The sequence below is a fragment of the Scyliorhinus torazame genome, chromosome 5 (genome assembly GCF_047496885.1).
Source record: "Scyliorhinus torazame isolate Kashiwa2021f chromosome 5, sScyTor2.1, whole genome shotgun sequence".
Classification (NCBI taxonomy): domain Eukaryota; kingdom Metazoa; phylum Chordata; class Chondrichthyes; order Carcharhiniformes; family Scyliorhinidae; genus Scyliorhinus; species Scyliorhinus torazame.
The window spans coordinates 168,352,490-168,424,296 of NC_092711.1; the positions used below are offsets into that span (position 1 = coordinate 168,352,490).

The window sequence follows — 71,807 nt, forward strand, 5'->3', positions numbered from 1 at the left end:
TGTCTAACCTGGGGAGACACGAGGAGACCCAAAACATGGAGAAACCGTGGAAATGCCGGGACTGTGGGAAGGGATTCAAAGCCCCATCTGCACTGGAAGCTCATCGGTGCATTCACACTGGGAGAGGCCATTCAGCAGCTCTCAGTGTGGGAAAGGATTCAGTCAGACATTCACCCTGCAAACACACCAGAGGGTTCACACTGGGGAGAGGCCATTGAACTGCTCTTGGTGTGGGAAGAGATTCAATCAATCAGCCAGCCTGACGTCCCACTGGCGAGTTCACACGGAGGAGAAGCCGTTCACCTGCTCTCAGTGTGGGAAGGGATTCAGACATTTATCCACCCTGCGGAGACATCAGCCAGTTCACCCCGGGGAGTGAGCATTCACCTGCATTCAGTGTGGGAAGGGATTCTGTGTTTCCTTGTACCTGCTGAGACACCAACAAGGTCACAAGTGATTACAGGGGTTGGATTCTGCTATTATTGTTGCTACTCTCAATTACACCCAGAACAGCATTGTGTTCATTCTGTCAGTTGATCAATGGGGAGGGTCGGAGGGTTTCGTTCTGCTGGACTGGCCGGTCTCACGACTTTGCCTCCAGTGGGCTGATGCTCTTGAGCCTTGTGGCAAATACTTGGCTTCAAATTTCACAAGGATCACAGAGTGAAAGGGTGTTTGGAAGGTAGATGACAGATAGTTCCTGTTTCTGTTTGGAACCCCAAAGCATGCAGGTTTAGATGAAGATAGGCTATGGTGGTTAAATGGTTCCGTCTCAGAAGGAAACTGTCAAGCTAGGATGGGCAAGTTGATTGGGAACTTACAATAAAATGTGTAATGATACACAGGCAGTCGCATTTAAGGAATTATCACATATTTACATAAAATATAGATTCCTTTAAAGAAACAAAATCCAACAGGAAAAGTGACGCAACCGTGGTTAACAAGAAAAATTAAAGATTCCATTAGGTCAAAGGAAGAGGCTCATTAATCGATGACAGATTTATTGCTTCACTGATTTATTGGTACCTTGAAGAATCAATGCAGTATAATTCTTAAATTCAGTATACATACAGACAGAAAATGGAATATCCACAAGGCAAAGTCATTGTTTCAGATAAAAATATGAGAATTGCTGTACAGCAACTTAATACATGTCAGAATCTAACACGGTTTCAAGAAAAGTTGCATAAAAGCCCTCGTAATGAATAAACCATTGTTCTACAAATACATCAAGTAATGAAAAAGTATCGCAGCCTTAGCAACAGAAACATTTACAAAATGTAGCAAAGCCTCAGCAACAAGCAAGGTTAATGCAGCACACCTTATCTTCAGAGGATTGGTACACATGGCGGGAGCATGTAGACATTTAATTAAATTGATAGACATTAATGAATCTTAAGTAATGACCAATGCCTGGATAACAAATCATGCTCCAAGTGACAGAGAGTTTTTTGAATAAATCAGGAAGCCTCAGCTGAGAATTTGAAACCAATAAGGGGTTAGACCATTGATAAGAATTTCTTTAAGAATAAAGTTTCATGACTAAAGTTTGTTCTGTATTGATGCTTTAAGAAATTCTGAACCATTGATTCATTTTCTAATATTTTCTGATGTTTTTGTTTAACTCTCTTTATTATGTTTTGATGTATTATTTCATCTGAATTTTGATTTCTTTTTATGTAAGAGAATCAAGATGGATAATAAAGTTGTATTTTTGGACACCTCCAATCAACGAGATCTTGGGCTTATTTTTGAAGATAAAATAAAAAATCTTATCACTCATATAGTTGCCAAAATAAGTGTAAGCCCGAGGATTGGAAACTTGTTTAAGAATTCAGCAAAGGAGGATCAAGAAACTCATAAAAAGAAAATAGAATAGGAGAGCAAACTGGCTAGAAACATAAAAAAACAACTGGAAAAGTTCCTGTAAAATGTGAAAAGGAAAAGATTCGCAAAGACCAATGTGGGTCCATTCCAGACAGAGACAGGAGAGTTTATAATGGGGAATACGGAAATGACAGTGAAAATAAACAATGTGTATCTGTCTTCACAGAGGAAGATACGGAAATTGTCCCAAAAACACGCGAGAACCGAGGGACCAGTGAGCACGAGGAACTGAAAGAGATTAGCATTAGTGAAAAAGCAGTACTGGAGAAATTAATGTGGTTGAAAGTTAATAAATCCCCAAAAGCTGCTGCTCTACATCCCAGAGTGTTGAAAGAGGTGGCTGTAGAGATAGTGAATACATTGGTGATCACCTTTCAAAATTCTATAGATTCTGGAATGGTTCCTGCAGATTGGAAGGTGGTAAATGTAACCCCAATATTTAAGTAGGGAGAGAGAAAACGGGGAACCACAGACCTATTAGCCAGACATCAGAAGGAGGGAAAATGCTACAATCTATTATAAAGGATGTGATAACATACAAATTAGGAGCAAGAGTAGGCCACTCGGCCCATCGAGCCTGCTCCACCATTTAATAAGTTGATCTGATTGTAACCTCAACTCCAGATTCCCCCCAATAACCTTTCACCCCACTTGCTTATCAAGAATCTATTCAACTCAGTCTTCAAAATATTCAAAGACTCTGCTTCCACTGCCCTTTGAGGAAGAAGTTCCAAAGACTCCCAACTCGGAGAGAAAAAAGTTCTCCTCTGCCTTAAATGGGCAAGTATTACTTTTAAAGTGACTCCAATTTCTAGATTCTCCCACAAGAGGAAACATCCTTTCCACATCCACCCTGTCAAGGCCCCTCAGGATCTGATATGGTTCAATCAAGTCACCTAAACTCCATTGGACACAAGCCCAGCCTGTCCAATCATTCCTCATAAGACCAGCCTCCAATTCCAGGTATGAGCCCAGTAAACCTTCTCTGAACTGCTTCCAACACATTTACATCCTTCCTTAAATGAGAGCAATACTGTACACAGTGCTCCAGATGTGGACTCATCAATGTCCTGTATAACTGAAGCATAACCTCCCTACTTTTGTATTCAATTCCCTTTTTGTGAGTCATGCTCTTGGACACCCAGATCCCTCGGAGTCTCAGAGCTCTACAATCTCTCACTATTCAAATCAGAAACTGTTTTATTCTTCTGGCAACATGGACAATTTCTCATTTTCTCACATTATTCTCCATTTGACAGATCTTTTCCCACTCACGTAACCTACCTCTATCCTTTCTAGTCTCCTTATGTCCTCTTCACAAATTACTTTCCTACCAATCTTTATACCATCGGAGCGTCAGAGCAGGAGTTGGCCATTCAGCCCATCGATCCTGCGCCACCATTCAATATGATCTTGGCTGATCATCCACTTCACGGTAGCACAGTAGCTAGCACAGTTGCTTCACAGCTCCAGGGTCCCAGGTTCGAATCCGGCTTGGGTCACGGTCTGTGCGGAGTTTGCACTTTCTCCCTGTGCCTGAGTGGGTTTCCTCTGGGTGCTCCGGTTTCCTCCCACAGTCCAAAGATGTGCAGGTTAGATGGATTGGCCATGCTAAATTGCCCGGTGTCCAAAAAGTTTGGGTGGGGTCACTGGGTTACGGGGATGGGGGGGGGGGGGGGGGGGGGGGGTGGACTTTGGTCGGGTGCTCTTTCCAAGGGCCGGTGCAGACTCAATGGGCCAAATGGCCTCCTTCTGCCCTGTAAATACTATGATTCTATGATTCAATGTCTTTTTCCCCACACTATCTCCATATCCATTTGTGTTATTGATATTTAGAAATCGGTCAGTTGGGTGGCACGGTTGCCCAGTGGTTAGCACTGTTGCCTCACGGCACCAAGAACCCGAGTTCGATCCTGGCCCCGGGTCACTGTCCATGTGGAGTTTGCACATTCTCCTAGTGGCTTGTGAGTCTCAGATCCACACCCAAACTTGATGTGCAGCATTGGTGAATTGGCCTCGCCACACGGCCCCTTAATTAGAAAAACATAATTTATTAAACATTAAAAAAAAAAGAAATCTGCCAGTCTCTGCTTTAAACACACTCAGTGACTGAGCTCCCACAGCCCTCTGGGGTAGAGAATTCCAAAGATTCACAACCCGAGGAGTAAAGAAATGTCTCCTCAGAGACCCGTCCTAAGTGGCTTCCCCCTTATTTTGAAATTGTGTCCCCTGGTTCCAGACTCTCCAACCAGGGGAAACATCTCACCTGCACCCACCCTGTCTACTCCTTTATGGATTTTGTAAATTTCAATGAAATCCCCTCTCATTCCTTGAAACTCGAGAGAAAAGAGGCCTAGTTTCCCCAATCTCTCTTCACAGGACAGTCCTGCCAAACCCAGAACAAGTCTGGTGAAACTTTGTTGCTGTTCCTCTGTGGCAATACCTTTCCTAAGGTAAGGGGAGTAAAACTGCACACATTACTCCAGCTGTGGTCTAAGCATTTCATAATGATCAATGTCATCGAGGCACGTTGCCTGGTTCTTCTTTGGCACCGGTATGATGGTGATCTTCTTGAAGCAGGTGGGAACCTCAGAACGGAGTAGGGAGAGGTTGAGGATGTCCGCGAACACACCTGCCAGTTGGTCCGCGCAGGATCTGGGTGCATGGCAGGGATCCCGTCAGGACCTGTCGCTTTCTGAGGGTTCACTTTCAAGAAGGCCAATCTGGCTTTGGAGGCTGGGACGGTGGGCATGGGTGTGACCAAGGCTGCTGGGGCAGATGACAGAGGTTTGTTGGTTTCCTGCTCGAAATAAGCATAGAATGCATTGAGTTTGTCGGGAAGGGGTGCGCTGTTGCTAAAGATCCTACTCAGCTTTGCTTTTTAGCGCATTATGTTGTTTAAGCCTCGCCACAATCGATGAGAGTCCATGATTCTCGCTTAGTCTGGGCAACTCTTCTGTTGTCTCTTGGCTACCCTGTTGGCTTTGCAGAGGTCATACCTAGATTTTTTTGTACTGACTTGAACGCCTCAGACGTGGCCTTCAGTCGGGAGTGAATCTCCCGATTAAACCATGGTTTCTGGTTGGGTAATGTACGTACTACCTTCTTTGACACACAATCTTCTACACACTTACTGATGAAGTCTGTGATGGTGCTGGCATACTCATTTAGGTTAACTGCCGAGTTCTTGAATATGGACCAGTCACGTAAGAGCTCTTCTGTTGCCTCAGACCAGCATTGCACAACCTTCATAACCAGATTCTCCAGCTTAAGTTTCTGCTTAAGGAGCGCCATCTTGTGGTCCGATTTTACGAAGTGCGGTCAGGGGATGGATCATCAGGCGCCCTTGATGTTTGTGTAGCAGTGGTCAAGGATGTTGGGGCCCCTGTCGGGACAGGAGATGTGTTGGGGGAATTTGGGCAGTGCACTCGAGGTTGGCCTGGTTAAAATCCTCGGCCACGATGAACAAGGCCTCCGGGTATTCGGCTTCATTGTTATTTATAGCGGTTACAATTCATCAAGCGCCTTCTTCACTTCCGCCTGGCGTGGGATGTAGATCGCTGTGATGATGGCAGAAGTGAATTCCGTGGACGGCAGTGTGGACAGCACTTCACAGTCGGGTATTCCAGGTCCGGGGAGCAGTAGTTCGCCAGAGTCCGCAATTACAGCACCAGGAGTTGGCGAGGAGACAAACACTTTCACCCACTCCAGGTTCAGTCATAGGTCATAGAATTTACAGCGCAGAAGGAGGCCATTCGGCCCATCGAGTCTGCACCGGCTCTTGGAAAGAGCACCCTACCCAAGGTCAACACCTCCACCCTATCCCCATAACCCAGTAACCCCACCCAACACTAAGGGCAATTTGAACACTAAGGGCGATTTATCATGGCCAATCCACCTAACCTGCACATCTTTGGACTGTGGGAGGAAACCGGAGCACCCGGAGGAAACCCACGCACACACGGGGAGGATGTGCAGACTCCGCACAGACAGTGACCCAGGCCGGAATCGAACCTGGGACCCTGGAGCTGTGAAGCAATTGTGCTACCCACTATGCTACCGAGCTGCCCAGTCCTGGATGTGATTAACAGCAGAATCCAATCCAACATCACTTGTGAACCATTTGGTGTCTCAGTATGTTGGACGACTGAGTGAATCCCTCCCCACAGTGAGAGCAGGTGAATGGCCTCTTTCAAGTGTGAACTCGCTGGTGTATCCGCAATCTGGATGATGTTTGAAACCTCTTTGTGCAGTGAGAGCAAATGAACGGTCTCTCCTCAGTGTGAATGCGCTGGTGTTCCATCAGTACCTGAGATCTTTGAAACCCGCTCCCACAGTCGGAGCATTTAAACGGTCTCTCATTGCTGTGAGTGACATTGTGGCTCAGCAGGTGATGATCGAGTGAATCTTTTCCCAGTCGGAGAGGTGAACGGGCTCTCAACGGTGTGACCTCGCTCGTGTTTCATCAGGTTGGATGAGGTTCTAAAGCACTTTGTGCAGTGAGAGCAGCTGAACGGTTTCGCCTCAGAGTGAACACGCTGGTGGGACATCAGTCGCTGTGAGCTTTTGAAACCCCTCCAGCAGTCAGAGCATTTAAAGGGCCTGCTCTTGGTGTGAGTGACATTGTGGCTACGCAGGCCGGATAATTGAGTGAATCCCATATCACACACAGTGCAGATGTATGGCTTCTCCCCGGTGTGAACTCTCTGGTGTCTCTGCAGGTTGGATAACTGAACGAATCCCTTCCCACAGTCAGAGCAGGTGAATGGCATCTCCCCGGTGTGAACTCGTTCGTGTCTCCGCAGGTTGCCAATGTCAGTGAATCCCTTTTTACACTGAGAGCAGTTGAAAGGCCTCTCTCCAGTGTGAACTCGTTCGTGTTTCCGCAGGTTGCCAATGTCATTGAATCTCATTTCACACTGAAAGCAGGTGAAAGGCCTTTCTCCAGTGTGAACCCGTTCGTGTTTCCGCAAGTTGCCAATGTCAGTGAATCCCTTTTTACACTGAGAGCAGATGAAAGGCCTCTCTCCAGTGTGAACTCGTTCGTGCCTCCGCAGGCTGCTAATGTCAGTGAATCCCTTTCCACACTGAGAGCAGGTGAACGGCCTCTCTCCAGTGTGACTGCGTTGATGCCTTGCCAGCTCGTGTGGGGCTCTGAATCCCTTCCCACAATCCTCACATTTCCATGGTTTCTCCATGGTCCGGGTGATCTTGTGTCTCACCACGTTGGATGATCAGTTGAAGCCTCATCCACACACAGAACACCTATACAGTCTCTCCCTGCTGTGAATGTAGTATTGTTTCAGGCTGTGTCACTGGTTAAAGCTCTTTCCACAGTCAGTGCTCCGTAACAGTCTCACACGGGCTGTCTGTGTGTCTCTCAGTGCTTTTCCAGACACACTGATGTTTAAAATCTCTTGAAGCAGATAGAATAGACAAACATTTCTCCTTCTAGATTCAAAGGCCAATGATCCCAAGAATTGAGTGACTCAGTCAGTTCTTGACGTGATATTTAGTTTGAAATCTCGGCCTCAAACTCCTCTTGTTCGAACTTCCTGCAAACAGATTTTACAATAGTCATCATTGTTAGTACAGGATAGAAACTCAGAACAAACAATTCTAGTTTCTATCAAACATTCTTTCCTCTCTCTTTCCCCGAAATGCTCTAAATCTCAATCCCACACACTCTCCCTTCATTCTCACTCTGCTGTATCTAATATTCCCCCTCCCAATTCTCCTGAAGGTGCTGATTCAGGCTGATTGACAAATCCAAGCTCACTGCTTCCTGCCCTGGACAGAGAGACCTATATTCACTTATTTTCCCTCCCAATTTTCCTGAAGGTGTTGATCAACAAATCTAAACTCACTAAAACCTGTACAATAGTAGAGAATCTCCATACAAGTACATTTACTGATTAGAGATAGGGAAATTCTGAGGAAGAACTTTATTTGGTCACGGAGTGGTCATGACATGGAACTCACTGCCCACAAGCGTTGTGGAAGTCGAGATGATCAATAATTCAAAATAATATATGAAGAAAATAAGCTTTCAGGGGAACAGGGATATCGAAAGGGAATGGGACTGACTGGATTACTGTACAGAGAGTCAGCATTGACTTGAGTTCCCAAATGGATTCTGTAAATGCTGCAATGACTGTATGACTGGAAATATATCATGTAGGTAGAACTAATAATACATGTATTTCATTACAGAACCATCAATAATATATCTAATACATTCCATACAACACTATATATATCTCTGTGCAATATAACATTTTTTAAAAATCATTTACGGGATGTGGGAGTTGCTGGTTCAGCCAGCATTTATTGCCCATCCCTAGTTGCCCTTCAGAAGGTGGTGATGAGTTACATTCTTGAACCGTTGCAGTCCTTGAGTTGTTGGTACATCCCCTGTGCTGTCAGGGAAGGAGTTCCAGGATGTCGCCCCAGCAACAATGAAGGAAGGGCGATATATTTCCAAGTCTGTCTGGTGAGTGACTTGGAGGTGAACCTCCAGGTAGTGGGGTTCCCAACTATCTGCTGCTCTTGTCCTTCTAGATAGTAGTGCTTATGGGTTTGGAAGGTGCTGTCGGAGGAAGCTTGGTGAGTTACTGCAGTGTATCTTGTAGATGGTATACACGGCTGCCACTGTTCGTCGGTGGTGGAGTGTTTGAATATTCATGGAATGGGGGGCAGTCAAGCAGGCTGCTTTGTTTTGGATGGTGTAGAGCAGCATATTGAGTGTTGTTGGAGCTGCACTCAACCAGGCAAGTGGTAATTATTCTATTACATGCCTGACTTGTGCCTTGTATATGGTGAACAGGCTTTGGGGGTCAGAAGGTGCATTATTCACTGTAGTCTTTGGCCTGCCCGGATGGCCACCGTATTAATATGGCTCGTCCAGTTCAGTTCCTGATCAATGGTAACCCTCAGGATGTTGGCTGTGGAGGATTCAGCAAAGCTAATCCCACTGAATGTCAAGGGGTGGTGGTTAGATCCTCCTTTATAGGAGATGGTCATTGCCTGCCACTTGTGTAGTACAAATGTAACTTGCCACTTATCAGCCAACATCACAGATACTGTGTAGGACATGCTGCATTTGGACATGGACTGCTTCATTATCTGAGGAGTCAGGAATGGTGTTGAACATTTGGACATGGACTGCTCTATTATCTGAGGAATCACGAATGGTGTTGAACATTGTGCAGTCATCCACAAACAATTCCCACTTCTAGCCTTGTGATGAAAGGGAGGTCATTGATGAAGCAGCTAGAGATGATTCGGCCCAGGACTGTGCCCTGAGGAACTCCTGGAGCTGAGATGATTGACCTCCAACCACCACAGTCATCTTCCTTTGTGCCAGGTATGTCTCCAACCAGCGGAGAGTTTTCCCCCGATTCCCATTGACTGCAGTTTAGCTGGGGCTCCTTGATGCCATAGTCAGTCAAATGCTGCCTTGATACCAAGGGCAGTCACTCTCACCTCACCTCTGGCATTCAGCTCTTTTGTCCATGTTTGAACCAAGGCTGTAATGAGGTCAGGAGCTGAGTGACCTTGGTTGGACCCAAACTGAGCATCCGTGAGCAGGTTTTGCTGAGTAAGTACCACTTGCTAGCGCTGTTAATGACTCCTCCCATCACTTTGCTGATGGTGGAGAGTATTCCGACAGGGAAGTAATTGGTTGGGTTTGGTTTGTCCTGTTTACTGTTCCCTTTAATGTCAGCCATCTCCTGGGGAAAGCTGCCCTTTAAATGTGAACATTAGGAAAGAGACCATCATTTTAGCCAGACAAATAAATGTGTCAAGTTGAGGGAGCAAAGTATGTCAATGTCTTTCAGTCAGCCAGAGAGAGAGACCTGGGCCAAGCTTTCCAGAGTCTGCACACTCACTGGATTCACTTTCTTTCACTTCAGTTGCTGCAAGTGACCAATTGAAGGTCAGAATGAGACAAGAAATGGAAAGAGGGAGAAAAGAAAGTGTTTTACTCACAGATGTTGCAGACAGGAGTCTGTGTGCAGCTCAAGCTCATTCAGGGTCGGAGGAACAACAGCTTTGCTCGGCAGAAACCTCCACGTCCAGCTTCCGCATTGAGACAATGAAGGAGCTCTGATTGGTGGAGGAGCAGAGTCCTTCCGGTCCTCCATTCGTCCTATTGGTCAACACCCCAGCAGTAAGGTCAGCGGAAGTGAGCTCCCCTGCACATGCGCAGCTTCCCCTTCCCTGAGACATGTACTCCCCGGGTCAGGGGAGGGGTGATCACCGACGGCCGGAACTGTCAGCCGGTTGCCTGGAAACCTCATCTGGAGAATATGTGGGGGAAAGGGAACAATGGGTGGGGGCGGGGGATGCCGCGTCTGCGCGCTGGACAGTGACGTCTTATTCCTATTGGTTGAGTTTGAGGACGAGCTCCTTTGTGATGTGACAATGTGGAGGATGGACAATGAGTTTCAGACTAAAACTTTCTCCTCTGGGCAACATCTGGGAGCAAATCAGTGTCTCCCCCTTTCAATAGTTCAAAAGATATAGGAGCAAGTTAGGCTATTGGCCCATCGAGTATAACCCTTCAACCCGATTTAATACCGGCAGCACGGTAGCATTGTGGATTGCACAATTGCTTCACAGCTCCAGGGTCCCAGGTTCGATTCCGGCTTGGGTCACTGTGTGTGGAGTCTGCACATCCTCCCCGTGTGTGCGTGGGTTTCCTCCCGCAGTCCAAAGATGTGCAGGTTAGGTGGATTGGCCAAAATTGCCCTTAGTGCTGGGTGGGGTTACTGGGCTATGGGCATCGGGTGGAGGTGTTGACCTTGGGCAGGTTGCTCTTTCCAAGAGCCGGTGCAGACTCGATGGGCTGAATGGCCTCCTTCTGCACTGTAAATTCTATGATAATCTATTCTACGATTAAAAATCTGTCTAACTCCTCCCTAAATTTATTCACTGTCCCAGCTCCACCGCACTCTGGGGTAATGAATTCCACAGATTCACAGCCCTTGGGAGAAGCAGCTTCTCTTCAACTCTTTAGAATTTGCATCCTCTTTTTAAAAATAATCTTTATTGTCACAAGTAGGCTTACATTAACACTACAATGAAGTTACTCTGAAAAGCCCCTACACTCCACATTTTGGCGCCTGTTCGGGCACACAGAGGGAGAATTCAGAATGTCCAAATGATCTAACAGCATGTCATTCGGGGCTTGTGGGAGGAAACTGAAGCACCCGGTGGAATCTTAGAATTTACAGTGCAGAAGGAGGGCATTCAGCCCGTCGAGTTTGCACTAGCCCCTGGAAAGACCACCCCACCCCAGCCCACGCCTCCACCCCAACCCCATAACCCAGGAAACCCACCTAACCTTTTTGGACACAAAGGGCAATTTATCATGGCCAATTCACCTAACCTGCACATCTTTGAATGTGGGAGGAAACCGGAACACGGGTACAAAATCTACGGAGACATGGGGAGAACATGCAGACTCCACACAGCCAGTGACCCAAACCGGAATTGAACCTGGGACCCTGGAGATATGGAGCAACTGTGCTAACCACTGTGCTACCATGCTGTCCATCTTATCCTAAGACTATTACCTCTCGTTCTAGAATGCCTGAAAGACGTGCTGTTAGGTGGATTGAACATTCTGAATTCTCCTTCTGTGTACCCTAACAGGTGTCAGAATGTGGTGACTTGGGGAGTTTCACAGTAACTTCATTGCCGTGTTTTAAAAAAATTTAAAGTACCCAATTCATTTTTTCCAATTCAGGGGCAATTTAGCGTGGCCAATCCACCTGGGCTGCACATCTTTGGGTTGAGGGGGCGAACCCACTCATACCGGGGAGAATGTGCAAACTCCACACGGAGAGTGACCCAGATCCAGGATCGAACCTGGTACCTCGGCGCTATGAGGCAGCAGTGCTAACCACCGCGCCACCAAGCTGCCCCATTGCGGTGTTAATGTAAGCCTACTTGTGACAAAAATAAAGATTATTATTATTATTATTAAGTGGGAGTAGCCTCTCCAAGGCGGCCTTCAGGACAACAACGCAAAATCGCCGAGCACAGATTTATAGCCAAGTTCCGCACACATGAGTAAGGCCTCAACCGGGACCTTGGATTCATGTCGCATTACATTCACCCCCCCCCACCCCCCAACCATCTGGCCTGGGCTTGCGAAATCCTACCAACTGTCCTGGCTTGAGACAATTCACACCTCTCTAACCTGTAATTATCCCTCTCTCTACTCACTCCGTCTGGACCTGTAAAGACTTAATTACCTGCAAAGACTCACATTCAAAAGTATCATCGTGCATCATTGACTTTGTCTATGTATATGTTTCTGGAACCCACCTCTTCATTTGCCTGAGGAAGGAGCTGTGCTCCGCAAGCTAGTGATTCGAAACCAACCTGTTGGACTTTAACCTGGTGTTGTAAGACTTCTTACTGTGCTCACCCCAGTCCAACGCAAGCATTACCATATTAAAGTAAAGGGGCAAAGTGGCAGCACGGTGGCGCAGTGGTTAGTGCTGCTGCCTCACAGCGCCGAGCTCCCAGGTTCGATCCCGACTCTGGGTCACTGTCCGTATGGAGTTTGCACATTCTCCCCGTGTTTGCGTGGGTTTCACTCCCACAACCCAAAGATGTGCAGGGTAGGTGAACTGGTAATGCTAAATTGCCCCTTAATTGGAAAAGATAAGTTGGGTACTCTAAAATTAAAAAAAAGTAAAAGGGCAAAGACTATTTATAGGTTAAGAGATACATTCCTAATAAAAATAGTGTTCAGGCATTGTTACTTCTAGTTTTTTGCAGAAAAAGTCATCAAACGTGAAGATTTTGCCTTCTAACTCTTTAATTTGTTCACTGGGTTTAGAATTTATCTTTTAAAGTTAATGATCTTTTCAGAAATCTTACACAGTTGATTTAGAGCTACAAGTTTCAACTTCCTATTCAGCATCAGGCAACTTCTGTCTCTCTATTGCTCATGTCAATGACAGCCCAGCAACAGAGCTGAGTGCTGGAGATGCCGTCACTCCTTTTAGGAGCTGAAATCAGTAGAAAGATGAACCACAGTATCTGGTTGAGCTTTGTGTTATCTGTCTGACCATGATGACCATATATAAATAACTAACCAAGTAATATGTTGTGATGAGGGTTTAGAAACAGACCCTGGGTAGACGAGTTCACTGAAGCTGTGGGCTCGTCAGCTGTTCAATGAAACCAGGCATCCAACAGCCACAGAGACCTGTAATAATGGACACTGGGTTTAACCCTGTTCTGTATTAAACAGACCTACCTGATACTGGAGGTGATATAATTAATCTGACCCTTAATTCATTCAATTCCAAAAGTGAATAACATTTATTCAAGTGCAGTGATTACTCTGTTAATCTGTGAACAAAGTGGTGTCAGTTCATGCAGATCCGTGTCTTACTTTTGTTACTGACTAGGGTGCCTCTCTCTCTCTTCTCTGTATCTCTCCTGCCTCTCTCAGTCTCTGATGCTCCCCTCTCCCTCTGGTGCCTCTCTCTCCCTCTGCTGCCTCTCTCTTCCTCTGACACTCTCAGCTGCCTCTCACTCTCTGTTATCAGTGCTTAGGAAGGCAGGTGGGATAGTTTCCTTTGGTAGCCGAGGGCCAAGAATATAAGAACAGGGAGATTGTGCTGGAACTGTATAAAACACCAATTAGACCACAGCCGGAGCACTGTAGACAGTTCTGATCACCACATTACAGGAAGGATGTGATCACACGAGAGAGGCTGCAGAGGGGATTTATGATGATGGTACCCAGGAGGGAGAATTTTAACTATGAGGAAAGATTGGAGAGGCTGGGGTTGTTCTCATTGGAACAGAGGAGGCTGAGTGGAGATTGAATTGAGTTGTGTGTAATTCTGAGGGGCTCAGATACAGGAATATTCCCCTCAGCAGAGTCCAACCCCTGCAGTCAAATATGAAGTCACTGGTGTGTCAGGAAGTGGGATGAGTGAGTGACTCTCTATCCGCACAGAGAACATGGAAACATCAGCTCCCCAGTTTGAACTCGCTGGTGTGTCAACAGGCTGGAGGATTGGCTGAATTCCATCCCACTCCTGGAACATTTTTCAATGTCCTCTCCCCAGTGCCAGCAGGCTGCCTGACTGAGAGAAGCTCTGTCCACAGCAGAGCAGATGAATGGCCTGTCGTTAATATGGAGATGCTGGTGTCATATTGATATTGTTCATTCCGGGGACTTCCGGTGACAACATGTCGGTGGATGTCACACGTTAGGTGGCTCCTGTGAGAGTCTCGGATTTTTGGACATTTATGCCCAGTTTTGGGGCAGTTTTTAGATGAGTTGTTGAGGGAAGTCATAAGGAGGCCGACGAATGTCGAAGTCCCAGAGGAAAGGTGCTGGAAAGAAGGGGGCGAGCGAAGGTCCGCCGGCGAGTGCTGCTGTGAGTCCTGCAGGAAGGAAGATGGCGGGGGCTGGGTCATCGGGTGGGGCTGCTCCCCTCACCGGGGAAACTCTGACCGAGGTGATGTCAGAGCTTCAGACATAAGTAGATATTACCCCTTTGAACTGAATTGGCCACATTCTTCTCGGAGGTCTGTTCTATTCTCTGAGCCTCACCCATTTGATCCTCGGTCGTCGCTGAAACAGAATCTTCGAGGCTTGGCTCTTATTCTCCTTCTGACCCGTGTCCCAGACAGGTCAAATTTACTCTACTTCAAACTGTCGAATGACATCTTTCTTCCAACCACAGATCCATTCTTCAGAAATTGTGGTTAAAGGTGCCAACTCAAGTTCTGCTTGGCATTTCATCGGTGGTTTGGGAGGCTCTGAAAGCAGTCGTAAGGGGGGAGGTGATCCTGTTTAAGGCCAAGGTGGATAGGAAGGAGAGGGAGGAACGCCAACAACTGATGGAAGAGATTTTGAAGGTGGATGGGAGGTAGGTGGGGGACCTGGACCCGGGGCTCCTGGCAAAGAGGAAGGAGTTACAGGCGAGGTTTGACCGATTGTCCACAGGGAAAGTGGTGCATCTGCTGAGAAGGGCGAGTGGGGCTGTCTGAGTATTTGTGGTGGTGGGGTGGGGGGGGGGGGGGGGGGAGGCAGAGTTGAATGTTATTAAAGATTTAAGGATAGGTTGGTGCCTTTGATGGTTAATGTTCAAGGATGCAATGGACAGTGTTGCCTTGCCGCAAACAATGGGGCAGGCGTCCATTTTCTTCTTGCTTAAGAAGGGCAAAGATGACTTCCGGTGGCGGCCTTGGAGTGAGAGATCGCTTATTTGGTAGCTCCGGCTCGTGGTGGACCTTTGGGACCTTTTCCCCTGACTTATTGGGGATTTGATCGGTAAAATTGGAGACTGGTGAGGTAGAGAAGAATCCCCCACTGGGTTTATGGAGTCATGGACCAGAAGTGGTCTGGAAAGGGGAGACTGTTGGGCAAAGAAGGGAGTGAAGACTGCACAGGATAACATGGCGGAGGCTCAGGGACTGGGATTGCCGGCCCAGTGGTCAATGGAGCAGCTGGTGAAATTCCTTCAGCAGAGCTTTGCCAAGCAAAGACAAGAGTACCTGGACCCGATGAAGACAGGGATTGACCAGGTGGGGCAAAGATTGGTAGCCCAGGGACAGGCGATCCAGAAGGTGGAAGAGACGGTGGCTGAGCACGAGGACCAACTAACCGCGATGGCAGTGGAGCTGATGAGGGACCATCAGAATAGGCTGCAAGAGAAGGTGGAGGATCTGGAGACAGGTCACACAGGCAGAACCTGAGGATCGTAGGCCTCTCGGAGGGCATTGAGGGATTGGACGCAGGGGCATACGTGGCGTGTATGTTCGAGAATCTGCTGGGGGAAGGTTTGCTCGACCCTTGGAGGTGGACAGGGCGCACAGAGCACTTGCAAGGAAGCCACGGATGAATGAGGCGCCGAGCGTGATGGTGGTATGAATGGTGGTACGAATGCACCGGTTCCTGGATAAGGAACAGATCTTGAGGTGGGCCAGGCAGACGAGCTGCGGTAAATGGGAAAATAACGAGCTGCACATTTACCACGACTTGGGTGCGGAACTGGCCAAAAGAAGGTCGAGCTTCAACAAAGTTAAAACGGCCTCTTTCAGAAAGGGGTGAAGATCGGCACGTTGTAACCAGCTCATTTGTGGGTTACTTACCAAGGGCAAGAACTTTATTTTGGATCGCCAGATGAGGCGAAGAACTTTGTTAAGGACAGGGGACTGGCAGGTGATGGAGGACATTGAACTTGGGGCCGAGTAATCCTGTACCTATGCTGGTAACTTTCTTTTCTTCATGGGCTGTGTATACAGTGTTTTTGAACCAATTTTGGGGCCGTTGTTCAGTTTTGTTTGCGGGTTAACTTTGTTCTTGTGGGGGGGATGGTTGGTGGAATTTTCTTCTTTATGTTTGTTGGGAATTGTTATGTTTTGCATCTGTATGTTCGAGCGGGGGGAGGGAGATCAATGGGGGGGTGGGATGTTTGGTGCCATGGGCGGGGGTTACCAGGCTAGCTGGGTGGGCCAGCTCAGTGGGGGCCGAGCAGGTGACTAGTTTGGTATGGGGGGTTGGGATTGCTGTTTTGTTAGTGTGGGGGGGAGGGGGGGGAATTGTTCTGCTGACGGGAGGGACTGGCGCTGGGAGACCAATTGGAGGCCGATGATAGTGGGCGCTCGAGGGCAGGCCTGAGGAGGTGCGGGACGCGAGCTGGAGGCTTTTGATTTGTTTTATCATTGTCACATGTATTAGTATACAGTGAAAAGTATTGTTTCTTGCATGTAGTACAAACAATGCATACCATGCATAGGGAAGGAAGGAGAGACTGCAGAATATAATGTTACAGTTATAGCAAGGTGTAGAGAAAAGATCAACTTAATATGAGGTCGGTCCATTCAAAAGTCTGATGGTTGCGATCGGGAAGAAGCCGTTCTTGAGTTGGTTGGTCCGTGACCTCAAATGTTGGTATCTTTTTCCTGACGGAAGAAGGTGGAAGGGAGTATGTCCGGGGTGCGTGGGGTCCTTAATTATGCTGGCTGCCTTTCTGAGGCAGCGGAAATTGTAGACAGAGTCAATGGATGGGAAGCTGGTTCGCATGATGGACTGGGCTACATTCACGACCTTGTGTAGTTTCCTGCGGTCTTGGGCAGAGCAGGCTCCATACCAAGCTGTGATAGAACCAGAAAGAATGCATTCTATGGTGCATCTGTAGAGGTTGGTGAGAGTCGTAGCTGACGTGCCAAATTTCCTTAGTCTTCTGAGAAAGTAGAGTGTTGGTGGGCTGGCCTAAGAAGGGTGATGGTTGATCGGCGGTGGGGGGTGGGTGCTCCCCGACCAGGCTGATCACATGGAATGCGAGAGGGCTGAATGGGCCGGTCAAGAGGGCTCGTGTGTTCGCGCATTTGAAGAGGTTGAAGGCGGACGTGGCAATGTTACAAGAGACACATCTGAGGGTAATGGATCAGACTAGGCTGAGGAACAGGTGGGTCGGGCAGATATTTCATTCGGGGCTAGACTCGAAAACTAGGGGGGTTGCGATCTTTTTTTTAATATAAATTTAGAGTACCCAATTAATTGTTCTCCAATTAAGGGGCAGTTTCGCGTGGCCAATCCACCTAACCTGCACATCTTTGGGTTGTGGGGGTGAAACCCACACAGACATGGGGAGAAAGTGCAAACCCCACACGGACAGTGACCCAGGGCCGGGATTCGGACCCGGGTCCTCAGCGCCGCAGTCCCAGTGCGAACCACTGCGCCACATGCTGCCCCTCAGGGGGTTGTGATCTTGATTAATAAGCGGGTGTCATCTGAGGTCGGGAATATAGTGGCGGACTCAGGGAGTAGGTACATCATGGTGAGTGGGAAGCTGGAGGGGATGCCGGTGGTATGAGTGAATATTCACGCACCAAATTGGGACGACGTGGAATTTATGAGGCGCGGGTTGGGGAAGAATCCGGACCTAGATTCGCATAAGCTGATCATGGGGCGGGACTTCAGTACGGTTATAGATCAGAGGTTGGATTGGTCGAGTTCAAGGACAGGGAGGGTGTGAGCCGCGGCAAAGGAGTTCAAGGGGTTTATAGAACAGATTGGGGGGAGGGGGGGGTGACCCCTGGAGGTTTGGACGGCCAAGAACGGAGGAGTTTTCTTTTTTTCCCCCACGTGCACAAAGTGTACTCCCGGATGATTTTGTTCATTTTGAACAAGGCTTTGCTGGCGGGGACGGTGGATACCGAGTATTTGGCGATTGTTGTATCGGACCATGCCCCACACTGGGTGGATCTACGGGTGAGCAAGGAGTCGGGTCAGCGACCGCACTGGAGATTGGATGTAGGACTGTTGGTGGACGAGGGGGGGTGCGGGCGGGTAAGGGAGGCCATCCAGAGTTATTTGGAGATAAATGACATGGGAGGTTTCGGCAGCAACGGTGTGGGAAGCGCTGAAGGCGGTGGTTAGGGGGGAGCTCATTTTGATACGGGCTCATGGGAAGAAGGTGTAGCGGGTAGAGATGGAAAGGCTGGTTAGGGAAACACTCCAGGTGGACAGAAGGTATTCTGAAGCCCCGGAGGCAGGGTTCTTGAAGGAGCGGCAGAAGCTGCAGATGGAGTTTGGTCTGTTATCCACAGGGAAGGCGGTGGGGCAGCTGAGGAAGGCGAGGGTGCCGGTTTCGGAGTATGGGGAGAAGGCCAGTCGGATGCTAGCACACCAGCTAAAGAAGTGGGAGGTGGCCAGGGAGATAGGAAGAGTGAAGGACAGAGGGGGGAACACGATCTTGGACCCAGTGGGGGTGAATGGGGTGTTTAAGGAGTTTTGTAGTCGGCTGTATGAGTCGGAACCCCCAGCTGGGGTGGAGGGGATGAGGCAGTTTTTGGAAGGGTTGGAGTTTCCGAAGGTGGAGCAAGGGTTAGTTGAGGGGTTGGGAGCCCTGATCGGGATTGTAGAAGTAATGGAGGGAATGGAGGCCATGCAGTGGAACACAAGGTCATTATATGCAGGCGACCTGCTCCTATACATTTCTAACCCGTTAGGGGGGGATGGGGGAGATTATGTGGATCTTAGGGGAATTTGGCCAGTTCTCGGGGTACAAATTGAAGATGGGTAAGAGCGAGGTTTTTGTGATCCAGGCGAGCGGGCAGGAGAGGAGACTGGGGGAACTGCCGTTTAAAATGGTGGGAGTTTCCGTTACTTGGGAATTCAGGTGGCACAGGGATGGGAGCAGTGACATCAATTAAATTTGACCCGGATAGATGAACAAAGAAGGAGGACTTTCGGAGGTGGGACATGCTCCCGTTGTCACTGGCGGGGAGGGTACAGACCATAAAAATGATAATCCTCCCGGGATTTCTGTTTGTTTTCCAGTGCCTCCCTATTGTTATACCAAATGCCTTTTTTAAGCGGGTGAACAGGGTGATTTCTGGTTTTGTGTGGGCGGGTAAAACCCCGCGAGTAAAGAAGGTGCTGTTAGAGCGGAGCCGGAGGTGGGGGGTGGGGGGGGGGGGGGGGGGTGGGGGGGGGGGGGTGGGGGGGTGCTGCCGAACGTTACGAACTACTACTGGCCAGCAAATGGGTCAGTGTGGGAACGGGTAGAGGTGGAATCATGTAAGGGCACAAGTTTGGGGGCATTCCTAACAGCCATTCTCCACAGCCCGGTACTTCACAAACCCAGTGGTAGTGGCGGCTCTGAGAGTTTGGGGGCAGTGGCGGAAGCATACAGGAGTGGAGGGAGCGTCGGTGTGGGCTCCAATTTGTGGCAACCACTGGTTTGTCCCGAGGAGGCTGGACTGGGGGCTTCGGCGGTGGAAGAGAGCAGGGATTACATAGAACAGTACAGCACAGAACAGGCCCTTCGGCCCTCGATGTTGTGCCGAGCATTGTCCGAAACCAAGATCAAGCTACCCCACTCCTGTCATTCTGGTGTGCTCCATGTGCCTATCCAATAACCGCTTGAAAGTTCCTAAAGTGTCCGACTCCACTATCACAGCAGGCAGTCCATTCCACACCCTAACCACTCTCTGAGTAAAGGACCTACCTCGGACGTCCCTCCTATATCTCCCACCCTGAATCTTATAGTTATCCCCCTTGTAACAGCTACATCCACCCAAGGAAATAGTCTCTGACCGTCCACTCTATCTATCCCCCTCATTATCTTATAAACCTCTATTAAGTCGCCTCTCATCCTCCTCCGCTCCAAAGAGAAAAGCCCTAGCTCCCTCAACCTTTCCTCATAAGACCTATCCTGCAAACCAGGCAGCATCCTGGTAAATCTCCTTTGTACCCTTTCCAATGCTTCCACATCCTTCCTATAATGAGGTGACCAGAACTGCACACAATACTCCAAATGCGGTCTCACCAGGGTCATGTATAGTTGCAGCATAACCCCACGGCTCTTAAACTTAAGCCCCCTGTTAATAAACGATAACACACTATAAGCTTTCTTTACAGCTCTATCCACTTGAGTGGCAACCTTCAGAGATCTGTGAACATGAACCCCAAGATCGCTCTGTTCCTCCACATTCCTCAGAACCCTGCCGTTGACCCTGTAATCCGCATTCAAATTTTTTCTACCAAAATGAATCACCTCACACTTATCAGGGTTAAACTCCATCTGCCATTTTTTGTCCCAGCTCTGCATCCTATCAATGTCTTTTTGCAGCCTACAACAGCCCTCCACCTCATCCACTAGTCCACCAATCTTGGTGTCATCAGCAAATTTACTGACCCACCCTTCAGCCCCCTCCTCCAAGCCATTGCTAAAAATCACAAATAGCAGAGGACCCAGGACTGATCCCTGAGAAAACATGTTGCTTGACCGACAGATAACATCATCAACGGGCTCGTCCGGGATTTGAAACCGCTATCTTCGAGACCGAAACACTCAAAGCGGGAATCATACCCCTAGACCAACGAGCCCCTCATTTGAGAGGATTGAGAGGCTAGGGGATCTATTTATTGATGGGAGCTTGCCACGTTTCGAGGATTTGGAGGAGGAGTTTGAATTGCCGCGAGGGAATGGGTTTCGATACCTGCAGATAAGGGATTTTGCGCGAAGGCAGGTTTCGACCTTTCCGCTTCTACCGCCACAGGGGATACAGGACAAGGTGGTTTCTGGAACGGGGGTGGGGGAGGGGGCGGTTTCAGAAATTTACAAAGAACTTATGGAGTGGGAGGAAACCCAGTTAGGTGAGCTAAAGTGTAAATGGGAAGATGAGTTGGATGGGGAGGTAGAGGCGGGTCTGTGGGAGGATGCTCTGAACAGAGTCAACACGGCCTCATCATGTGCCAGGCTCAGCCTGATACAATTCAAGGTGGTTCATCGGACACACGTGACGGTGTCCCGGATGAGCAAGTTTTTTGGGATAGAGGACAGGTGTGTGAAGTGCGCGGGAGGGCCTGCAAACCATGTCCACATGTTTTGGGCATGCCCGAAGCTTAGGGGACACTGGCAGGGATTTGTGGATGTCATGTCCATTGTGCTAAAAACAAGGGTGGCGCCGAGTCCAGAGGTGGCGATCTTTGGAGTTTCGGAAGAGCCGGGAGTTCAGGGGGCGAGAGAGGCTGACGTCTTGGCCTTTGTCTCCTTGGTAGCCCGGAGACGGATATTGTTAGCATGGAGGGACTCGAAGCCCCCGAAATCAGGGGTTTGGGTCAGCGACATGGCTGGGTTTCTTAGACTTGAGAAAATTAAGTTCACCCTGAGAGGATCAACGTTAGGGTTCGTTCGGAGGTGGCAGCCATTTATCGACTCCTTCAGAGAAAACTAAACTGTCAGCCGAGGCAATGGGGGGGGGGGGGTGATGGGATAGGGGGGAGTTCGGCTATGTTGTGTCTAGAGTAGGCGGGAGCAGTGGGAGATGGAGGGATGTTTACCCATTGAACTATGTTTACTACATTTGTATCGCTTATTGTTATAAAAGCATAAATGCCTCAATAAACTGTTGAAAAAAAACTTTGCCCCTCGCACCTTAAACCTCTGTCACCTGGTAATTGACTTTTCCAACCTGGGAAAATGCTTCTGATTATCCACTCTGTCCGTGCCACTCAGAATTTTGTAAACTTTTATCAGGTCGTCCGTCAACCTCCGTCGCTCGAGTGAAAACAATCCGAATTTATCCAACCTCTCCTGACAGCTAATACCCTCCAGGCCAGGCAACATCCTGGTAAACCTCCTCTGTACTCTCTCCACAGCCTCCACATCCTTTTGGTATTATGGTGACCAGAATTGTCGGCAATATTCCACGTGTGGCCTAACTATGGTTCTGTACAGCTGCAGCATGACTTGCCACTTTTTAGACTCAATGCCCCGACCAATGAAGACAAGCATGCCGCCTGCCTTCTTAGCTCCTTATCCACCTGCATTGCCACTTTCCGTGGTATGTTTATTGTAATTTCCCAATCTACCACAGACATCTTGCCCCTCATACCCTGACAGTTTCCTTCTGCGGGAAACACCCAGATAAATTAGGCAAAAGAACCCTGTAACCACCATAGCCCATCTTCATGGCAACATGGCTGCTTTGGGAACTAAATATCTTCCAACGTGCAAACACCTTTTCATTCTGTGCTCCTCGTCAAACTTGGAACCAAGTGATCGCAACGAGGCTCAAAAATGGTCAGCCCACCGGAGGCAGAGGTGTTAGACTGACCAGTCCAGCAGAAAGAAACCCTCCAATCATCACCATTCACCAGATGTCAGAATGAACAAAATGCAGTCCTGGATGTCAGTGAGAGCAGAAACAATAACAACGGAGCCAACATCTGTAATTTATTGTGAACTTGTTGGAGTCACAACAGGTGTGATGAATCACAAAAACCCCTTCCCACATTGAGAGCAGATGAATGGTCTCTCCCCAGAATTAACTCGCTAGTGTCTCCGTAGTTGGGATGGATCATTGAATGTTGTAGCCACCTGGGTTGGCCACTTCCCGACTTAAAATGGAGAATCGCAAAGGCTGAAGGGAAATTCAGCCAACACAGGCAAAGACTAGCAAGTGCAGAAATCATGTATATTGAAACCTGCAAAACAACCAGACAGCACTGAAACCAGCAGCCATCTGCATAGTAATGCAGCAGCCATCTACATAGTAATGTGCGATTCCAAGGCACAATGGCAACAGTTAAGGTAAATAAAGCCAAGCCAGACTCCTCGGTGCCAGCAGGAGCCAAGACAAAGGAAGGCCAATGAACATTTAGGGACCGCCCAACGATCGGGGAACAACTCCAGTATTGGAGAAATCGATCACAGTGATCGGAAAGCAGTCCAATCACTTGGAACCAGGTACGGGGTCCGCCCCGAAAGGCGGGAAGCCCCTGGGGACTATGAAGTAAAGCCCCCAAGTTCAAATCGTCCTTCTTTGGCAGGGTCACTCAGCAACTTGAATCAACCCGTGAGAGTGACCTGTCTGCCACTCCACCCAAGTAAGTCTCAAGTCAACGCTCGCTACGAGATAGGCCCTCCTAGCTACAAGTCCATACCAGCTTTTGAATCCTGCAGACTCAGGACCTGAACGAAAGGCCATTTGTTCCCCATACCTGGTGGGCCAATTCCGAAGCTAAATATAGGCCTTTTAGTGATAGGAATAGACTAGAAAGTAGAGTTTATGCATGGGTAGTGATTTACTGTGTATAATAAATGATTTTTGATTTGAATCTTGCCAATTGGTGTGTTGAGTTATTGATCAGTCCTTGAACTTGAACCTCGTGGCGGCATCATAAAGATACCCAGCAACTCTAGAGCAAAGGTTATAAAACAGCCAATTGAACCAACCAAAAGTTAGCAACAACGTCTCCCCTGCACAGAGCAGGTGAATGGCTTCTTCCAGGTGTGAACGCGCTAGTGTTCCTGCAGGGTGTATGGATATCTGAGTCCCTTCTCTCACTAAGAGCAGGTTAACGCCTTCTCCCCTGTGTGAACTCGCTGGTGTCTCCGCAGGTGGGATAACCAAGTGAATCCCTTCTCACACTGAGAGCAGGTGAACAGCCTCTCCCCAGTGTGAAGTCGCTGGTGTGTCAGCAGCCTGGATAAGTGAGTGAATCCATCCTCACACTGAGAGCAGATGAACGGCCTCTCCCCAGTGTGAACTCGCTGGTGTGTCAGCAGCCTGGATAAGTGAGTGAATCCCTTCCCACACTGAGAGCAGGTGAACGGCCTCTCCTCAGTATGAACTCGCTGATGTCTCCGCAGGCCGGATGATTGAGTGAAACCCTTCTCACACTGAGAGCAGGTGAACGGCCTCTCCCCAGTGTGAACTCGCTGATGCCTCCGCAGGTCGGATGATTGAGTGAATCCCTTCTCACACTGAGAGCAGGTGAACGACCTCTCCCCAGTGTGAACTCGCTGATGTCTCAGCAGGTCGGATGATTGAGTGAATCCCTTCTCACACTGAGAGCAGGTGAACGGCCTCTCCCCAATGTGAACTTGCTTGTGTGCCAGCAGGCTCGATGAAGTAGTGAATCCCTTATCACACTGAGAGCAGGTGAACGGCCTCTCCCCAGTGTGAACTCGCTGGTGTGTCAGCAGGCTGGATAACCGAGTGAATCCCTTCTCACAATGAGAGCAGGGGAACGGCCTCTCCCCAGTGTGAACTCGCTGGTGTCTCTGCAGGTGGGATAACTGAGTGAATCCCTTCTCACATTGAGAGCAAGTGAACGGCCTCTCCCCAGTGTGAACTCGCTGGTGTGACAGCAGGCTCGAGGAAGTAGTGAATCCCTTCTCACACTGAGAGCAGGTGAACGGCCTCTCCCCAGTGTGAACTCGCTGATGTATCCGCAGGGCGGATGAATCACCGAATCCCTTCTCACATTGAGAGCAGGTGAACGGCCTCTCCCCAGTGTGAACTCGCTGGTGTTTCTGCAGAGCGAATAACCGAATGAATCCCTTCTCACACACAGAGCAGGTGAACGGCCTCTCCCCAGAGTGACTGCGCCGATGAGCTTCCAGCTGAGATGGGGCCCTGAATCCCTTCCCACAGTCCCCACATTTCCACTGTTTCTCCAGGGTGTGGGTCTCCTCGTGTCTCTCCAGGTTTGTCGATCAGTTGAAGCCTCGTCCACACACAGAACACGTGTACGGTCTCTCCCCACTGTGAATGGTGTGATGTTTTTTCAGGCTGTGTAACTGGTTAAAGCTCTTTCCACAGTCAGTGCCCTGGAACACTCTCACTCAGGTGTGTGTGTCTCGGGGCTTTTCCAGTCACACTGATGTTTTGAAGCCGACAGAAAAGACAAACATTTCTCCTTCTTGATTCAGTGATACTCAGTTCCAAGGAATTGAGAGACTCAGTCAGATTGAGACGTGACGTTTGAGATTTCAGTCTGTAATTCCTCCTCTTCTAATATCCTGTAAAAACAATTTATAAAAAGTTACTTTACTTCTCCTCATTTTGGAGAAGGTATCCTGAGGGTAACGACAGTCTGGCCGTGGGGTTAATCCTCCGGGTCCTCAGTCTTATTGAGGAATGTCCCCTTGGATCTATTGTGGTGGTGATTCTTTTGTATTTTTGTTCTTTTGAGACGGTTTATGTGTTGTTGACTTTATTCCACTCTGGTACAGACGGGGCTTTTATCCGTGAAAGGAGCAGTTTGGGGAGACTTTGGTGCCTCTGGTGTAAAGTGAGTTGGAGGAGGGGGTAATGGCGCACGTCCGATTGTGGTGTGAAAATCTGTTCCTGTTCTCTCTGTCGCCTAACTAATGGCAGCAGTTAATCTGCAAATTTTCTCAGGGAATGTACGGGGCATCCATCACCCTATCAGAAGGAAAAAGATCCTCTCCCTTTCTTAAGGAGAAAGTCAACATAGTTTTATTACAGGAAACTCATCTGGATTATGAGGAACACTTTAAATTTAGGCGGGATTGGATGGGGCATTTTTTTCACCTCTTTTTGATCCAGTAACAGACTTGTGGCAATGCTTATTATACACTATCCAAGCAGTCAGGGTACCTCTGCCGATTACAATGTGCATGTCAATTTCCTTTGTGCCGATCCCTCCATCTCCCGTCCCTCCCCTCCGCCCCCTTCACTCGTCGTTTCTGGGTCCTTTCCTGGGCCCTTCACTGTACAATGGGAGTTATCTGTTATTTACAAGTGGACGGTGTCCTCCCTTCCCCCCCATTGATGGGGCACCCCCCTTCCACCCCGCGCACTCCCTGTCCTGTTTTAAACCTTCCCTTGGGGTTCCTCTTCTTGTGTTTTTGTTCTGGGCTCTCTGGTCTCTGTGTCAGTTGGTTTCTGGTTCTCCCTCCTTGTCCCAGTAGCCCCCCCCCCCTCCCCTTTTCCTGCCTGCTCCCTGTGATCCCCTTGGCTCTCGTACGTTCATCTCCCTCCCAGTGTTCCATTGGCCGCTGGCTTCAAACAGGTCCTGGAACAAGTTGGTGAATGGCCTCCACACTTTGTGGGAACCATCCTCTGACCCTCGGACGGTGAACTTGATCTTCTCCAGGTGGAGAAATCCCGATTGGTCTGCCAGCCAGTCTGCAGCTGTGGGTGGTGCTGCTAATTGCCAGCCGAGCAGGATTCTCCAGCGGCCGATTAGAGAACCAAAGGCAAGGGCGTCCGCCCTCTTCCCCATGAATAGTTCTGGCTGGTCCGATACCCCGACGACTGCCATTTGTGGGCACGGCTCCACCCTCATAGCCATGGACATTGCCTCTAAATAGGAATTCGACAAGTGTGGGGCATACCCAGAACATGTGGGCATGGTTTGCCGGGCCCCGCTGGCACCATTCACGTTTGTCCTCCATCTCCGGGAAGAACCTGCTCATTCGGGTTCTTGTCAGGTGTGCTCTGTGCACAACATTCAGCTGCGTAGGAGAAGGTGGAGTTGGTTCCGTTCAGTGCTTTGCTCCAGAGTCCCCACCCTATTTCCGTCCCTCGCTCTTCCTCCCATTTTTCCTGGGTTTGGTCAAGTATGAAAATGAAAATCGCTTATTGTCACAAGTCGGCCTCAAATAAAGTTACTGTGAAAAGCCCCTAGTCGCCACATTCCGGCGCCTGTTCGGGGAGGCTGTTACGGGAATCGAACCGTGCTGCTGGCCTGCCTTGGTCTGCTTTCAAAGCCAGCGATTTAGCCCAGTGTGCTAGGAGCGTATCCTTATTAAGAGTTGTCCGTACAGGTCCCCACAGTTTCCCTTCTCCAGACTGTCTGCATCCAGTAACTCCTCTTGCATTGTGCTTCTCAGGGTTCCTGGGTGTGCTGGTGTATCCTTGTGGAGAAAGTTTTTGACCTGGAGCTCATCCCTGTTTGGTAGGTCCAGCCTCTCCGTCAGCACCTCTCAGGTCGCTAGTCTATTTCCCGTGTAAAAGTCCCGAACCATCAGTGTTCCCCCGTCCTGTCTCTACCTCTTGAAGGTGGTGTCGAGAATGGCTGGTGCAAACCTATGGTTGCCGCAGATGGGGGCCATGAAGGACACATCGGTCAGACTGAAATGCTGCCACATCTGGTTCCAGGTTCTCAGGGTAGCTACCACCACTGGACTTGAGTGTTTTGCTGGCGGGGATGGGAGTGTTGCCGTGGCGAGGGCCCGGAGGGTCATTCCTGTACATGAGGACTCGTCCATCATCAACCATTCCATGTCAGGGTCCTTTACCCATCTCCTCACTCTTTCGGCCGTGGCTGCCCAGTGATAGTATTGCAAGTTCGGGAGGGCCAGGCCTCCCATGTTTCTTCTCCATTGTAGTACTGTTTTAGGGATTTTTGAATTCTTGCCCCTCCGCACACAAACGATGTTAGGTTAGGTGGGTTGACCATGATCAATGCACCAGATTATGGGAATAGGATGGGGAGTCTGCCTCTGTGAGTGCTTTTTTGAGGGTCAGTGCAGACTTGAAGAAGCGAATGGCCTCCTTCTGCACTATAGAGATTCTACGTCATCTATGCTATTTTAATTTGACTATGTTGTTAGTCTGTTTTGTAATTTTTGGGTTATGCGCCCTGCATTGTTATGCTTCTGTTTTTATATCATCTTACCATCTTTCCCCACTCACTATGTTAATCTGTTAACTGATCTGGCATTTCATCTTGGGGCTCTGGTCGCTCAAATATCCTGCTATGAATTAATTCTGCAATATGTTGCTTGCATTTATGCGGCAGTATCAGTTGTTCTACACTGTACCCATTTTCCATCAATATTTCTGTTATTTTGTTGCATTCATTGTTTTAAAAATGCTGAAGAAAACATAAAAGAAATATTAAAAATCTGTCCAACTCATCCTTGAATATATTCAGTGACCCACAGACTCCACTGATCCCTGTGGAAGAGAATTCCATAGACTAATAGCCTTTTGAGGGAAGAGATGACTAGAAATATATAAGTGGCGACAGTACAATATTACACAACCAGAAATAATAGTAAATGTAGTTTATTACAGACCATAAATAATATATCTAATTTAAAACTACTAGACATATCTCTAGCCGATATTAATTTACTGTCCCATTAAATGTCAGCCATCTCCTGGAGAAACCAGCCCTTTAATTGTGATAAAAGGAAATTACTGCAGGTGCTGGAATCTGAAACGAAAGAGAAAATGCTGGAAAATCTCAGCAGGTCTGGCAGCATCTGTAGGGAGAGAAAAGAGCTGACGTTTCGAGACCGATGACTCTTTGTCAAAGTCTTGTCAAAGAGTCATCGGACTTGAAACAACAGCTTTTTTCTCTCACTACAGATGCTACCAGACCTGCTGAGATTTTCCAGTATTTTCTCTTCCTTTAATTGAACATCAGGAAAGAGACCATCCTTTTATTTATTTTTATTTTTAATGCATTTTATTCAAACTTGTATCAAAGTAGGTTACAGCAAATAAACACCACCCCGGGAAACATTCTTGCCAACAATCAACTATACGGTTTGTACAGATTTTTCTCCTTTTTCACCCCCCCCCCCCTACCTTTCTTCCCCTGCGACGAACAGCTCCTCAAACATGGTCACAAACATCCCCCACCTTTTCTCAAACTCCCCTGCTGCAACCTTAACTCATACTTTATCTTCTCTAACCGCAGTAAGCCGTGCAGGTCACCCAACCACGCTGCTACCCCCGGTGGCGAGAGACCATCCTTCTAGCCAGACAAATAAATGTGTCAAGCTGACGGAGCAAAGGATGTCAATGTCTTTCAGAGAGAGAGAGAGAGAGAGAGAGAGAAAGACCTGGGCCAATCTTTGCAGAGTCTGCACCCTCCCTGGATTCACTTCCTTTCCCTTCAGTTACTGCAAGTGACCAATTGAAGGTTAGAATGAGAAAAGAAATGGAAAGGGGGAGAAAAGAAAGTGTTTTACTCACAGATGTTGGAGGCTGGAGGACGTTTCAGTCTATGTGAAGCCCAATCTCCTTTCACATAAAGCCCGCGCTGATTGGAGGACCAGCGTCCTTCCGGTCTAACTCTATCCATTAGCCAACACCTCACAGGAAGGTCAGGGGCTGGGCTTTCCTCCACACATGCGCAGCTTCCCCTCACCCTTGGACATGCGCAGTACCTGATCACCCGCCCGTGCGGCGGATAGAGCGGGTTCCCCAGCGCGGGGGATTGTGGGAGCTACGGCCGACACTGTCCAAACTTCTGGGGTGAAAAGTGGAGGAGGCTTGGGCGGTTGTGTGCGAGCTTGGTGTCCGCCCCCGGGCCGATTCGAAAGGCAGGCCGCCTCTGGGAGCTTCCTGGATGGGGTGAAACAGCAACTCGGCGCCCATTGCTCCTGGTCCCCGAGGGAAGGGGAGACCGGTTTCGGAGTACTGCGACCAGTCGTGTTTCAAGTCAGCGGTCGATCTGCGGGGATGCTGCTGGACTGCGAGGTTTGCTGTCGGCGGTTGTGAGTTCGCCCACTGGAGGACGAAGGAATGGAGGAAGGATGGCAGCTGGATAGGCTGCTGGAAGCGGCGGGACGGAACCGGGGTGTAGATTGTCCGTTGGGCGGCCCGCGGACTGCAGCCCGGGGTGGGTTGCTGCCGTTCCTGGGTCTCCGGGGGCTCGCCCCCCCCTGGACGCCCTGCGGGCGGATGGACTGAATCCGGGAATTTCTTCCACATTTTCGACTGTTGCCAACATTGGAGCGACTCAGGCCGCTGCCACTGGAGGACTCTGAGGACATGTTCACTCTCGTGAAATTTCGGCAAGAGCCCAATACTGTGTTGTGGAACTTGCAAAATTAATGGACTTTTTCTATAGACTTTTCTATGTATGCTGGGGGATTTGTTTTCTTGTTTTCTTTGCCTTGTTGTATTTAGTAACCTATTACATTTAACTCATTTCGGCTTTTTTTCCCCGAAATGGTATCCTAGTATTAATAGTGGAACGCTGGTCAGTGCGGAGCTGCTCTAACCCTCTCTCCTCCGCCGCGCTCAGGTCTGGCTCCCCGGGGGTCTGCGCTCTCAGCCATGGGGGGGCCTTCCCCCGGGGTGTTGGCTGCCGGGTGTGGTGAACGGGGGTGGGTGGGCAGGGATTAGTGTTCGGTGATGGATTGGATCTTGATAAAGTTTTTTCTGGGGTTTTTATATGAAATTGTTAAAATGTGAAACTGCTCTCCCTCCGAATGGTCCCGTGCCCTCGGGCAGGGTCCAGAAGGGGGGAACCCTCTCTCCTCCGCCGCGTCCGGGTCTGGCTCTCCGGTGGTCTGTGCTCTTACAGAGAGGGGGCCTTTCCTCCGTGGTGTCGGCTGCAGGGCGGGGTGAACGGGGGTGGGTGAGCAGGGATTAGTGTTCGATGATGGATTGGATCTTGATAAATTTTTTCAGGGGTGAATTAAGGCCTGGTGCCTGGTGATCGGGTTATTGATATGAAATTGTTAAAATGTGAAACTGCTCTCCCTCCGAATGGTCCCATGCTCTTGGGCGGGGTCCAGGAGGGGGGAACCCTCTCTCCTCCGCCGCGCTCAGGTCTGGCGCCCCGGGGGTCTGTGCTCCTCAGCCAGGCCTCTCCTCCGTGGTGTCGGCTGCAGGGCGGGGTGAACGGGGGCGGGTGAGCAGGGATTAGTGTTCGATGACGGATTTTATTCTGGGAATTTTTTTTTTTCTGGGGTGAATTAAGGCCTGGTCCCCGGTGACTGGGTTTTTGATATGATAACTGTTGAGATAAATTGAGGCCCTGAGGGTCATATTTGTACTGGGGTGGCCGTATTGTATCGGGGCCTTGTGCCTCGCGACTGCTTGTCTCATGTGTGTAGAGTCGTTACTTCGAAACCTGTCTGTGTTGTGTGTTGTACTTCTGGGTTTTGTTTCTCTTTTTCTTTATTTCTTTTGGAGTGGTCGTATGGTTTTGGGGCCTTGTGCCTCGCGACTGCTTGTGTATGTGTTTAGAGGTGGTTGCCTCGATGTGGTTGTGTCTTGTGTTTTTGTTTCCTTATGCTTTTGGAACAGTCATTTGGTTAGCCTTGTGCCTTACGACTGTTCGAGTTATGAATCTGTGTGATTGTTATCTGAACTATATGTGGGGCCTGTGCCTTGCGGCTGGTTGTGACAAATGACTGGCTGATTGGTATTCGGGAACGTATCTTGACCCTGTGCTTTGCAGCTGTTTGTGTTCATTGACTGTTGCAACGTTATCGTAAAATGTAATTGGGCCTTGCGCCTCGCAGCTGTTTTATGCTCAATGATCGTTTAATCGTTAATGTGAAGTGTAACTAGGCCTTGTGCCTTGCAGCTGTTTCGTGTTCAGTGACTGGTTAATCGTTAATGTGAAGTGTAATCGGGCCTTGTGCCTTGTAGCTGTTTCGTGTTCGGTGACTGTTGATTCGTTTAATGTGAAGTGTAATCGGGCCTTGTGCCCTGTAAATGAGTCTATGTTGAAAATTGTGACGACAATAAAAGAGGTACTCACAGATGTTGGAGGCTGGAGGACGTTTCAGTCTATGTGAAGCCCAATCTCCTTTCACATAAAGCCCGCGCTGATTGGAGGACCAGCGTCCTACCGGTCCTAACTCTATCCATTAGCCAACACCTCACAGGAAGGTCAGGGACTGGGCTTTCCTCCACACATGCGCAGCTTCCCCTCACCCTTGGACATGCGCAGTACCTGATCACCCGCCCGTGCGGCAGATAGAGCGGGTTCCCCAGCGCGGGGGATTGTGGGAGCTACGGCCGACACTGTCCAAATTCCTGGGGTGAAAAGTGGAGGAGGCTTGGGCGGTTGTGTGCGAGCTTGGTGTCCACCACCGGGCCGATTCGAAAGGCAGGCCGCCTCTGGGAGCTTCCTGGATGGGGTGAAACAGCAACTCGGCGCCCATTGCTCCTGGTCCCCGAGGGAAGGGGAGATCGGTTTCGGAGTACTGCGACCAGTCGTGTTTCAAGTCAGCGGTTGAGCTGCGGAGACGCTGCTTCGGACTGCGAGGTTTGCTGTCGGCGGTTTTGAGTTCGCCCAATGGAGGACGAAGGAATGGAGGAAGGATGGCAGCTGGATAGGCTGCTGGAAGCGGCGGGTCGGAACCGGGAGTGGATACCCGATGGGCGGCCCGCGGCCTGCAGCCCGGGGTGGGTTGCTGCCATTCCTGGGGTCTCCGGGGGTTCGGCCCCCCTGGACGCCCTGTGGGCGGTTGGGACTGACTCTGGGACTTTCTTCCCCGTTGTCGACTGTTGCCAACATTGGAGCGACTCTGGCCGCTGCCATTGGAGGACTTTGAGGACATGTTGTTCCTTGTGAAATTTCGGCTGGAGCGCCGGGGTCATGATGTGGAACGTGCAAAATTAATGGACTCTTTTTTATGGACTTTTCTATGAGTACTAAGGGATTTTGTTTTCATGTTTTCTTTGCTTTCGTTTTCTTTAGCAGCCTATGACATTCAACTCATTTCGGGTTTCCCTGAAATGGTAATTAGTAATTGTGGTGGAACGCTAGTTGGTGTGAAACTGCTCTCCCTCCGAATGGTGCTGTGCCTTTGGGCGGGGTCCAGGAAGGGGGAACCCTGTCTCCTCCGCCGCACCCGGGTCTGGCTCTCCGGTGGCCTGTGCTCTTAGCGAGGAGGGGCCTTTCCCCCGGGGTGTCGGTTGCAGGGCGGGGTGAACGGGGGTGGGTGAGCGGGGATTAGTGTTCGGTGATTGATTCTATCCTGTTAAATCTTTTCTGGGGTGAATTGAGGCCTGGTGCCTGGTGATTGGGTTTGATATGACACTGTTAAAATGTATCGAGGCCCTGTGGGTCATATTTGTTTCCGAAGCGGCCGTATTGTATCGGGGCCTTGTGCCTCGCGACTGCTTGTCTTATGTGTTTATAGGCCGTTACCTCGAAATGTACTCGTGTCTTGTGGTTTTTTGTTCCTTTTTTCTTTGGAATGGTCGTTGGGTTTCGAGGCCTTGTGCCTCACGACTGTTCGTGTTTTGTGACTGTTCGATTGTTACTTGAACGATGCGTAGGGCCTGTGCCTTGCGGCTGGTTGTGATAAGTGACTGGTTAATTGGTATCTGGAAACGTATTTCGGCCCTGTGCCTTGCAGCTGTTTGTGTTCAATGACTGTTACAACGTTATTGTGAAATGTAATTGGGCCTTGTGCCTTGCAGCTGTTTTGTGTTCAGTGACTGTTTAATCGTCAATTTGAAGTGTGTTTAATCGTCAATTTGAAGTGTAATGAGGCCTGGAGCCTTGTAAATTGGTTTCTGTAATAATTGTGACAACAATAATAGAGTTACTCACAAATGTTGGAGACGGGAGGAAGTTTGCGTCCTTGTGAAGTTCAATTGAGCAGTCTCACAAAGCCCGAGCTGATTAGCTGGAGGACCAGAGTCCTTCTGGTCCTCCAACTCTTGCCATTGGTCAATACCTCCGGTAAAAGGCCAAGAGGCGGGCTACCCTTTGCACATGCGCAGCCTCCCCTCTCCCTTGGACATGCGCAGTCGTGGGCAGGAGATCACCGATTTGCTTCTCGCTCTCGCCGTCATGCCGGTTGCCTGGAAACCTTGTCTCGAGGAGGTTCTGTTGTCGGGTTTTTTTCTCCCGTGTTCAGGGGGCGGGCGAAACAACGGGTTGGGGCGGGGAGCGCCGGGCCTGCGCACTGGAACCCGGTGACGACAGCGCGTAAGAGTAATTCCTATTGGCTGATTCAGGCAGTGCCCCATTGTGATGTCACAGCGGAAGTGAAGATAAAAAACTCCTGTCTCCAACATCTGTGAGTAAAACACTTTCTTTTCTCCCCCTTTCCATTTCTTTTCTCATTCTCACCTTCAATTGGTCACTTGCAGCAACTGAAGGGAAAGGAAGTGAATCCCGGGAGGGTGCAGATTCTGGAAAGCTTGGCCCAGGTCTCTCTCTCTCCCTTAAAGACATTGACAACCTTTGCTCCCTCAGCTTGACACATTTATTTGTCTGGCTAAAAGGATGGTCTCTCGCCACCGGGGTAGCAGCGCGGTTGGGTGACCTGCACGACTTACTGCGGTTCGGGAAGAGAAAGTCTGAGTTAAGGGTGCAGCAGGGGAGTTTGAGAAAAGGTGGGGGATGTTTGTGACCATGTTTGAGGAGCTGTTCGTCGCGGGCGGGGGCGGGGGCGGGGGCGGGGTGAAAAAGGAGAAAAATCTGTACAAACCATATAGTTGATTGTTGGGAAGAATGTTTCCCGGGGTGTTTATTTGCTGTAACTTTGATACAAGTTTGAATAAAATGCGTTTAATAAAAATAAAAGGATGGTCTCTTTCCTGATGTTCACAATTAAAGGAAGAGAAAATGCTGCAAAATCTCAGCAGGTTTGGCAGCATCTGTAGGGAGAGAAAAGAGGGAGAGAAAAGAGCTGACGTTTCGAGTCAGCTCTTTTCTCTCCCTACAGATGCTGCCAGACCTGCTGAGATTTTGCAGCATTTTCTCTTTCGTTTCAGACTCCAGCATCCACAGTAATTTTATCACAATTAAAGGGCTGGTTTCTCCAGGAGATGGCTGACATTTAATGGGACAGTAAATTAATATTGGCTAGAGATATGTCTAGTATTTTTAAATTAGATATATTATTTATGGTCTGTAATAAAGTACATTTACTATTATTTCTGGTTGTACTGTCGCTATTTATATATTTCCAGTCATCTCTTCCCTCAAAAGGCTATGAGTCTATGGAATTCTCTTCCATAGGGATCAGTGGAGTCTGTGGGTCACTGAATATATTAAAGGATGAGTTGGACAGATTTTTAATATTTCTTTTGTTATATTTTTTTACCATTTTGTAAATAATGAATGCAACAGAATAACAGACATATTGATGGAAAATGGGTACAGTGTAGAACAACTGACACTGCCGCATAAATACAAGCAACACATTGCAGAATTAATTCATAGCAGGATATTTGAGCGACCAGAGCCTCTAGATGAAATGCCAGATCGGTTAACAGTGAGCAGAGAAAAAGGGTAAGATTATATAAAAACAGAAGAATAACAATGCAGGGCGCATACCCCAAAATATTACAAAACAAACTAACAGCATAGTCAAATTAAAATAGCATAGATGACGTAGAATCTCTATAGTGCAGAAGGAGGCCATTCGCTTCTTCAAGTCTGCACTGACCCTCAGAAAAGCACTCTCAGAGGCAGACTCCCCATCCTATTCCCATAATCTGGTGCATTGATCATGGTCAACCCACCTAACCTAACATCGTTTGTGTGCGGAGGGGCAAGAATTCAAAAATCCCTAAAACAGTACTACAATGGAGAAGAAACATGGGAGGCCTGGCCCTCCCGAACTTGCAATACTATCACTGGGCAGCCACGGCCGAAAGAGTGAGGAGATGGGTAAAGGGCCCAGACATGGAATGGTTGATGATGGATGAGTCCTCATGTACAGGAATGATCCTCTGGGCCCTCGCCATGGCAACACTCCCATCCCCGCCAGCAAAACACTCAAGTCCAGTGGTGACAGCTGCCCTGAGAACCTGGAACCAGATGTGGCAGCATTCAGTCTGACCGATGTGTCCATCATGGCCCCCATCTGCAGCAACCATAGGTTTGCACCAGCCATTCCTGAGGCCACCTTCAAGAGGTGGAGACAGGATGGGGGAACACTGATGGTTAGGGACTTTTACACGGGAAATAGACTAGCAATCTTCGAGGAGCTGACGGAGAGACTGGACCTTCCAAACAGGGATGAGCTCCAGGTCAAAAACCTTCTCCGCAAGGAGACACCAGCATACCCAGGAACCCTGAGAAGCACAATGCAAGAGGAGTTACTGGACGCAGACAGTCTGGGGGAGGGAAACTGGGGACCTGTACGGACAACTCTTAATAAGGATGCGCTCCTTACTTGACGAAACCCAGGAAAAATGGGAGGAAGAGCGAGGGACGGAAATAGGGTGGGGACTCTGGAGCTAAGCACTGAACGGGACCAACTCCACCTTCTCCTACGCAAGGCTAAGCTTCATGCAGCTGAATGTTGTGCACAGAGCACACCTGACAAGAACCCGAATGAGCAGGTTCTTCCCGTAGATGGAGGACAAATGCGAATGGTGCCAGCGAGGCCCGGCAAACCATGCCCACATGTTCTGGGAAAGCCCCAGACTTGTCAAATTCTGGACAGCCTATTTAGAGGCAATGTCCATGGTTATGAGGGTGGAGCCATGCTCACAAATGGCAGTCTTCGGGGTACTGGACCAGCCAGAACTATTCATGGGGAAGAGGACGGATGCCCTTGCCTTTGGTTCTCTAATCGGCCGCTGGAGGATCCTGCTCGGCTGGCTAACAGCAGCAGCACCCACAGCTGCAGACTGGCTGGCAGACCTATCGGAATTTCTCCACCTGGAGAAGATCAAGTTCACCGTCCGAGGGTCAGAGGATGGTTCCCACAAAGTGTGGAGGCCATTCACCAACTTGTTCCAGGACCTGTTTGAAGCCAGCGGCCAATGGAACACTGGGGAGGGAGGTGGGTGTATGGGAGCCAAAGAGATCACAGGGAGCAGGCAGGAAAAGGGATGTGGGGAGGGTAGGGTGAGGCTACTGGGAAAAGGAGGGAGATGCCAGAAACCAACTGACACAGAGACCAGAGAGCCCAGAACAAAAGCACAAGAAGAGCAACCCCCAAGGGAAGGTTTAAAACAGGACAGGGAGTGCGCGGGGTGGAAGGGGGGAGGCCCATCAATTGGGGGGGGCACCGTCCACTTGTAAATAACAGATAACTCCCATTGTCCAGTGAAGGGCCCAGGAAAGGACTCAGAAACGACAAGTGAAGGGGGCAGAGGGGAGGGACGGGTGATGGGGTGACTGGCACAAAGGAAATTGACATGCACATTGTAATCGGCAGAGTTACCGTGACTGCTTGGATAGTGTGTAATAAGGTTTGCCACAACCCTGCGACTCGATGAAAAAGAGGTGAAAAAAACTGCCCCAACCAATCCCGCCTCAATTTAAAGTGTTCCTCATAATCCAGATGGGTTTCCTGTAATAAAGCTATGTCGACTTTCTCCTTAAGAAAGGAGAGGATCATTTTCCTTCTGATAGGGTGATGGATGCCCAGAAAATTTGCAGATTAACTGTCGCCATTAGTTAGGCGACAGAGAGACAGGAACAGATTTTCACGCCACAATCGGGCGTGCGCCATTACCCCCTCCTCCAACTCACTTTAAACTAGAGGCACCAAAGTTTCCCCAAACTGCTCCTTTCACGGATAAAAGCCCCGTCTGTACCAGAGTAGGATAAAGTCAACAACACATAAACCGTCTCAAAAGAACAAAAATACAAAAGAATCACCACCACAATAGATCCAAGGGGACATTCCTCAATAAGACTGAGGACCCGGAGGATTAACCCCACGGCCAGACTGTCGTTACCCTCAGGATACCTTCTCCAAAATGAGGGGAAGAAAAGTAACTTTTATAAATTGTTTTTACAGGATATTAGAAGAGGAGGAATTGCAGACAGAAATCTCAAACATCGCGTCGCAATCTGACTGAGTCTCTCAATTCCTTGGAACTGAATATCACTTTGAATCAAGAAGGAGAAATGTTTGTCTTTTCTGTCGGCTTCAAAACATCAGTGTGACTGGAAAAGCCCCGAGACACACACACACACACGAGTGAGAGTGTTCCAGAGCACTGACTGTGGAAAGAGTTTGAACCAGTTGCACAGATTGAGAAAATTCACACCATTCATAGTGGGGAGAGACCGTACATGTGTTCTGTGTGTGGACGAGACTTCAACTGATCGACAAACCTGGAGAGACACGAGGACACCCCCACGCTGGAGAAACAGTGGAAATGTGGGGACTGTGGGAAGGGATTCAGGGTTCCATCTGCACTGGAAGCTCATCGGCGTATTCACACTGGGGATAGGCCGTTCATCTGCTCGGTGTGTGGGAAGGGATTCATTCAGTTTGCCGCCTTGCAGTCACACCAGCGAGTTCACACTGGGGAGAGGCCGTTCATTTGCTCTGTGTGTGGGAAGGGATTCGGTGATTCATCCAACCTGCGAATACATCAGCGAGTTCACACTGGGGAGAGGCCGTTCATTTGCTCTCAATGTGAGAAGGGATTCACTCAGTTAGCTCACCTGCAGTCACACCAGCGAGTTCACACTGGGGAGAGGCCGTTCATTTGCTCTGTGTGTGGGAAGGGATTCGGTGATTCATCCAACCTGCGGATACATCAGCGAGTTCACACTGGGGAGAAGCCTTTCACCTGCTCTCAGTGTGAGAAGGGATTCACTCAATTATCCATCCTGCGGATACATCAGCGAATTCACACTGGGGAGAGGCCGTTCACCTGCTCTCAGTGTGGGAAGGGATTCACTCAATCATCCGACCTGCAGAAACACCAGCGAGTTCACACTGGGGAGAAGCCGTTCACCTGCTCTCGGTGTGAGAAGGGATTCACTACTTCATCGAGCCTGCTGACACACCAGCGAGTTCACACTGGGGAGAGGCTGGTCACCTGCTCTTAGTGACAGAAGGGATTCAGATATCCATACACCCTGCAGGAACACTAGCGAGTTCACACCTGGAAGAAGCCACTCACCTGCTCTGAGCAGGGGAGACATTCAATTAACCGTCCCAACTACGGAGACACTAGCGAGTTAATTCTGGGGAGAGACCATTCATCTGTTCTCAATGTGGGGAGGGGTTTTGTGATTCATCACACCTGTTGTGACTCCAACAAGTTCACAATAAATTACAGATGTTGGCTCCGTTGTTATTGTTTCTGCTCTCACTGACATCCAGGACTGCATTTTGTTCATTCTGACATCTGGTGAATGGTGATGATTGGAGGGTTTCTTTCTGCTGGACTGGCCGGTCGAACACCTCTGCCTCCGGTGGGCTGACCATTTTTGAGCCTCGTTGCGATTACCTGGTTCCAAGTTTGACGAGGAGCACAGAATGAAAAGGTGTTTGCACTTTGGAAGATATTTAGTTCCCAAAGCAGCCACGTTGCCATGAAGATGGGCTATGGTGGTTACAGGGTTCTTTTGCCTAATTTATTGGAGTGTTTCTTGCAGAAGGAAACTGTCATGGTATGAGGGGCAAGTTGTCTGTGGTAGATTGGGAAATTACAATAAACATATCACTGAAAGTGGCAACGCAGGTGGATAAGGAGCTAAGAAGGCAGACGGCATGCTTGTCTTCATTGGTCGGGGCATTGAGTACAAAAATTGGCAAGTCATGCTGCAGCTGTACAGAACCTTAGTTCGGCCACACGTGGAATATTGCCTCCAATTCTGGTCACCACATTACCAAAAGGATGTGGAGGCTTTGGAGAGAGTACAGAGGAGGTTTACCAGGATGTTGCTTGGCCTGGAGGGCATTAGCTGTCAGGAGAGGTTGGATAAACTCGGATTGTATTCACGAGAGCGACGGAGTTGAGGGACGACCTGATAAAAGAGTGGATAGTCAGAAGCTTTTTCCCCAGGTTGAAAAAGTCAATTACCAGGTGACATAGGTTTAAGGTGCGAGGGGCAAAGTTTAGAGGAGATGTGCGAGGGAGGTTTTTTACACACAGGGTAGTGGGTGCCTGGAACTTGCTGCCGGAGGAGGTGGTGGAAGCAGATACGATAGTGACGTTTAAGAGGCACCTTGACGAATACATGAATAGGATGGGAACGATGGATACATACCCTGGAAGCACAGAAGGTTTTATTTATTTATTTCTTTATAAAATGTTTTTATTCTCCATTTTCACATTTTCCTTCAAAATTTACACCCCACCCACAAACAGTAAACGGTAACTGACAAAATCAATCCCATCCTTCCACCACCCCAAACAACGGCCCGCCTGTCAATATATGCATCCAATAAAACAAACCCTCCCATGGTGGAAACAAAAAACAAAGGAGAAAAAGAAAAAGGAGTCCAGGACCGCCCATGGTCACCATTAACCTATAGAGTCCACTCCCCTTCCTCCCCCCCCCCCCCCCCCCCCCCCTACACTCAACGCCATCCAACCTCTGAAAGAGTACCGTACATGATACCCAAGAGTTGTAAATTCTCCCCCCCCCCCAACTCCTCCCGTCCACTGCCTCTTTGCCTCTTGCAAAACTCCTCCCCAACCTCGGTTCCTTCCCCCCAACTTTCCACCCCGACTAGACCACTCGGACCCTGTTCTGTCAGGCTCCGATGGCCGCAGCCCCTCCCCCCACCTCACTCCCGTTCACTGGCCGGCTTAAACCGGCCAGCGTGGAGGCCCCCGCCCGGGTCCCTTTCCCCCTTGCCCGGCCCTAGGAAAGCCCAGAAATCCCCTTTGCCGCACTGCACCTTGCTAATGTTCAGTGACCTCTTCACCCGGTTGAAGGCAACCCGCCTCCTCGCCAGCTCCACCGTATAAAGTCCTGGTATACACATATACCAGCTCCAGCCCACTGCACCACCCGCTTCTGCTTGGCCCAGCTCAAGACCTTCTCCTTCACACTGTACCTACGGAAGCACAGAGTCACTACCCTTGGTGGCTCACTCGCCTTTGGTACAGGCCTCCACGACCGATGAGCCCGATCCAGTTCATATCGGGAGGGATACTCCCCCTCTCCCAATAGTTTCGCCAGCATCGCGGCAAAATACTCAGTCGGCCTCGGTCCTTCAACTCCTTCGGGCAGCCCCACAATCCTCAAATTCTGTCGCCTGGATCTGTTTTCCTGGTCTTCCATTTTTCCTCGCAGATCCTTGCTCATGTCTATCACCTTCCGCACCTCCTTCCCCATCGAGGTAAGTTGATCACCGTGCTGGAATAACGTCTCCTCCACTTCCTTCAGTGCCTCCCCTTGCTCTCGCACCTCCGCCACTGCGCTCACCACTGCCTTCGTCACCGGGGAAAACGCCTCCTCCACCAGCACACTCAAAACCTCTCTCATCTCCTTCCTCATTGTCTCCATGTATTTTGTAAACTGCCTTTTGAATTCGGCCGTCATCACATTAGTTATTTCTTCAGCCGTAAGCAATGCGGCCTCCCCGGTGCTCCAGCCTCCATTTTCCTTGGTGACCCCGTGGTGACATTTCCACTCCCAACGGACCTTCAGCTGTTTTCCTTACGGACGTTCTTTTGCTCACCCTCGACATTTTTCTTCACTGTGCCTTCACTCTGCTGCCTCTGTGCCTTCTCCCTGCTTTTGCTGCCTCCGTGGACCCTGTGGCCGGGCTTAAAGCCCCGACAATACCGTTCCCGAACGGGAGCCCTCCATTGTGCGGCCGCGTCCCGCCCGCCGTCACCGGAAGTCATCCGCAGCACTTTTGAACCCACTCCCGCAGTCAGAGCATTTAAAGGGTCTCTCGTTGGTATGAGTGACTTTGTGTCTCAACAGGCTGGATAACTGAGTGAATAGCTGCCCACACACAGAGCAGGTGAATGGCCTCTCACCAGAGTGAACACTTTGGTGTGCCAGCACGCTGGATTGGATGACTGAGTGAATCCCTTCCCACACACAGAGCAGGTGAATGGCCTCTCCCTGGTGTGAACTCGCTGGTGTGCCAACAGTTGGAATGAAGTACTGAATCCCATCCCACAATCTAAGCATGTGAACGGCCGCTGCCCAGTATGAACTCACTGGTGCGTTAGCAGGCTGGATAAATGACTGAATTCCTTTCCACACACAGAGCAGGTGTACGGCCTCTCCCCAGTGCGACTGTTTCGATGGGTTTCCAGCACAGATGGAGATCTGAATCCCTTCCCACAAGCCCCACATTGCCATGATTTCTCCATTGTGTGGGTTCCTTGTATCTCTCCAGTTTCAATCAGCTGGAATGTCCACACAGAACATGTGTATGGTCTCTCCCCTCTGTGAACGGTGTTGTTTTTTCAGGCTGTTACAGGTCTTTCCACATCAGAGCACTCTTACTCGGGTGTATGTGACTTGGTGCTTTTCCAATCACACTGATGTTTAAAGCCTTTTGAAGCAGACAAACACTTTTCCTTCTTGATTCAACGCCTGATGATATTCAGAACCTGATGTATTGAATGAATCTGTCAGATGTTGACATGATGTGTGTTTGAGAATTCATTCTGAAAATCCTTATCATATCCTGCGAAAGGACTTTACAAAAGTCATCAGTCAGTACAGGATAGAAATTGACAACAGACAATTCCAGTTTCGAAAGAGACATTCTGTCCTCACTAGTTCTCCAAAAGCTGTAAATCTCCACGCCACCCTCCCTCCATTCTCACGCTGTTGTACCTAATATACATGCCCCCTAATTCATCCTGCTCACTGCGTCCTATGCTGAGAACGGGACTGAAAATCTTAATGCAGCTGTGAGCCATGTATATGTCTATATTACTGAACTAAATGTGTGTATAATGTACAGAATTATATTGCTTGATTATAGATGGTTCGGGCAATGCAAAGAACAACTTTACACAGATGCGAGCAGTCATGACCTCAAACTTCCTGTCTATGATGCTGGTCGAATCAGAGATGATTAATGATTTCAAAATGAAATTGGAATTAAACTTGCAGGGCAACAGGGAGAAAGAGGGGGTATGGGACTGACTGCCTTGCTCTACAGAGATTCGGCATGGAATCGAGTTGCCGAATGGACACCTTCTGTGCCAGAATAACTCTATGACTGGAAATATATGACATAGCTACATTACAAAACTAGAAATATTAATAAATCTATTTTATTACAGAACCATAAATAATATACCTAATCGGTACCACGTAACAACATTAGACATATCTCTGTCCGATATTAATTTACTGTCCCCTTAAATGTCAGCCATCTCCTGAGGAAAGCAGCCCTTTAATTGTGAACATTGAGAAAGAGACCATCCTTTTAGCCAGACAAATAAATGTGTCAAAGCTGAGGGAGCAAAGGATGTCAATGTCTTTAAGAAAGAGCGAGGAGAGAGAGACCCGAGCCAACCTTTCCAGAGTCTGCATCCTCCCTGGATTCACTTCCTTTCCCTTCAGTTGCTGCAAGTCACCAATTGAAGGTCAGAATGGGAAATGGAAAGGGGAGAAAAAAAAATGTTTTACTCACAGATGTTCGGGACAGGAGGAGGTTTCCGTTTGTGTGAAGCTCAATCTTCATTCACGCAAAGACTGCGCTCTGATTGGCTGGAGGTCAAGAGTCCTTCCGGTCTCCAACTGTTCCGATTCCTCAACACCTCAGCAGGAAGGTCAAGGGAATTTCTTCTGCACATGTGCAGCTTCCCTTCTCCCTTAGACATGCGCAGTCCCGGACCGCTCGCCCGCGCGCTGGATACAGCGATTTCCGCAGCGCAGGGGACTGTGGGACCTGCGGCCGCCATTACTCATCCGGACCCTGGCTCCAAATACCTGGGACTGGGAGGAAACGTTGGAGGAAGGCAGTGACCCCCCCCTGACGCAAAGTACATGTGGGTTGTCACTGGATTTCATTGTGACGCCCCCCCCTTAGCAAAACAGTTTGGCAACTTTTGTGAGGGCCACGAAGAATCCAGCACGAGTTTTAAGGATACAAAGCAATAACATTTATTTAAAATAACATATATATAACAGCAGCTTTCCTTGCTGCACACTCCTTCCTGCTGGTTCCAAACTGGCCAGCCTTATTTATACATGGAGTTTACTCATGGTTTCTCCGCCCCCCTCATTGGGGAAGCTCATACTCCCACAGGATTGTGGGATTGTCATTAGTCCCCAGCCAATGGTAAGCAGGCAGGTTATAACATCCCTCCCCCCAAAGTCCAAGGAATGCACCAAAGACCCTGGCGAAGGAGGGCGTCGGACTCGTTTTGCCGCAGGCCGGACACCATTTGCATGCGGCGCTGGATCAGGCGACGTGTAATGGGACGGAGACCGGCGCTTCCGTGATGAACGGCGTAACGGTTGTACATCCACGGCCCGTGGGCCTGAGGATTCCCCCTCTGATGCATCCGGTGTCTCCATCTCGGAGTCAGAGTCTGCTGCCTCTGTCATCTCGGCGCCTCTATCTCCGCGCGGTTCTGTAACGACCTGTGCAGGCTTTGAGTGAGGCACCAGAGGAAGATTGTGAGGACTACCTTCCATTGTCTCTGGTCTCTGTGGCTGTAGCAATGAGCTCCGGGGGCGGGGAATCTTTGGAAGGGATGGTCTTCTGGACCGAACATGGTCTACATGTTTGCGCTGGAGACGACCCTGGGCTTGCACCTGGTAAGATATAGGGCCCGTTTGGCGAAAGATTACGCCAGGAACCCACTGGGCACCACCAGCAAAATTCCGAACGAACACTGGGTCACCGGGCACAAACTGCCGAATCAGCCGATGCCGAGAAAAACCCTGTCCCTGCCGTTCTTGTGTGCGGCGTACTTTTGCACCAATGTCTGGGAAAACCATACGAAGGCGGGAGCGAAGTCTCTGGCCCATTAGGAGTTCCGTGGGAGCTACCCCAGTCACTGCATGGGGGTGGTCCTATACGAAAACAAAAAGTGAGCCAGTCTCGTGTCCATTGATCCGGAAGACTGCTTCTTTAGGCCTCGTTTGAATGTCGGCACTGCGCGCTCTGCCAACCCATTTGAAGCCGGGTGGTAAGGGGCAGTGCGGATATGCTGTATGCCGTTCATCTTCATCAATCTCGCAAACTCCTCACTTGTGAATGGAGTGCCGTTATCCGTGACCAGCACCTCGGGGAGGCCATGTGTACTAAAAGACAAACGCATCTTCTCAATTGTTGCGCAGTACGTTGTGCCCAGTATCTTATGCATCTCTAGCCATTTAGACTGGGCGCCGATTAATGGAAGGAACATGGATCCTTGAAAAGGGCCTGCGAAATCCGCATGCAAGCGCGCCCAAGGACGCCCTGGCCATTCCCAGTGATGTAGGGGCGCAGCCGGCGGATGCTTCTGATGCTCCTGGCAAATGGAGCAGTTTTGGGCCACCTTCTCAATGTCGGTGTCGAGGCCTGGCCACCAGACATAACTCCGGGCCAACATTTTCATTTTGGTCACACCTGGATGCCCATTGTGCAAGTCTCTTAGTATCAGCTCCTGTCCTTTTTCCAGGACAATCACACGCGTCCCCCACAAGAGGATGCCGTCTTCCATGCTGAATTCTGAAAGCTTGGAGGAAAATGCCCGCAACTCGCCTGGGAGCTGTCTATGCTGCCCACCATACAGGACTATGTGCCGAAACTTTGACAGGACTAGCTCCGTCTGGGTCCACTCACGGATCTGTGATGCCATGACAGGCAAGGTGTCCATAAAATTTAGGGTTGCAACCACCTCACCAGTCGTGGGGTCGACATGGGGCCGGTCGATAAAGGCAATCGGCTCAGTGCGTCGGCATTCGCTATCTGCATTCCTGGTTTGTGCTCCAGAGAATACTCGTATGCAGCAAGCAACAAAGCCCAGTGCTGGATCCGTACAGAAGCAATGGGCGGTATTGGCTTATCGTCTCTGAAAAGTCCCAGCAGAGGCTTATGATCAGTCACGATAGTGAAATGGCGGCCATACACGTACTGGTGGAAGCGTTTCACCGCAAAAACCACTGCCAGGCCCTACTTCTCGATCTGCGCGTACTTTTTCTCCGCTGCAGTCAATGTGCGGGAGGTGAAAGCTATCGGCCGCTCGGCCCCGTTCTCCATCTTGTGGGACAAGACGCCCCCAATACCATACGGGGATGCATCACATGTGACGAGCAAAGGCTTTCCAGGATCATAGTCGGTTAGTAACCCAGACGACGACAATTGTTGCTTTACCCACCGGAAAGTGGTTTCTTGCGGGTGACCCCAAACCCAGGTGTGATTTTTCTTTAGCAGAAGGTGCAACGGGGCCAGCGTAGTTGCCAGATTGGGGAGGAACTTCCCGTAATAGTTTATGAGATCGAGAAAAGAACAAAGATGCGAAGTGTCAATCGGGGCGGGGGCCTGTTGAATCGCGCGCACCTTCTCTGCGACAGGGTGCAAACCTTCGCGGTCCACCCGATAACCTAGGTAGATTTCTTCCTTTGCCTGAAATATGCACTTTGTGCAACGTAAACGGACTCCAGCCTCCGAAAAGCGTCTAAGGACAGCCTCCAGATTTTCCAAATGTTCCTGCTCCCCCCCAAACTTACAGCCCAGCCAGACCTGCACTCCATTTTCATTGTGCACCACTTTCATTTACACCAAGAAAAAAAGGATAATTACACTAACCCCAGCCGGGGAAGAAGTCCCATCACCGAGGAGAAGAATCGTCGAGAAGGGCAACAATCCAGTGCCGGGGGCGGGGGTGGGGGTGTTGATTCCCTCCCCTCCTGAGAAAAAAGGGGAAGCCCCCAACCAGGATTAGTAACAATACACTGCTCACCCAGATGACCAGAAAAAGAGAAATACCCCCACCCCCACAAGGGAAGAACTCCTAAAACAGCCCAAAAATATTAACAACCGCCCAGCATTGCCACCATTCCAAGAAAACCAACATTCCCTCATCAGCAGACTGGCCAAGGATTGACCAAGCCGACCTCGGTGTGCACCACCATTCAGTATCTCCCACTGGAATAGCTCCAAGGAAAAAGGAGCCAGGGAAAAAAAATAAGGAAGGGTCAAAAATAACGTGGTCCTGTCCAGGATACAAAATCTGCCCCGGCCATCGCAGGAGGCAAGCACGGATTCATGAATTCTAACAAATAAAATCAAAACACCAAACTTGTAAAGTTAGTTCTAACTGGGGGGTGGGGGGTGGGGGGGGGGGGGGGGCATCCTCAATCAATGTCAGGGCTTAACCAACCCTAATATCCAACTCCACCCAACCATTCATCCATCATCCCGCCCTGGCTCCACTCATCTTAATTATAAACAATATACATTAATGATCTGGAGGAAGGAACTGAAGGCACTGTTGCTAAGTTTGCAGATGATACAAAGATCTGGCGAGGGGCAGTTAGTATTGAGGAAGCAGGCGGGCTGCAGAAGGACTTAGACAGGCTAAGAGAGTGGGCAAAGAAGTGGAAGATGGAATACAATGTGGAAAAGTGTGAGGTCATGCACTTTGGAAGGAAAAATGGAGGCATGGACTATTTTTTAAATTGGAAGATCTTAGGAAATCAGAAGCACAAAGGGACTTGTTCAAGATTCTCTTAAGGTTAATTTGCAGGTTCAGTCGGCAGTTAGGAAGGCAAATGCTTTGTTAGCATTCATGTCGAGAGGGCTAGAATACAAGACCAGGGATGTACTTCTGAGGTTGTATAAGGCTCTGGTCAGACCCCATTTGGAGCATTGTGAGCAGTTTTGGGCCCCATATCCAAGGAAGGATGTGCTTGGAAAGAGTCCAGAAGAGGTTCACAAGAATAATCCCTGGAACGAAGAGCTTGTCATATGAGAAACAGTTGAGGACTCTGGGACTGTACTCGTTGGAGTTTAGAAGGATGAGGGGAGAACTTATTGAAACTTACAGGATACTGTGTGACTTGGATAGAGTGGACGTGGAGAGGATATTTCCACTTGTAGGAAAAACTAGAACCAGAGGACATCATCTCAGACTAAAAGGACAATCTTTTAAAACAGAGATGAGGAGGAATTTCTTCAGCCAGAGGGTGGTGAATCTGTGGAACTCTTTGCCGCAGAAGCCTGTGGAGGCCAAATCACTGAGTGTCTTTAAGACAGAGATAGATATGTTTTTGATCAATCAGGGGTTATGGGGAGAAGGCGTGAAAATGGGGATGAGAAAAATATCAGCCATGATTGAATGGCGGAGCAGACTTGATAAGCCGAGTGGCCTAATTCTGCTCCTATGTCTTATGGTCTTATAAACGAATTCCGGATGTAAAAACAAAACCATGCCCTACCCATAACCAGAAGGATTAGAAGACAGAATAAGGAGGAAAACTGCACAGTCACATCGCACATAAGCGACTCAATAATGATTTTTGCTAGAACAGGTTAATAGAAGACACGTGCCCTCGTGCTCACATTTCACACACCCTGGCAGGAGAAAAGATAACAATAAACAATCAACAACATAATCACAAGGGAGTCATGTCTGGGATTATCGAGAATTACAGGACAATGACACCAGCTCTGTTGCTCAAAGACATGTCAGGATCAGCGAGCACTTCTCAGGATCTCACAAGGATGCCAACGAATGAAGCACTTTCACTTCCACCATGTCCACCACCCAAGTGACCAGTCTGGGGTGATGACTCTACCTCGGACACCTCCAACCCCTCACAAAAAGCATCGAGAATAGGACAAGAGCAGTGGTTGGGGGGTATACTTCAGTTGAGTCTCCTCCCCGCTTTCCCATCTGACTCTTATCAGTGTAACCATCTTCTCATTTCTCCCCCTTGTGTTTATCCAGCTTCCCCATGAATGTATCGATGTTATTCACCTCTCCCACTTCCTGTGGTATCGAGCTCCATATTCTCACCATTCTCTGGTTAGATTTATCAGTATCTTTTTTGATTGCCTCTAGACTTGCTCTCCCGCAACAAGTGGAAACATTCTCTCTTGTCTATCAAAATCTTTAACAATTAAGAACAAAATCCATTAGCTCACAGCCAGATATTTTCTTTTTTTGGTATATATATTTATTGAATTTCATAAACAAACACTAATCGCGTTGTCATCAGCCAAATAAACCAAAAATAGAAATTAAAAAGTCAAAATGTTAGGGTTGCCTGACTTGAACGCCTCAGACGTGGCCTTCAGTCGGGAGTGAATCTCCCAAATAAACCATGGTTTCTGGTTGGGTAACATCCAGACAACCTTTTTTTAAAAATAAAAGTCCCAGGCCACGATGAACAAGGCCTCCGGGTATTCTGCTTCATTGTTATTTATAGCGGTTACAATTCATCACGCGCCTTCTTCACTTCCGCCTGGGGTGGGATGTAGACCGCCGTGATGATGGCAGAAGTGAACTCCATGGAAGGTAGTATGGACGGTACTTCACAGTCGGGTATTCCAGGTCCGGGGAGCAGTAGTTCGCCAGGGTCGCCACGTCCTAGCACCAGGAGTTGACGAGGAGACAAACCCCTCCACCCACTCCAGGTTCAGTCCTGGATGTGATTAACAGCAGGAATAACAGCAGAATATAACCCATCATCACTTGTGAACCCTTTGGTGTCTCAGCATGTTGAATGGTGGAGTGAATCCCTCCCCACAGTGAGAGCAGGTGAATGGCTTCTTTCCAGTGTGGACTCGCAGGTGCGTCAAGAGGGCAGATGAATCACGGAATCTCTTCCCACAATCAGAGCAGGTGAATCAACGGGTCTCCCAGTGTGAACTCGCTGGTGTCTCCGCAACGTTTTTAAAAAAAAATGTTTTATTCTCCTCCTTTTTCACATTTTCTCCCACATTTACACCCATCAACAATAAACAATAATCAGCAAGATATGTCAATCCCCATAATAACAACGATCCCATCCGCCCACCAACCCCCAAACCTCAGCCCACATGTTTACACAAACAAATGACAAAAAGGAATCAGGGATTACCCATAGTCACCCTTAATCTACACAGCCCCCCTCCCCCCCACCCCACCCACCCCTCCAACTAATGTTCAATGTTATCCAGTTCTTGAAAGTGCATAATAAATAGTCCCCATGACTTGTAGAACCCCTCCGAGCTTCCCCTCAGTTCGAACTTAACCTTCTCAAGGGTCAAGTATTCCAACAGGTCCCCCCGCCACGCCAGGGCACTGGGTGGAGAGGCTGCTCTCCATCCCAGCAGGATCCGCTTCGGGCGATCAACGAGGCGAAGGCTATGATATCTGCTTCCGCACCCGTTTGCAACCCTGGCTGGTCCGACACCCCGAATATGATCTCCTGGGGACCCGGGTCCAGTTTCACACGCACCACCTTGGAAATTACCCTAAACACCTCCTTCCAGTACTCCCCTAGCTTTGGATAGGACCAAAACATATGAACGTGATTCGCGCCCCCCCCCCCCCCCCGCCCCCCCCCCCCCCCCCTGCAACGCTCACACACATCCTCTACTCCTTCAAAAAATTGGCTCATCCTCACCCTCGTCAGGTGCGCTCTATGTACCACCTTCAGCTGTATCAGCCCCAACCTCGCACATGAGGTGCAGGCATTTACTCTCCGGAGCACCTCACACCAGACCCCCTCCTCTATAACCTCTCCCAGCTCTTCCTCCCACTTTGCTTTGATCCCGTCCAGTGGAGCCTTATCCTCTTCCAGAATAGCTCCGTACACCGCTGACGCTGCCCCCTTCTCCAGTCCCCTTGTCGTCAACACCTCCTCCAGTAATGTGGAGGCCGGTTCCTCTGGGAAGCTCTGTATCTCCTTCCTGGCAAAATCCCAAACCTGCATGTACCTAAACCCTTCTCCCTGCTCTAGCCCATACTTCGCTTCCAGCTCCCTCAATCCTGCAAACCGACCCCGAAGAAACAAATTTTTTAGCGTCTTAATCCCCTTCTCTTCCCATTTCCGAAAAACTTCCATCCCACCTCCCTGGCTCAAATCTGTGGTTCCCCCGAATCGGCATTTCCCTTGACACTAACCCCAACCCGAAGTGTTGGCGATACTGCCTCCAGATTTTCAATGAAGCTATTATGTCTCCGCAATGTTGATGATGTTCTAAACCTCTTTGTGCAGTAAGAGCAGCTGAACGGCTTCTCTTCCGTGTGAATGCGCTGGTTGGACATCAGTAACTGAGAGCTTTTAAACCCACTCCCACAGTCGGAGCATTTAAAGGGTCTCTCATTGGTGTCAGTGACATTGTGGATCAGCAAGTGATGACCGAGTGAATCTTTTCCCAGTCGGAGAGGTGAACGGGCCATCCCCAATGTGTCCTCGCTCGTATTTCATCAGGTTGGATGAGGTTCTAAAGCTCTTTGTGCAGTGAGAGCAGCTGAACGGTCTCTCCTCAGAGTGAACGCGCTGGTGGGACATCAGTAGCTGAGAGCTTTTGAAACCCCTCCTGAAGTCAGAGCATTTAAAGGGCCTGCTCTTGGTGTGAGTGACATTGTGTTTCAGAAGGCTGGATAATTGAGTGAATCCCATATCACACACAGTGCAGGTGAAAGGCCTCTCCCTGGTGTGAACTCGCTGGTGTGTCTGCAGGTTGGATAACTGAGTGAATCCCTTATCACACAGTGCAGGTGAATGGCCTCTCCGAGGTGTGAACTCTCTGGTGTATCTGCAGGTGGGTTAACCGAGTGAATCCCTTATCACACACAGAGCAGATGAACGGCTTCTCCCCGGTGTGAACACGCTGGTGTCTCTGCAGGTTGGGTAACTGAGTGAATCCCTTCCCACACATAGTGCAGGTGAACGGACTCTCCCCAGTGTGAACTCGATGGTGTCTCTGCAGGTGGGATAACCGAATGAATTCCTTCCCACAGTCAGAGCAGGTTAACGGCCTCTCTGCAGTGTGATTTTGTTCGTGGCTCCGCAGGGTGATAATGTTAGTGAATCCCTTTTCACACTGAGAGCAGGTGAACGGCCTCTCCCCAGTGTGAACTCGTTCATGTCTCCGCAGGTTGCCAATGTCATTGAATCCCTTTTCACACTGGGAGCAGGTGAATGGCCTCTTTCCAGTGTGAACTCGTTCGTGTCTCCGCAGGTTGCCAATGTCATTGAATCCCTTTTCACACTGGGAGCAGGTGAATGGCCTCTCTCCAGTGTGAACTCGTTCGTGTCTCCGCAGGTTGCCAATGTCAGTGAATCCCTTTTCACATTGGGAGCAGGTGAAAGGCCTCTCTCCAGTGTGAACTCGTTGATGCCTTTCCAGCTCACACGGGGCTGTGAATCCCTTCCCACAATCCTCACATTTCCATGGTTTCTCCATGGTCCGGGTGATCTTGCGTCTCATCATGTTGGACGATCAGTTGAAGCCTCGTCCACACACAGAACACCTATACAGTCTCTCCCTGCTGTGAATGGTGTAGTATTTTTTCAGGCTGGGTCACTGGTTAAAGCTCTGTCTCAGTGCTTTTCCAGACACACTGATGTTTAAAATCTCTTGAAGCAGACAGCATAGACAAACATTTCTCCTTCTAGATTCAAAGGCCGATGATCTTCGGTTCCCAAGTATTGAGTGACTCAGTCAGTTCTTGACGTGATATTTAGTTTGAAATATCGGCCTCAAACTCCTCTCGTTCGAACTTCCTGCAAACAGATTTTACAGTAGTAATCATTGCCAGTACAGGATAGAAATTCAGAACAGACAATTCTAGTTTCTATCGAACATTCTTTCCTCTCTCTTTCTCTAAAATGCTCTAAATCTCCATCCCACACACTCGCCCTCCATTCAGACTCTGCTGTATCTAATAGTCACCCTCCCAATTCTCCTGAAGGTGCTGATTCAGGCTGATTGACAGATCCAAACTCACTGCTTCCTGTCCTGGACACAGAGACCATAAAATCTTCATGCAGGCTGCCAGACAGATATATGTCTATATTACTGGATTAAAAATGGGTGTAATATACAGACTGTATTCACTTACCTCCCAATTTTCCTGAAGGTGCTGATCAACAAATCAAAACTTACTAAAACCTGTACAAGAGTAGAGAATCTCCATATAAGTACATTTACTGATTAGAGATGGGGAAATTTGGAGGAAGAATTTTATTTAGTCATGGAGTGGTCATGACAGGGAACTCACTACCTACAAGGGTTGTGGAAGTCGAGATGATCAATAATTTAAAATAAAATAGGATAGTCACTTGAAGAAAATAAACTTGCAGGGGAACAGGGATATCGAGGGGGAATGGGACTGACTGGATTGCTGTACAGAGACTCAGCATTGACTTGAGTTCCCAAATGGATTCTGTCAGTGCTGCAATGACTGTATGACTGGAAATATATAATGTAGGTCCAGTACTATATTACAAAACTAGAACTAATAATACATGTATTTTATTACAGAACCATCAATATCTACAATACATACCAAATAACAACACTAGACATATATCTGTCTGATATTAAATTTTTAAAAATTAATTTACGGGATGTGGACAATGCTGGTCAGGCCAGCATTTACTGCCCATCCCCAGTTGCCCTTCCGAAGTAGGGGTGAGCTGCCTTCTTGAACTGCTGCAGTCCTTGAGGTGTTGGTACATCCCCTGTGCTGTTTTTTTTTCATTTGTTTTTTATAAATTTAGAGTACCCAATTCATTTTTTCCAATTAAGGGGCAATTTAGCGTGGCCAATCCACCTACCCTGCACATCTTTGGGTTGTGGGGGCGAAGCCCACGTAAACAAGGGGAGAGTGTGTAAACTACACACGGACAGTGACCCAGAGCCGGGATCGAACCTGAGACCTCGGCGCCGTGAGGCAGCAGTGCTAACCACTGCTCCACCATGCTGCCCTACATCCCCTGTACTGTTAGGGAGGGAATTCCAGGATGTTGCCCCAGGGACAGTGAAGGAACTGCAATATGTTTCCAAGTCAGGGTGCTGTGTAACTTGGAAGCGAACCTCCGGGTGGTGAGGTTCCCAGGTATTTGCTGCTCTTGGCCTTCTAGATGGTAGTGGTTGTGGGTTTGGAAGGTGCTGTCTGAGGAACCTTTATGAGTTACTGCAGTGAATCTTGTCGATGGTATTCACAGCTACTGTTTGTTGGTGATGGAAGGTTTGAATGTTTGTGAAAGGGGGTGCAATCAATCAGGCTGCTTTGTCCTGGATAGTGTCGAGCTTCTTGAGTGTTGTTGGAGCTGCACTCATCCAGCAAAGTGGAGCGTATTCCATTACACTCCTGACTTGTGCTTGTAGATGTCTGGTAGACAAGCTTTGAGGCATCAGGTGGTGTGTTACTCACCTTGGATTCCCAGCCTTTGACCTGCTCTGGGAGCTACAGTATTAATATGGCTCGTCCAGTTCAGTTTCTGATCAATGGTAACCCCCAGGATGTTGGTTGTGGGGGATTCAGCGATGGAAATGCCACTGAATGTCAAGGGGTGGTGGTTAGATCCTCTCTTGTAGGCGATGGTCATTGCCTGGCACTTGTGTAGCACGAATGTAACTTGCCACTTATTAGGCCAATCCTGGATATTGTCCAGGTCTTACTGTATTTGGACATGGACAGCTTCATTATCTGAAGAGTTGAGAATGGTGCTGAACATTGTGCAGTCATCCACAAACATCACCACTTCTCACCTTATGATGGAAGGGAGATCATTGATGAAGCAGCTGAAGATGGTTGGGCCGAGGAAACTGTCCTGAGGAACTCCTGCAGTGATGTCCTGGAGCTGAGATGATTGACTTCCAATCACCACAACCATCTTCCTTTGTGCCAGGTATGACCCCAACCAGTGGAGAGTTATCCCCCGATTCCCATTGGCTCCAGTTTAGCTAGTGCTCCTTGATGCCATACTCCGTCAAATGCTGCCTTGATGTCAAGGGGAGTCACTCTCACCTCACTTCTGGCATTCAGCTCTTTCGTCCAAGTTTCAACTAAAGCTGTAATGAGGTCAGGAGCTGAGTGACCCTGGCGGAACCCAAACTGAGCGTCCAGGAGCAGGTTATTGCAGAATAAGTGCCACTTAATAGCAACTTTGATGACTCCTTCCATTACTTTGCTGATGATGGACAGTGGACCTTCAGAGAAGTAATTGGCTGAGTTGGATTTGCCCTGTTTACTGTCCCCTTAAATATCAGTCATCTCCTGGGGAAACCAGCCCTTTACTTGTGAACATTAAGGAAGAGATCGTCCTTTTAGCCAGACAAATAAATGTGTCAAGCTGAGGGAGCAAAGGATATCAATGTCTTTGAGAGAGAGACCTGGGCCAAGCTTTCCAGAGCCTGCAACCTCCCTGGGTTCACTTCCTTTCCCTTCAGTTGCTGCAAGTGACCAATTGAAGGTGAGAATGAGAAAAGAAATGGAAAGGGGAGAAAAGAAAGTGTTTTACTCACAGATGTTGGAGACAGGAGTCTGTGAGCAGCTCAAGCTCATTCAGGGCTGGATGAACAACAGCTTTGCTCGGCAGAAACCTCCATGTCCAGCTTCCGCATTGAGACAATGGGGGAGCTCTGATTGGTGGAGAAGCAGAGTCCTTCCGGTCCTCCAAAGGACCATTCCATTGGGCACAAGTCAGAGGTATTGAGCTCACCATGCACATGCGCAGATTCCCCTCTCCCTGAGACATGCGGAGTCCTGAGTTGGGGGGAGGGGCTTCTCGCTCTGGCCGGAGCTGTCAGCCGGTTGCCTGGAAACCGTCTTGACGATGTGACTGGGGGAGGAAGAACAATGGGTGGGGGCGGGGCTCCCGTGTCCTCGCGCCGGGTGGGTGCGCTCAAATGCAGTGACGTCACTGCGGAAAGGATTTATTCCTATTGGCTGATTTAGAGGACGCGTTCCTTTGTGATGTCACAATGTGGAGGTTGGACAATGAGTTTCAGACTCAAACTTTCTCCTCTGGGCAACATCTGGGAGCAAATCAATGTCTCCCGTTTCATAAGGTCAAAATGTGGAGATGCCGGCGTTGGACTGGGGTGAGCACAGAAAGAAGTCTTACAACACCAGGTTAAAGTCCAACAGGTTTGTTTCGATGACACTAGCTTTTGGAGCGCTGCTCCTTCCTCAGGTGAATGAAGAGGTCTGTTCCAGAAATATATATATAGACTGTCATGATATTCAAACACACACATCATGATGGACACACTAACAGGCAAATCAGAGTACACAACACCACAACCAATCACAGACAAGAACACCAACCACATAAAAAGCACGAGCACGACACCTGGAGGTCAGTAGGTCTGGGGAGAAGGAAACAAGAAAGAGCTGTTGAAACACCACAAGCAGGGAGCCCCCCACGTGCAGAGTGCAAAGACCAAGTTGTAAATAGTGAGTTTAAATAAAGAAGCGTTGTACCATATGCAACTGTGTTGGCTCATCTGTGTGTCAGAACACCCAACACCACATAGACAAATCCAAAGATGCCAGACAATGCTTGGAATGCGACCATTAGCAGGTGATTAAATTTTTACAGTTCTGGATCTCACCTGAGGAAGGAGCAGCGCTTCGAAAGCTAGTGACAACGAAACAAACCTGTTCGACTTTAACCTGGTGTTGTAAGACTTCGTAATAAGGTCATAAGATTTAGGAGCAGAATTAGGCCATTTGGCCCATCGAGTCTGCTCTGCCATTCTATCATGGCTGTTCTCATTCTGGCTTTAATTCCACCGTACTGCCAGTTCTCCATAACCCTTCAACCCATTACCTATTAAAAATCTGTCTTCTCTAAATCTGGATTTAGCCCTTTACATAAGTTGTAGCCACCTAAAATGGCTGATTCCCGATTAATTTGGCCAAAACCCGATGTAAAATGGCTAACCGGAAAGGCTGATGGGAAAATCAGCCAACAGGACACAAACGGACAACTGCAGACAGAACAGTGTATTCGGCTCTGGGGAAGTCACCCCAGATCGATACCTGCAACCATTAGCAGCACATCAACCCAGCCATCTGCAGTTTAATCGGCTATCCCCAGGAACAATTGCAACAAATTAGCAATTGAAAGCCGATCCAGACCTCTCGGCGCCAGCAGTGGCCGAGACAAAGAAAGGTGAACGACCACCCCCCGATCAAGGAATCGCCCCATTATTGGAGCATATTGAACCCAGTGATTGGGACCAAGTCCAATCACTTGGGACCAGGGTCAAGGTCCGCCCCGAGAGGCGGGAAGCCCCTGGGGACTATAAAGATAGGGGCCAAGTTCAGATCGACCGTTCTCTCCCTTCTTCTCCTTCTCGCAACCTTCGCAAGAACCATCAACAAGAAACCGTAAGTTTGACTCCAGCGATCGCTACCTGATAGAGACTCCTAGCCATCAACCTGTATCAGCCTTTGAATCCCGCAGGCCAGACCCAATTCGATAAGCCATTCGTTTCCCTGACCTGGTGGGCCATTCCCAAAGTTAATTATTGGCCTGTAGTGGTAGGTAGTAGTCTAGAAAGTAGGATTATTGTATAAGTATTTATTGCTGTATATAATAAATGATTGTTGAATTAACATTTACTAAGCGGTGTGCTGGCTTATTAATCATAACTAGAGCTTGAACTACGTGGCGGTATCAGAAAGATACCTGGCGACTCGTGAGCAAAGGTGACAGAATTAGAGCTGTAAAACTAAGGCTAATAAGAGCAACATTTTGGCGACATCCTGACGGGACCCGATCTAGAAGTGGAAAAGCACTCCGGGAGAACCCAAGAAATTTGAATAGAATCCAATTGGAAACAAAAAACCACAAGTGTTCAAGCGGTTCTGATTAATAATTCACAATTCGGAACTGTGTGTATGCATGCGTAACTAACAGGGCTATAAGGTAAAACTGATAGATTTTTGTTGTGTCAAAACTGTCGGAAGTCTGTATTTTCGGAAATTAGTGCAAGCCGTACCCGCATCTACGACACCACCTTAGCCCCCTGTTCCAAATTTAACCGAAGCAAGCAGATAGGAGAGATGGCCATGCAGGCAATGCAACGCCTCATGAACCCGGAGGAATTTGCGGTCGCAGCGACCAGCAGCAGTAGAGTGGGACAGTGCCCCTCTTGGGAAGAGGAAATTCAGAAATACCTCAAGGGCAAAGGTTGGCCCATGTGGAATGATTTCTGTAATAATGACGACTCAGGTCCCGGAAGTATAGGGCATACTTGGTGGGAGAACATCAATGAAATCCACAAAAAGAATTTTACAAAAGCTCGCAAGCCGATGGCAATTGTGTCCTGTCTGGCACAATTGCGAGGCACAGAGGAGGTCGTCAGGACGCTCTGCAAAGAAGTAGAGGGCATACATCGCATGAGTAAAGTCAATGTATGTGAGGTGGAGAAAGAGAATTTAGAGTTAAGGAGGAAATTGGCAGCAAAGGACGAAGAGGTGGCCGACGCCAAACGGGGTCACCAGTCTTGTCTGGCGCATTTGAGTAGTTTCCAGTCCCAGTACGAAAAGACTTATCTGGACACGCAGCGTGCAGTCCTGGTAAAGAAAGAGACAGAGAAGCAGGTGGAGACGCTACAGAAGCAATGTAGTGATCTCAAGGCAGCCTTGAGAGCGCTCCACGCTGCAACCACGGAACAAAGGCAGAGCACCATAGACCATGCAAAGTGCCGGAAGCAAATTGCAGACCTGCAATCACTGCTTTCTGTCCAAAAGGGATTCCAAGAAACCTTTGGGGAAAGTTTAGAACAGGAAGACAGCCCTGATTGGGAAGAATTGCAGGAAACAGCACAGAGATATGTGCAGGGAAAGCCCCAAAGGAGGAAAGCACCCCCACCCCCCACACAGCAGGTAGTTCAGGCTCCCATGAACCCTGTAACAACCCACCGCACAGCCACATCAGACGAGGCGGAATTCCTATATTCCACCCCCCTCACAGTGACCCAATTACGGGACGCGTGTGCAAAAATCACACCGTTCCTCCCAGCTTCAGACCCACACCATTCCTTTGCCACCGTCAAACATCAGGCGACCATGTACGGCCTGGATGAGAGAGAGCATTAAATCTCATGGTTCTAAGTCTAGACCCATGGGTAGCAGCAGCCCTTCCCGACCCACAGAACATAGGAGGAGGCACCCTTGCAGAAATGCATACCGCGACCTTGGATGCGATCGGGTATAACCGGGGTGACCCCGTAGATGGCCTAAATAAGTGCAGGCAGAAGAAGTCTGAACACCCCACAGCGTTCGCAGGACGCTTGTGGATTCACTTTGAAGCCGTTTTCAGAAACGTAGACCGTGCCCATTTGTCCCCAGACAATATGGCCAAATGGACCAGCACCCTTATCTCCCATGCCACAGAAGCAGGACAGAATGCCTGTAGTGGTTATGATCCCTCGGAGGAGGCTCATAACGAGAAGTGGGTGGTTAAAAGATTGTCCCGCGTTTGAGAGCAGTCTGTTCACAATCGACCCGCCGCTAAAACCACAGAGGAAAAGCAAGCCGCCGCAGACATGCAGGCAGTAAAAGCCACACCCCACAATCCCGCCTGGGTAAATGAGGGAAAGAACAGCCCCCCAACAAAACCGCAAGCATGTTACAATTGCGGACAGTTGGGACATTTTGCCAAAGAATGCAATGCCCTAAAAAGCCACCGAGAGCCCAACAGACAGGCACTCTCAGTAAGAAAAAGGCAGAGCCCATACATAGCGTTAGCGCCCGTTTGGATCAGACGGACTTGACCAAAACGGACTGATGGTGTACAGGCTCCACCAGTTGGGTCTGCGATACCCTTTGGGATAGGTCAGGACGACCCGTAGTCGCAGTGAAAATTCGGGGACAGCCTATCGGGTTTCTTTGGGACACAGGAGGGTCCCGCACCACCATAAATTCCTCCACCCTTTGTCAGGACACGTGGCCCACTACAGCCACTATCACCCTCAGCGGCTTCACAGGCCACTCACAGCAGGGACACATCACAGCCCCTGTGCCCATCCAAATACGAAACATTACCACAAAACACCCCGTAGTTTTAGTCGACCTGCCCCACACAGCAGAACACATTCTGGGAATCGACTTTATGAATTCCCACCACCTATCTTTTGATCCAGTCAACCAGTGTGTCTGGAAGATAGCGAAATCCGCTAGAGCCCCCGCAACGCTCAACATAGGGGACTATATGAACAGAATTAGCGCAGTAGACGAGTTTTGGTTCAACCCCAACACACTCAGCACGGACAGACAGGTTAGGGCAGTCCTGCAAAAGAACAGGGCAGCATTCGCGACCCACAAGCACGACTGTGGACGGATGACTAGCTCCGTACAAGTAACCGGACCGGGCCCTAGACCCCAACAACAGTACAGATTCCGCCTAGAAGCAGAGGGAGAAATCCTAAAGGTTATAGAGAGCTTATTAGAGCAGGGCGTACTAAGATCGGTAGCCTCAACTAATAATGCCCCAATTTGGCCAGTGAGAAAGCCCGACGGATCATGGCGCTTGACCATTGACTATCGGGAACTCAACAAAGTCACCCCTGCAGCAGCCCCCACCGTAGCAACAAGTCCCGAGACCATGCTCAAACAGGGACTCGATTCCCGCTATTTCACGGACGTCAGTAATGGATTCTGGTCCATTCCATTGGCAAAGGCGTGCCAGTATAAATTTGCCTTCACTTTTAAAGCGCAGCAATACACGTGGACATGCCTGCCACAAGGCTTCCACAACTCCCCCTCCATTTTCTACCGACAGCTGGCAAATGGACTAGCAAAATTTTCTCGCCCCGAATGTCTGGTACAGTATGTAGATGATCTACTACTGCAGACAGACACTAAGGAAGAGCACATTGAGCTTCTGTTCGAACTCCTGGAATTGTTACAGTCAATTTGATGTAAAGTAAACCCCAAAAAGGCCCAGATATTGGAAGAAAAAGTGGTATATTTGGGTACTATTATCACACACAGCAAACGCGAGATCGAGCACAAAAGAATTGACTCGATCGCTAAATTGTCCCTTCCCCAGAACATTTCAGCCCTCCGGTCGTTTTTAGGACTGATTGGCTACTGCCGAAACCACATCGACGGTTTCGCCAGCAAGGCAGCGCCCCTCTCAGACCTCCTAAAGAAAGGAGCCCCCTGGGAATGGCTTCCGCAGCATACGGATGTTGTGGAATCTTTAAAACAGGCGCTCATAGCCGCCCCCGCACTACAAGTTCCAGACCCGCTTTCCCCTTACGCAATAGAAGTTGCGACCACAGACCGCACCCGTTCCGCAGGCCGTGCTCCTGCAGGAACGGCACGACCAGTTAAGACCCGTAGTTTATGCTTCCCGACTTTTGGATGCTGTGGAGCAGGGATTTTCAGCCTGTGAGAGGCACCTGCTCGCAGTTTTCTGGGCAGTCCAGTACTTTTCAGACATTACCGGACTGAACCCCATCACCATTTTGACCGAACACACCCCCACCCAACTTTTACTGGACGGACGACTTAAAGACGGCACCGTCAGCCAAATACGCGCTGCTAGGTGGGCCCTTCTCTTGCAAGGATGGGACATCACAGTCAAACGGACAAAGACCAACACATATTTAGCGGACAATTTACAGTTCCCCGGAATCCCCCATGAATGTGAAATCATCTCCCCACACCACAACACAGGCCCCTTATAGCTAAAACACCCCCCAGAAAATTAGCCAATCCATCTCAGAGCTCCCCTCACACGGACACGTGTGACCCCATTAAGATTTATGTGGATGGATCTTCCACAGTCTTAGATGGGCAACGCATAACAGGTTGCGGGATTTATGTGGAGGACGCGCACGGACGCGCCCTAAAGGAAATCGCATTAAAATTACCCGGACACTTAGGTGCGCAGGCAGCAGAGCTTGCGGTCATCGCTTACATCGTAGACCACCTAGATTCCTTCCCCAGCCCAGCGGACATATATTCAGACAGCCTATATGTCTGCAACAGCCTCACAGAATTTCTGCCCCTCTGGGAAACAAGAGGATTTGTTTCCGCGGATGGAAAACCGCTCCCCTCAGCCCCATTACTCCGCCACATTCTAGAGAAAGCCAAGAACAGGACTTTTGGCATCATAAAAGTCCGCAGCCACCATCATTCCTCCCCCCCTGGAAATGTAAAAGCCGACGCACTGGCTAAGGCAGGATCCAGGCATGGGTATTTTTTGGAAACCCCCCGAAAGCGCGCCAGTGAGTGCGCCAGTGAGTGCAATTCAGGTCACGCAGACTAGGATCAAAGATCTAGTAGAGGCCCAGAAGAAGGATAGCGCTCTCACTGAGATTGTGAAAGGGAAGTTTCCAGCCTCATACGAGAGGTACAGAAATACGATAACCACACATGACGTGCGGTGCTAAAGGACACCCTTTATGTAGTTCCTGAGCAGGATAGGAACCAATTAATTTGTTTATTCCATGATGGTCATGGACACCAGGGAATCGATCCCACTACAGCCCACCTCAAACAGCTTTGTTGGTGGCCAAATCTCAAGGAAGATGTATCCCATTTGATTGAGAATGGCCTCATCTGCGCACAGAACAACCCAGATAGATATGCCAAAAAGGCACAACTCAGCCACACCCGACCCGTTAACGGCCCCTGGACTAACCTCCAGATTGATTTTATAGGTCCATTGCTCCCTTGCAGGAATGGCTATAACTATGTTCTGGTGGTCATAGACACTTTTACAAAGTGGGTGGAAGCATTTCCAGCCCGCACCAACACCGCGAAAACCACAGCCAAGATCCTAACACACCACATCTTTACAAGATGGGGACTCCCCCGCAGTATTGAATCGGACCAAGGTTCTCACTTTACGGGACGGGTCATGCAGAACGTCCTCACGATATTTGGCATAACCCAAAAATTTCACATTGCGTACTACCCACAGTCGAATGGTATAGTGGAGCGCATGAATTGGACCCTAAAAACCACCCTCCGAAAAATGGTCCAGCAGAACAACACCACTTGGGACTCAGTCCTTCCGTTTGCGCTGATGTTTTTGCGTAACACTGTTTCCACCTCCACAGGTTACACCCCACGCACTCTTATGACCGGACGCCCTATGAAAGGGACAGAGTACTTGTTAGGTTTAGACCTGACCAGCCCTGAAGTTATGGCCCTCACCCACGAGAAAGCCGTTGAGCAATTAGTTGCGAATGTAAAAACGGCTCAGTTAGCAGCCGCAGTTAAATTGGGCACCAAAAAGAAACAGAGCAAGGCCTGTTTTGATAAGGCAGTACATGCAATGGAGTATGATATAGGACAACAAGTGATGTTGTCTGTATATAACCCCAGCACATTCCTGTCTCCAAAATATTCCCAAAGTTAAGTATTGGCCTGTAGTGGTAGGTAGTAGTCTAGAAAGTAGGATTATTGTATAAGTATTTATTGCTGTATATAATAAATGATCGTTGATTTAACATTTACTAAGCGGTGTGCTGTCTTATTAATCATAACTAGAGCTTGAACCACGTGGCGGTATCAGAAAGATACGTGGTGACTCGTGAGCAAAGGTGACAGAATTAGAGCTGTAAAACTAAGGCTAATAAGAGCAACAAAGTTGTGTGACATTCATGGAAGTTTGCCAACTGGAGCGTTATTCTCAGTTAAACTCAGCCCTCAGCCCCGTCGCTGCCTGTCATTGACATGAGCAACAGAGAGACAGAAAGGTGCCCGAGGCTCAAATGGGAAGTCAGAACTTGTGACTCAAAAGCAACACCTCAACATTTGTCCGTCAAATCCATGTTATTTATGCTGGGGTTTATATTACATTTAGGCACTGGAGGCAAAGGGTGGGGGTTTTAAAGGGCAACTTTCACTTTCTATTGTCAGCCATGGCTCAGTGGGCAGCTCTCTCACCTCGGAGTCAGAAGGTTGTAGGTTCAAGTCCTATTCCAGGGACATGAGGACAAAAATCACATCCAACATTCGTCGTCCCAGCACTGAGGGAGTGCTGCACTGTCAGAACAGCCTTCTTTCAAATAAATGAAAAGAAATGAAAATCAATTATTGTCACAAGTAGGCTTCAAATGAAGTAACTGTGAAAAGCCCCTAGTTGTCCAGCGCCTGTTCGGGGTGGCTGGTACGGGAATTGAACCGTGCTGCTGGCCAGCCCTGATATGCTTTCAAAGCCAGCGATTTAGCCCAATGCTAAACCAGCCCATAATAATAAGATTCAAATAAGATCCTAAATGGAGGCCCTATCTGTCCCTATCAGGTGGATGTTAAAGATCCCACAGCGGACAGGGAGAGGCTGGTGGGAGAGATACTTAGGGTAGACAGGAAGTACGTGGAGGCCCCCGAGGGGGGGCCTGTTAAAGGAGCGCCGGAGATTACAGGCGGAGTTCGATTTGCTGACCACTGGGAAGGCGGAGGCACAGTTGAGGAAAGTGAAAGGGGCAGTTTACGAGTATGGGGAGAAAGCAAGTAGGATGCTGGCGCACCAACTTCGCAGGAGAGACGGGGCCAGGGAGATCGGGGGAGTGAGGGATAAGGAAGGTAATACGTTCTTGGGCCCAGAGAAGGTCAATGAAGTCTTTAAGGAGTTTTACTGTAAACTGTACGAGTCAGAACCCCCAAGGGGCGGGGAAGGGATGAAGCAATTTATGCATCGATTGAGGTTCCCAAGGGTGGACGAGGAGCGGGTGGAGGGACTGGGGGTCCCAATTGAGTTGGAGGAGGTGGTTAAGGGCCTAGCAAGTATGCAGTCAGGCAAGGTCCCGGGTCTGGAGGGCTTCCCTGTAGAAATTTATAAGAAATTCTCGGAGCTACTGAGCCCATTCCTGCTAAGAACCTTTAACGAGGCAAAGGAGAGAGGAACCCTCCCCCCGACGATGTCGCAGGCACTGATCTCGCTCATTTTGAAGAGGGGGAATGATCCGCTTCAATGTGGGTCCTTCAGGCCGACATCCCTCCTCAATGTGGATGCCAAACTGCTAGCAAACATTTTGGCTACCAGAATAGAGGACTACGTTCAGGAGTGATTGAGGAGGACCAGGCGGGTTTCATCAATGGCAGGCAATTGAACACCAATGTGAGGAGGCTCCTGAATATTATTATGATGCCCTCAGAAGGAGGGGGCGCAGAAGTAGTGGCTGCAATGGACGCAGAGAAAGCCTTTGACAGGGTGGAGTGGGAGTACATGTGGGAAGTGTTAGGTAGGTTTGTATTTGGTGAGGGGCTCATAGGGTGGGTCAAGCTACTGTATCAGTCCTCCATAGCAAGTGTATCCACGAACCGGCTGAGGTCGGAGTATTTTAGACTGCATTGAGGGACGAGGCAGGGGTGCCCCCTATCCCCGCTACTGTTTGCCCTGGCAATTGAGCCGTTGGCCATAACGCTGAGGACTTCAAGGAACTGGAGGGGGCTGGTCCGGAGGGGGAGGAGCATCGGGTGCCCTCTCCGCAGACGACCTGCTGTTGTATATTTCAGACCCGCCAGAGGGGACGGGGAAGATCATGCGGATCCTAAGGGACTTTGGGAGCTTCTCGGGATACAAGTTGAACGTGGAGAAAAGTGAGCTGTTTGTAATCCACGCTAGGGGTCAGGAGGAGAGACTGGGGTAGCTCCCGCTCGAGATGGCGGAGGGAAGCTTTCGTTACCTAGGTATACAGGTGGCTAGGAACTGGGATGCATTGCACAGGCTCAATCTATCTCGGCTTGTAGAGCAGATGGAGGGAGACTTTAAAAGGTGGGACATGCTCCCGCTTTCCCTGGCAGGAAGAGTGCAGATCGTGAAGATGACGGTCCTCCCCAGATTCCTGTTTGTTTTCCAGTGCCTTCCCATCTTCATCCCCAAATCCTTCTTCAATTGGGGGAACAGGATTATCACGGGATTTGTGTGGGCAAACAAGACCCCGCGTGTTAAAAGACTGTTCTTAGAGCGCAGCCAGGGAGGGGCGGGGGGAGGGGGGTTGGGGGGGGGGGGGTGTTGGTGTCTTCTGTCGCTACTACTGGGCGGCTAATGTGGCCATGATTAGGAAATGGGTAATGGAGTAGGGGGCGGCATGGGGCGGCATCATGCAAAGGCACCAGCCTAGGGGCACTAGTAACGGCACTAGTATTGTGCTGTTCCCGCCAGCACAATACACCACAAGCCCGGTGGTCACGGCGGCACTGCAGGTCTGGGGTCAGTGGAGAAGGCATGGGAAGGAGGGGTCCTCAGTTTGGACCCCGATACGGAACAACCATAGATTTGCTCCGGGCAAGATAGACAGGGGGTTTCAAGGCTGGTATAGGGCAAGCATTAGAAGGATGGGAGACCTGTTTATAGATGGGACTTTCCCAAGCTTGAAGGCGCTGGAGGAGAAGTTCACCCTACCCCCGGGAAATGCCTTCAGATACCTCCAAGTCCGCGACTTTCTCAAAAAACAGGTGGGGACATTTCAGTTGCTACCCCTTCGAAGGATACAGGACAGGGTGGTGTCTGGCATCTGGGTAGGAGAGGGAAAGGTGTTGGACATCTACCAAGAGCTGCAGGTGACGGAGGAAGCATCAGTGGAGGAACTGAAGGGAAGTGGGAGGAGGAGCTAGGTGAGGAGCTAGATGAGGGCCTGTGGGCTGATGCCCTGGGCAGGGTAAATTCCTCCTCATCATGTGCCAGGCTCAGCTTAATTCAATTTAAGGTGGTACACCGGGCTCATATGATGACAGCGAGAATTAACAAGTTCTTCGGGGTGGAGGACAGGTGTGCGAGATATTCAGGGAATCCAGCGAACCATGTCCATATGTTCTGGGCATGCCCGGTGCTTAAAGAATTCTGGCAGGGCTTTGCGAGGGCTAGGTCCAGGATTTTGGACACGCAGGTGAAGCCGAGTCCAACAATAGCGATCTTTGGGGTGTCAGAAGATCCGGGAGTGCAGGAAGCGAAAGAGGCCGAGGTTTTGGCCTTTGCCTTCCTGGTAGCGCGGAGACGGATCTTGTTAATGTGGAGAGACTTGAAACTCCCAAGTGTGGAGACCTGGGTTAGTGACATGGCTGGGTTCCGCAACCTGGAGCGAATAAAGTTTGCCTTGAGAGGGTCCTTGCTGGGGTTCTCCCGGCGGTGGCAACCTTTCCTTGACTTTCTAGGGGAGCAGTAAAATTTCAGCAGCAGCAGCAACCAGGGGTGGGGGCTCAGGTGGGGGAACTGTCTATTTAATGTATATTCTCTTTTTGTATAATGATAGCAGCCACCTAGGTTTGTTAAATATTTTTCGTTTATTTTTCTGTTATTGGTTATGTAAAAATTCTGTTTGAAAAAAGCTTTAATAAAAACAAATTTAAAAAAAAAACATTCCCCCGGAGACGTCTGAGACAGTGGAACACAATCAGCAGTCACAAACCTGAAGAGAAGGGAATCCCAAAAGGTACTTGCTTGGACAAGGAGAGCAAGTATTGGTGCGCAGCTGTACTACCAGCGAGAAGTGGGTTCCTGCAACTGTATTGGCATATTACAATAATCATGGGGGGCTTCAATATGCAGGTGGACTGGGAAAATCAGGTTGATAGCAGATCCCAAGAAAGGGAACTTTTGGAGCAGCTTGTGGTAGAGCCCATTCGGGAAAAAGCAATTCTGGATTTGGTGATGTGTAATGAGGCAGACCTGATTAGGGAACTTAAGGTGAAGGAACCCTTAGGGGGCAGTGACCACAATATGATAGAATTTGCCCTGCAGTTTGAGAGGAAGAAGCTGGAATCAGGTGTAATGGTATTACAATTGAATAAAGGTAACTACAAAGACATGAGGGAGGAGCTGGCCAGAGTTGATTGGAAGGGGAGCCTCGCAGGGAAGACAGTGGAACAGCAATGGCAGGAATTTTGGGGGGTTATTTGGGAGGCACAACCGAAATTCAACCCAAGGAGGAGGAAACATGCTAAGGGGAGGACAAGGCATCCATGGCTGACAAAGAAAGTCAGGGATAGCATGAAAGCAAAACAAAAGCATACAAGGTGGCGAGAATTAGTGGGAAGCCAGAGGATTGGGACGCTTTTAAAAGCGAGTAGAGGGACTTCCGGGTGCGGCGATGACCAGCTGAGTCGCACGTTTCGGCAGCTCCCTGTGAAACGGACTTTTGGGCTCTTGATAGGAGCCCCAACGGCAATTTTAACGGCTGAAAACACCGTGCGGTAAACCAGAAGGGTGTTCCCCCTGGACACGGATGGAAAAAGGAGAGGAAAGTGGCCGGATTGCAGCGGATCCTTTGGAACAACGGCAAGGAAGGCAAGCAGAAACCAAGATGGCGTCGGAAGGTGGCAGTTTCATATGGGGCCCTGAACAACAAGAGTTCTTGAAACGCTGCGTGGAGGAGATAAAAAAGGAAATGAAGAAAGAGTTGTTGGCCCCGATATTACAGGCGATTGAAGGGCTGAAAGAGGAACAAAAGACCCAGGAGCAGGAGCTTCGGGTCGTGAAGGCGAAAGCAGCAGAGAATGAAAACGACATACAGGGCCTGGTGGTGAAGTCGGAGATACAGGAGGCACACCAGAAACGATCTGTGGAGAGGTTGGAGGCACTGGAAAATAACGCAAGGAGGAACAACTTGAGGATTCTTGGCCTTCCTGAAGGTGTGGAGGGGGCGGACGTCGGGGCATATGTGAGCACGATGCTGCACTCGTTAATGGGAGTGGAGGCCCCGACGGGTCCGTTGGAGGTGGAGGGAGCATACCGAGTTATGGTGCGAGGACCGAGAGCAGGAGAAGCTCCCAGAGCCATAGTGGTGAGATTTCTCCGTTTTAAGGATAGAGAAATGGTCCTTAGATGGGCGAAGAAAACTCGGTGTAGTAAATGGGAGAACGCGGTGATCCGCATCTATCAAGATTGGAGTGCGGAGGTGGCGAGAAGGAGGGCGAGCTTTAATCGGGCCAAAGCGGTACTTCACAAAAAAAAGATAAAGTTTGGAATGCTGCAACCGGCAAGACTGTGGGTCACAAATCAAGGGAGGCACCACTACTTTGAGACGGCGGATGAAGCGTGGACTTTTATTGTAGAAGAAAAATTGGAATGATTGGACTACGAAAATGAACGTTTGGACAAAGTGGTGGGACGAGTGGGGGGGAGGGGGGCGAAGAGGGATTGTATGATTAATCCTGCGGTATGGTAACTTTTCTTTCTCCCACAGGTGGTGATGGGGGGAGGTGGGGAGGGAGAGGAGATGGGGCGTTGGCCATGGGAGGCGGGGCCGAGGGAGAGGCGCAGGCTTGGTTCCCGCGCTATGATAATTATGGCGGGAATAGAGAAGCAGGAAGGAGGGGGCGCCGCACGGGGCGAGCCGTGATCACGGGGGGAAGCCGAGGTCAGCCAGAGTTTGCTGACTTCTGGGAGCAACATGGGGGGAGTAATTACGCTAGCGGGGGGTCTAGCGGGGGGGGGGGGGGGAGGGGGGAATTACTGGGTTGCTGCTGCTGGGGAAAGGGGGGAGTGGGTGCGGGAAAGGATGGGCGGGGGGACACCGTCTGGGAGAAATACAGCCGCGTGGGAACTGGGCGAGAAGCTGGAAAAAGATGATGGCTAACCGGCAAGGGGGGGGTGGTGGGAAGCCCCCCAACTCGGCTGATCACGTGGAACGTGAGGGGGCTTAACGGGCCGATTAAGAGGGCACGAGTACTCGCACACCTTAAGAAACTTAAAGCAGATGTGGTCATGTTACAGGAAACGCACCTGAAACTGATAGATCAGGTTAGGTTGCGCAAAGGATGGGTAGGGCAGGTGTTCCATTCGGGGCTGGATGCGAAAAACAGGGGGGTGGCTATATTAGTGGGGAAGCGGGTAATGTTCGAGGCAAAGACTATAGTGGCGGATAACGGGGGCAGATACGTGATGGTGAGTGGCAAATTACAGGGAGAGATGGTGGTGTTGGTAAACGTGTATGCCCCGAATTGGGACGATGCCAATTTTATGAGGCGAATGCTAGGACGCATCCCAGACCTAGAGACCGGGGGCGAAATTCTTCCCCAACGGCGGGATGTCCGCCGACTGGCGCCAAAGCCGGCGCAAATCAGACGGGCATCGCGCCGGCAAAAAGGTGCGGAAGTCTCCGCATCTTTGGCGGCCTAGCCCCAACATTGAGGGGCTAGGCCGACGCCGGAGGGATTTCCGCCCCGCCAGCTGGCGGAAATGGCGTTTGTTGCCCCGCCAGCTGGCGCGGAAATGCGGCGCATGCGCGGGAGCGTCAGCGGCCGCTGTCAGTTTCCCCGCGCATGCGCGGGAGCGTCAGCGGCCGCCGAAAGTTTCCCACGCATGCGCAGTGGGGAGAGTCTCTTCCGCCTCCGCCATGGTGGAGGCCGTAGCGGAGGCGGAAGGGAAAGAGTGCCCCCACGGCACAGGCCCGCCCGCGGATCGGTGGGCCCCGATCGCGGGCCAGGCCACCGTGGGGGCACCCCCCGGGGTCAGATCGCCCCGCGCCCCCCCCCCCAGGACCCCGGAGCCCGCCCACGCTGCCTGGTCCCGCCGGTAAATACCAGGTTTGATTTACGTCGGCGGGACAGGCAGTTTCTGGGCGGGACTTCGGCCCATACGGGCCGGAGAATCCAGCGGGGGGTCCCGCCAACCGGCGCGGCTGGATTCCCGCCCCCGCCCAATCTCCGGGAGCGGAGACTTCGGCGGGGGCGGGGGCGGGATTCACGGCGGCCAACGGCCATTCTCCGACCCGGCGGGGGGTCGGAGAATGACGCCCCGGAAAGCTGATAATGGGGGGAGACTTTAACACGGTGTTGGAACCAAGGCTGGATAGGTCGAAGTCCAGGACTGGTAGGAGGCCGGCAGCAGCCAAGGTGCTTAAGGATTTTATGGAGCAGATGGGAGGGGTGGACCCGTGGAGATTCAGTAGACCTAGGAGTAAGGAGTTCTCGTTTTTCTCCTATGTCCATAAAGTCTATTCACGCATAGACTTTTTTGTGTTGGGTAGGGCATTGATCCCGAGGGTGAGGGGAACGGAATATACGGCTATAGCCATTTCGGATCATGCCCCACACTGGGTAGACTTGGAGATAGGGGAGGAAACAAGAGGGCGTCCACCCTGGAGAATGGATATGGGACTAATGGCGGATGAGGGAGTGTGCTTAAGGGTGAGGGGATGCATAGAAAAGTACTTGGAACTCAATGACAATGGGGAGGTTCAGGTGGGAGTGGTCTGGGAGGCGTTGAAGGCGGTGGTTAGGGGGGAGCTGATATCAATAAGGACACATAAAGGGAAGCAGGAGAGTCAGGAACGGGAGCGGTTGTTGCAAGAACTTTTGAGGGTGGACAGACAGTATGCGGAAGCACCGGAGGAGGGACTGTATAGGGAAAGGCAAAGGCTGCATGTGGAATTTGACTTGCTGACCACAGGCACTGCAGAGGCACAATGGAGGAAGGCGCAGGGTGTACAGTATGAATATGGAGAGAAGGCGAGCAGATTGCTGGCACACCAATTGAGGAAAAGGGGAGCAGCGAGGGAAATAGGGGGGGTGAGAGACGAAGATGGAGAGACGGAGCGGGGAGCGGAGAGAGTGAATGAAGTGTTTAAGACATTTTATTAAAAATTGTATGAAGCTCAACCCCCGGATGGGAGGGAGAGAATGGTGGAGTTTTTGGATCGGCTGGAAATTCCCAAGGTGGAAGAGCAGGAAAGGATGGGATTGGGAGCACAGATCACGGTAGAAGAAGTGGTGAAAGGAATTAGGAACATGCAGACGGGAAAGGCCCCGGGACCGGACGGATTCCCAGTTGAATTTTACAGAAAATATTTGGACTTGCTCGCCCCGCTACTGACGAGGACCTTCAACGAGGCAAAGGAAAGGGGACAACTGCCCCCGACTATGTCAGAAGCAACGATATCGCTTCTTTTAAAGAAGGAAAAGGATCCGCTACAATGCGGGTCCTACAGACCAATCTCCCTCCTCAATGTAGATGCCAAGGTCTTGGCCAAGGTAATGGCAATGAGAATAGAGGAATGTGTCCCGGGGGTGGTTCATGAGGACCAAACTGGGTTTGTGAAGGGGAGACAGCTGAACACGAACATACGGAGGTTGTTAGGGGTAATGATGATGGCCCCACCAGAGGGTGAAACGGAGATAGTAGTGGCGGTGGATGCCGAGAAAGCATTTGATAGAGTGGAGTGGGATTATCTGTGGGAGGTGTTGAGGAGATTTGGGTTCGGAGAGGGGTATGTTAGATGGGTGCAGCTGTTGTATAGGGCCCCAGTGGCGAGTGTGGTCACGAATGGACGGGGATCGGCATATTTTCGGCTCCATAGAGGGACAAGGCAGGGATGTCCTCTGTCCCCATTACTGTTTGCACTGGCGATTGAGCCCCTGGCGATAGCGCTGAGAGGTTCCAA

The 71,807-nt window shown here is 49.6% G+C and overlaps 1 protein-coding gene and 1 long non-coding RNA gene across 2 annotated transcripts; one reads left to right on the forward strand and one right to left on the reverse strand.

Annotated features, from left to right (window-relative positions):
- Nucleotides 1-5,717: 5,717 nt before the first annotated feature.
- On the reverse strand, nucleotides 5,718-10,112 carry LOC140420532 (uncharacterized). Its single transcript, XM_072504528.1, has 2 exons — nucleotides 9,880-10,112; nucleotides 5,718-7,442 (listed from the first exon to the last, which is right to left on the reverse strand). Exon 2 carries the CDS (start codon nucleotides 7,083-7,085, stop codon nucleotides 6,246-6,248), a length of 840 nt encoding a protein of 279 aa, XP_072360629.1. The 5' UTR covers nucleotides 7,086-7,442; nucleotides 9,880-10,112; the 3' UTR covers nucleotides 5,718-6,245.
- Nucleotides 10,113-33,185: 23,073 nt separating this feature from the next.
- LOC140420533 (uncharacterized) lies at nucleotides 33,186-38,924 on the forward strand. The gene is made up of 2 exons (XR_011946430.1): nucleotides 33,186-33,941; nucleotides 37,632-38,924. It is a non-coding gene; the product is annotated as an uncharacterized lncRNA (long non-coding RNA).
- Nucleotides 38,925-71,807: the final 32,883 nt, after the last annotated feature.

Excerpts from the sequence above, each read along its gene's own strand:
- LOC140420532 (XM_072504528.1), bottom strand. The coding sequence starts at position 7,085 with ATGGAGAAACCATGGAAATGTGAGGATTGTGGGAAGGGATTCAGAGCC.